This window comes from Platichthys flesus, chromosome 3 (genome assembly GCF_949316205.1).
Source record: "Platichthys flesus chromosome 3, fPlaFle2.1, whole genome shotgun sequence".
Classification (NCBI taxonomy): domain Eukaryota; kingdom Metazoa; phylum Chordata; class Actinopteri; order Pleuronectiformes; family Pleuronectidae; genus Platichthys; species Platichthys flesus.
In genome coordinates, this window is record NC_084947.1 from 18,904,706 (window position 1) to 18,976,794 (window position 72,089).

At 43.6% G+C, this 72,089-nt stretch overlaps 1 protein-coding gene across 6 annotated transcripts; it reads left to right on the forward strand.

Annotated features, from left to right (window-relative positions):
- The first annotated feature begins 680 nt into the window (after positions 1–680).
- On the forward strand, positions 681–58,401 carry pbx3b (pre-B-cell leukemia homeobox 3b). Of its 6 annotated transcripts, XM_062385043.1 has the most exons (11): positions 681–2,076; positions 2,705–2,778; positions 45,677–45,918; positions 46,782–46,972; positions 48,056–48,191; positions 49,012–49,041; positions 53,025–53,190; positions 53,790–53,867; positions 54,334–54,446; positions 55,321–55,398; positions 57,161–58,401. In XM_062385043.1, exons 1-11 carry the CDS (start codon positions 1,832–1,834, stop codon positions 57,251–57,253), a joined length of 1,446 nt encoding a protein of 481 aa, XP_062241027.1. In that variant the 5' UTR covers positions 681–1,831; the 3' UTR covers positions 57,254–58,401. The 6 variants fall into 6 exon arrangements, with proteins under 6 accessions (XP_062241027.1, XP_062241022.1, XP_062241024.1 ...); XM_062385038.1 differs by lacking the exon at positions 54,334–54,446; XM_062385040.1 differs by lacking the exons at positions 53,790–53,867; positions 54,334–54,446.
- The last annotated feature ends 13,688 nt before the right edge of the window (positions 58,402–72,089 follow it).

Below are 72,089 nucleotides of genomic sequence, written 5' to 3' on the forward strand. Positions count from 1 at the left end.
CCCCCCTCAGTCAAAAGTTCTGCCCTGAGGCCTGGAATCCCACTCCCCCTCCCTCGCTGGCTCTCTGTCACACACCAGCACCGGAACATCTAACTCCACACACTCTTTATCCCTGGGTTGTTATCATGAAATGTCCACTAGATGAAGCAAATCCCCATTTTCTTCCCCCTTGTCTTTAACGAATCCACGATCTAAATGCTCACGGGGGGGGGGCGCACACACAGTATATTTATTTGCTGCCTCGCATCCAGCTCAACAACTTGTCTGCTGCCATAGCAACTGCGGAGGAGCACCGAGCAGCGCCGCCTGCTTGTTCAATGGATGTCACTCGTGGCAACGGCCAATCAGAAGTTCCCATCCTTTCGTAGCAGCCGTGTGAAGATGGAGGGGACGGAGGTGGGTGGGCCTTCGCCCTCATGCATCTGCCAGTAATAGGACGGCGGGATCGTCAGTCTCCGTCACGCAGGCCCCTGATTGGTCGAGGAGCTTTACTTTCCAATAATATAAACATGTCTGCTGCTGCTGCTCGCCTGGCTTGAACCAAGGCTCGCCCCCCCCCCCTTCCTACAGGGGACTGTGCACTTCCACATCAAACTGTATAAAAACTCTCATTATGTATTTGCCCGTGCTGTTGCAAGGGCTAAATCTTCATCACTGCTCGCAGAGAATATGCACATAGCTGCACGTGCACGCGCGAGGAGACGAGGATACCCTGCTGCAAGCTGCCGCTGCGAGAAACCGAGAGGCGGACCGTGCCGCGCGCTTTCATCAATATAATCACCATCCTGAGTACTAGCTCTTAACATTTTGTTTTTCGGTTGTTCAGGCGAGAAGTGACACGAATATAGACCCCTCCTCTGCAGGGCGGAGCGTGCATTTCCATCTCCTATTTTGTATTCTTTTCTATTTTTTTTCCTCCTACCCCTGTTCCCCGCTCTGACACGTCTGCACTGAGTGAGTGGCATTGGCACACTGTCAATCGCTCACTACCGCTGCCATCAAACAACATAAAACACACACAGGCAAGAGGCTGGAGCTCATAAATTTCAGCAGGGCAAGATATTTTTTTGCGCATCGCCTTTTACGCACAGCGCTGTGTCCTAATTAATTTCCTTCGTCTCGCTGTTGCTGTTTTCTGTTTTCTTTTTTCTAAAAAACAGAAATCTCCCAACTTTTTTTATTGCACATTTCATATTTTTATAGCCGCCTTGTATGCAGCGAGAATGTGTATTTTTCTAAATGCTGCCGGAGTGATTTCTGCACGTTTATAGTTGGCAACACCTGCAAAGCCTCAGATTTTTTTTCTTATTTGTTTCTCCAACATTGGATATTTTTTTTTGTTGCCGGTGCTACACGAGGAGGATTTGGACATTTTTTTTCTTTTTCCTGGAAGAGGAAATGCGACCGGGATCCCTTGAAGGAGAGAAGCGCAAATAAATGAGAGATCAGCCGAAAGGAGCGTTCCTGTGTGCAGCTCCCGTCAAACCCCAGAGAAACACACAGACCGGCGTGAGGATTTCTGCGGGAAGCGATGGACCGTCAGTTCTGACAAAGAAGTTTTAACCAGAAGAAGAAGAAGAAGACGCAAATACGAGATTGATGCGTTTCTCTAGCAACACAACCGCGCGTTTTGGCACTTATTTGGACCGCGCGTAAAGAGACAAAAAAAAGAGGACAGCGAGAACTTGGACACAAGATTTACGCGAAAAACATCCCTGCTGTAGTCTTCATTTAGAACAAGAAAGCGTGTGCGCTCCTGTTCCGCTGAAGAAGCCCCGCAAGCCGCGCACATCCCTCCAGTCTGCGGCACATGTTGTAGCCCATTTCGTATATGAGTTTTTCAATTTGCGTGGCTCAGTGCACAGACTCTTTAGCGGCTAGTATGGACGATCAAGCCCGGATCATGCAGTCGATCGGCGGCGTGAGTCTGGCCGGCCACTCGGTACAGGGAGGCATGGTGCTGCCTCCCCACGGACACGACGGGTCGGACGGGGACGGAAGAAAACAAGACATTGGTGACATTCTCCATCAAATCATGACCATAACTGATCAGAGTCTGGACGAGGCGCAAGCAAAGTTGGTTGATTTATATGTTTTATTAACTTCGCTGTCTCTCCCCCCCCCCCCCCCCCAACCTCCATCCCCAGCAAAACGCTGAACGCATCATTGTTGAGTTGTGGCCCCTCTTAAGCGTTAACTCCACCATGTGTTACAATAGACTGCAAGTGGCTTTAATGATAATCTTACGCCGAGGTGCATTTAGAGCTGAGACACATGGAGAAAGTTGTCAGTGAGGCGGCAGCAGCTGTTTATTTCAGCTGCATGTGTGTGTGTGTTTGTGTGAGGGGATGTTGTTCAAAAAGTTTACACACGTCCTTTAGTAAATCTTCATACTGCTGCAAAAACTAAAGACGCTCAGTGAAAAGAAGGGAAATGAATCCCTGTAAACTCATGATATTTTTTATTTTGTCAGTGGCACTGTGTTCATTTTGAAGCATTAATATTCATATTAACACACATGCTACTTTTATTTCCCTATGAAACTCTGTGCAAATACTCCTGGGAGACCTGTGTGTTGGAACATTGCAACTTATAGTGATACCTACATCTGATATGTTCAATAATCAATGCGGTCCTTAATGTTTATCATGTGATTGATCAGTGAACTTATTTCACTATTTTATCTTGTCTTATACTGAAACAGGAAACATGGACTGAACTGTCACAGAATGAAACCAGCACTCTTCAGCGTTCTCTGTGAAATCAAAGAAAAGACAGGTAAGGTCTTTGTTTTTAAAATCAATAAACATATCATTTCACATGAACCTTGAGGAAATGTAGTATTGGAGCCTCGGTGCGATCTAGCACACAGGCGTTTTAACCCCCCCAGTGATGTGATGGCAGCCTGCATCCAGGTTACAGGGGACCTCTGCCCAAAGGAATCAATCACTTTTTTTTTTTTTTTTTTTAAATATGTCATTGTGCCACATTGGAACAGTCCCGGTGTGACAGTAGAGGTATTTCTTTTGTCCCCCCCCCCCCCCCCTCACCACACACTGAAGATGCTCATGTTTCAGTTTTGCGAGCGGTGGTTGTTTGGATTTGAAACAGAAAGTCGACTCCGGCTCTCAGCCTCTCTGCCCTGGCACTGAGCAGGATGGGGAAATCCCGCAGCATATGTTCTACATAGCTGAGATCACACACAATACATGCTTTATAGCCGCACGGCAATTTACACGTCTTCAACATGTGAAGGCAGCTATACACCCCCCCCCCCCCCCCCCACTCAGGGATTGTATTGCTATTGAATGCAGACCCCTGTCTCACAAATGGACGGTTGGTGCTTTGAAAATTAAAATGCTGGAATCAGCTTGTTGAAAATTATAGATTTTTATTTTGTATTTTTTAATTTATTTATATTGAATATTGCACAGTTGCTCTTTATAAGCATCTGCAGATGTTTATGAAGAAGGATGAACGCTTAAGGCTAAGTGTGTGTGTGCATGTATACCCACATACACCACGAGACACCTAAAATTAAAGATAATGCTATAAAGTGTGTGTCTTGTACTTTTTGCCGTATCTCAAACTTAGCTCCAGTAGGTTTTTTTCACCATTGTGCATAAAACGTGTGGTTTCTACAATTTCCCACAATATTTATGAGGCATCTGATAAACGCCATCCTTTTAAATTCTTGAATAAAAACATAGTTATCATCTTTAAAAAGATGTTAAGACTATGTCAATTTCACTTCATATTATGTGATTGCTCTGCTCATGAAACCACTGAACAGATGTTTGGAATATTCCGGTGGCCCCTGTTTATTTTTAAGTCATATGTACCCTACATTTCTCAGCTAAAGAATAATGCGAATATGGGGAAGTGATGCTCTGCTTTTTTGTGTAATTTTAGCAAACGTGTCATCTCGTCAGATTTGTGACCTTTGTGCAGTTTATGAGCAAATTGGTTTGGGGCAGATCGTAAAAGTTTTATGAACTTCCCCAACACATGGTTCACATGGGCAGGCAGAGCGTCCACCGTCGAGCCGAGGGTGCTCTGCTCTGTTCATCCGCCTGTTGACTCGAGACAGAAACACAGAGGAGGCAGCTCACACCTCTCACAAGAGGCCAGCTATTACTTTGCATCATGGATTTAAATGCAAAATAGTTTTCGAGTGCAGAAGCATTAATTCATCTGCTGAACTATAGGATAAAAAAAATACTGAGAGAAAGGATTTCTTTTCAAACTTAAGCAAAATGAACGTCCTGCTTTAATCTCTGCATGTTACTTATCACTTGATTTAAACCTTGATTTGAATGTTTCTGCTCTGAGGTACACACTGAATTAAGCAAAAAAACATGGATCAAAATTAGAAGAAAGTAATTTATGTCAATGCATGTTCATGTGTGTATGTGCCGGGGAATGAGAGTGTGTGAGAAAGAGATGAGACGGGGAGACTAGAGGGTGTGTATGTGTGTGTGTGTGTGTGTGTGTGTGTGTGTGTGTGTGCATGGTTAACCTGTGGTTTAGAGTCAGAGCCTCTCCCTCTTAGCCATTGACAGAGCTCAGCTGGTCCGATGGCCTTGTTGACCGCTCTGTTTTTTCCAGCACACACACATACACATACACACACACACACACACGCACACACACACACACACTGATCCTTTCACAGGCTCCAGTAGCACTGGACTCCCTTCGGTTCTTTCACATGCGTTCAGATGGCACAGGGGCCGCTGCCTATCAGCCATGGGACCCACAGTTGGCAGAAAAAGACTTTTAATAATAAATTTGAAAGCGGTCCAACAATCATCGCTGTAATTACTGTGCACATGTATCATGTTGTGGAGACTTGCTGTCTGATGTGGACATAAGTAGTGCGTCGAAGGTTTGGCTTCAAAGCTTTAGATGTGTTCAAGTTAAAAGACCTTTTTTTTATGACAGGTGAGGCACATTTGAAATGGTGTAAACAATCTTTATGTTTTTTTTTTGTTTTGTTTTACTGTAGCGGAGAAGTGACAGATAGCATTTTGTAGCAGAGTCAAGGTGTTTGGGAAGATTTCTCAGTGCGTTTGGAAGTTTCCTGCCCCTCTTCTAACTGTTATTACAGAGCCACAGCACATTTCTGCATTGCTAATGTCCTAGAAGTATTAATTCACTTTGATATGCTAATTAGAGAGCATTATGCAAGAAATGAGATTAAGTGGCAGCATGAAGTCATTTGCCTGTCACTAAATTGAGTGTTTTTAGCAGGAGGTTTTTTTCTTCTTCTTGGTTTTGCATTTAGATAAGCTAAATGTGAGATTGGGTTGGCAAGTGGGGTTCTTTGTCCTTCAGTGTGTGATGCTTTTTCTTTTTGGAGCATACATACATAAAACTGGCAATTAAAATGTTTTATTCTCGCACGTCTCTAAGTGTTTCGGGACAAAGGAGACGTTCAGACACCCTGTGTTTCTTTTACCTGCAGAAGACAATGAGCGAGCGTGGTCTATGTTTGCAGATGAGTTTTTGCGGTTCTCTCTGTGCTGGGTTTGCTTTATCCCGCTGACTACTCCCTTGTCTTGCTCTCATGGATGGGAGTGAGGCTCGCAGCAGCCGCGGCAGCGGCAGCGGCAAGAATAACAAAGGTGAAAGATTACCTCCATATGGTATTTCTGACCAGGAAAAGAGAGGTTCTGTAGCAGGACTTGTCTTTGATGTGAGGTTTAATCAATAGAAAGAGATTACAGAAAACTATTACAGGCTAAATCACAGAGTGCCACGGAGAGGCTTAGCCCTCTCCACAGCTCTCTCAGCTGCATGGCGCTTCTTTTGGCCCGCGTATTGACTTGTTGTTTTCCTGACCTTTGACTCGTCAGGTCCAAAGGAGGGGGGGGGGTAGGGGAGTGAGAAAGAGAGAGAAAGAGAGAGTGGGGTGGATTGCAGACTGATAAATGCTCCGGTGCAGTGTTTAAAGCACTGGATTAGGGAGGGACTATACGCTGCACAGCCGGGGCCGGTGTCGCCGTGTTTGATTTGGCTCTTGCAGACCGCCAGGCCATGCTTCCAAGTATGTGCATTGGTTTGGCCTCTGCTAAACGTAATGATCAGCCAGGAAAGACTGTTTTAACTAAATACAGTTCAGGATGGGGCTGTAATTAACCACATGCAAGGCTGACTAAAAGCATTACCTGGAGTAAATAGAGTTAGGGCTGAGGAGGTAAGCATTTCTGAAATCTACAGGGAACATTCATTTCAATGTTCCCTGACAAAGTTAATGAGCCCTCTCATTCCAATAGGGTTATAATTATTAATATGAATGTATTATTATTATTATTATTATGAAAGCAGATGCAACTAAAGTCCTTCTTATAATGCAGAAAACACAAATATATATCATTAGACTGAATCTTTTTAACCTTATAGGTTTTCTTTGTGCTGAAGAGGCTCCAGTTAAAAAACACAACAGAGAACAGAAAGCTATTCAGCAGCAGAGACAATTGACTTTAGCTGCTTTTTGTTTCACAGAGCCCCAGTGAAGCGGCTGCAGTGACTAGATAGTGTTGTGCCGAATGGCTCGGGCACAGCTGGGTTCCTGGCTGCCTCAAAGGCAGGGCCACTACAGAGCTTCCTCCTCTGAAGCATGAGGGGGACCGGGGGAAGACGTGGTTATTATCTAAGTTGCTCCCAAACACCCTCCGTTTCCTCATCAGCAGAGATGATACGAAAAAAGAAAAGGCAGACAAAGAGGAGAAGGGGGTAAAAACAAAACAAAGGCTTTACATGTCAGTTTCATTTGGAAGGGTAACTGCTTTGGTGCTGTGCAGATAGATGCCTGTGTACGGTGCCTGGTATCTTTTTTTTTTCTATTTTTTTTTTGCACGATGATTCAGTGCTGTCCCTCCATCTGCACACACGAGCACCCATCTTGCACACGTCCCTCCCCCCCCCCCCCCCCGTTTCACCGCTCCAAGCGCTTTCTGCGGGCTCCTGCGCGATCAACAGCTCATAATTGTTTTTTGCACATACGTTATGCAAATGAGTCTTTATGGCAACTGGCATAACAATTAGCATCCTCCAACAATATTTTAGTAGGTTAATTGCGAAATTTCTGAATTGTACATCTGAGTTGTTAATTAGGCATGACAGAGGTGGTGAAATAGTTATCTTCAGGCGGTGGCAGCCAGCAGTGGCTGCTTTGGATGCAAACAGGAAGGATTGATTGAAACGAGTCTGCAGCAGGAGGAACGGGGCTGTTGGAGACACTTTGCGTTGCCCTTTCTCTTCTTGCGGCATCTGTTTGTTTCATTGGCTGGATGTGAAATTATAAACCTGAAGCAGGGGGAAGAGGCTGAAGTTCAAGTGATGACCTGACACGCTGAATAGAGATGTGGCTGAGCTACGATTTTTTTTGTTTAAATGAGCTCTTGTCAAAACTATATAAGACCTTTGACCTCAGACATAGTTAAACCAGCATTTACTTGTTTTTTAAACTGCTTTGAAAGACCCTAATGCCAAAAGCATGCATCTTATACATATTACATTTTACACATTTTAGATTCCATCAGACAAATTTAGTCAGATTTTTGGGAGAAGAAAATATATATTTGTTGTTATATTTTTAAACAATCCCACAAGCTGTAGTAATATATATTTTTTAATAAAGTTAACTTCTTATATCAATGTAATTTCTCAAATTTAATATTATTTAATTATTATTAGGATTTTTTTGATGGCACTTTTGAGCTATTCTCTCAACTCTCAGCTCTTTTCCTTTACAACTGAAAACCCAGTTAAGGTGTACTTGTTGGTCCGTCTCATGTGTCGTGACGTTCCTCCCCGTGTCAGTCGGTGGCTGCAGTGCGTCGAACTCCATGGAGCCAGTTATTAGAGTAAAAAGGGTTACAGTGAATGAGTGGTGCAAAGCAAGTCCTCTCTCAGTAATGACTCTGCTATTTATAGGTCTCTATTTCATTAGCTCTAGTGTTTCAGGGAAGAGTTTTCCTCATGGGACAATAGACAACCACGATGTTCATTTACTTGTCCACATGTAATGTGGACAAGTAAATGACCCATCATTTGTGAGGGCAACAGCACTGAAAACACTCCTGCTACTGCCACTGCTTTACCATTCGCTCATGTAACCTTTACTTTATTTAAACTCTTTCAAAGACAAAGTGTGTGTGTGTGTGTGTGTGTGTGTGACGTTACTCCGACAGGTGAGGGATTTCTGCAGATAACACGGTGAAGGAATTAGAGGCGGACGTCAGTAAATGTACACACTTTAAAGCTCTCTAATATTTTGACACTTCAGACGTCTGTAGCTTGTTTCGTGACGAAAACTGAATAAAACATCGTTGTCACCTTTTCTTTTCTTTTCTTTACACACGATTGTTTTTCCGGAAAGCAGGAAAAAAAAAACGGAGCTCTTTTCATCATTTGCAAGCCAGAAAATAAAGTCCCCTCTTCCCATTGTTCCACGTGCTATTGTTCCACATTTCATACATTAGAATGATGTATCGAAGGCAGAAATGGGAAAAAGACTGCAATGCAATGAAATTTTAATCAACGTCTTCTGCCGCTTTAATAAGGCAAATAATTCTTATGGGCTGCTGTGTTAAGATTTCTAATATTTAATTCATAACAAGCCCTGCATTATTCTGCTTTAGCCCGAAGACAAGCTGCACTCTGCTGTTGCCAAAAGGCAGAAAAAAGACATAAAGGGAGGTGCAGACAGAGCGTTTTTCTTATCAGCTGTGGCATAATACCATCGCATTGTTTTGATACTGCCTGTGAGTTTAAATCTGTATTTAAAATAATTTCAAATAATTGCGTTAATGGAGCTAATGACAGACTTGAAACTGCTTTTTTGGGTAATTTTGTCATGAGTCAGTGTGGCCATTCACTAAGCACACACTCTTTATTTTCTTAAGTCCTTGAAGTTCATTTTTGTGTCTGAAGTAATGGAAAGATGGCGAGGGGCCAGCAGCTAGATGCTGGCTCATGTTACAGTGAAACTGTGGGCCCTGTTTTCGTCTCTCGGTGAAATGGCTTAATTGGTGTCAGAGCCCCAGGGATAAAGGCCTCTTGCTCTGAAACGCAGCCACACAGGCCCTGTCTTCCCTCAAACCGGGAGGAACGGCCGGCGTCTGCTGGTGAATGAGGCCTGAGCCGTGGCATAACGATACCAAATGATGTTTGGGATGACAGAAATGAATATGCGCTTGCTCCCAGAAAGCTGTGATTAATGACGGCGAGCAGGGGAATGCTGTCCCTCCTTTCGCTCCTCTTTTGATCAGGATTGAAAAGCAAAAAAATACAAAAAATTGCTGGTTTCTCCTCTCTTTAGAAGTTGGAGGTCATCCAGAGTACATTACTGCTATTCTTCTCTCGCTCTTTCCTCAAGTAGGAGGAGAGCCCATAACGAATTTTGGAATGATTCCCTAACATTGTGAGTCTGTGTATTGTCCCGTGGCGTGTGGCTCAAGTGACACATACCTGTTTACCTTCGCAGAGTCACTCGCCCACTGCTCGTGATTCTAACTCTCCTAAATAATAGTCTGAACATCACAATGATACAGCTACAGATATATTTTTAAATAAAACCGTGAGGATTATTTGAAGTGAATATTTTTTACTAAAACCAACTCTAACTGATGTTATGGCGGTGTCCCCTGTTCACATGATATTGTACACACAACCATTGATTTCGGAGGCGAACGTGTGAACAAAATGGTGGTGCGCTGTAGCCGTGATAATGATCTGTATGTGTTGTGTCCTAGGAGGAGACACATGAATATTTAATTGTGTCTGCTAAGAGAGATCCCCCGACCCTTCTGTTCATACCTTACTTTCTCTAATGTGCCTCCACCCTCCCAGGTACTTCCTCCTTAAGTAATGGAGAATTAAAGCGCACATTAAAATGATATAAATTGCAACGTACGGGCTTTCTCAGGACATTTGTCTCCGCACAACGCAGTCGAAAATTCAAATGGCAAGTTTTGACAACGGACATTCTGCTGACACGGTGTATTTGCCTCACGTTGGCTCCTCAAATAAGCATTTCCTCTGTCAGGGTGATTGATATGTATTAAGCGTGCACTTTTTACATCACAGCGCTCTGGAAGATGGTGTGGCTGCAAGGATATGAGTTTTAAACAGTGAATGAGCTCCCCTCATATTGATCTATTTGTGTTGCCGGAGTGGCAGGTGCTATACGAAGAGTGTGTCAGCTTTGATTGTTTGTGTCAGTGATCCGAGCCGACACTGAGCTCTCTTACTGTTCGTCACTGCACTTGCTTCCTCTTGATGAATGGCAGCACACTGCACGGATCCTCGAAAAAAACTCCTGTCGGTGCTGTCTCGCAGAGCCTGTGAATCAGCATTGGTCTTCACGGATTCTTTATTTATCAACTCATGTACATGTTGATTTAAAAAAAAAAAAAAAAGCCAAAATTTGGGGACATCCCCAAAGTGTCCCGAGGGCTGTTTTAGGGACTTCCAATAGAATGATGTAAGAGGTTCACGTGCGAATTGTGAACATCAGCTGTTGAGGGGCCGGAGGTGTGCTTCTCTAAATATTCAAGATTAGTATCTAACCTGTGCGGGTATGCATGTGTGTGTGTCTGTGCGCACGCGTGTGTGATGGCAGGCCCCCGCGAGGTTGTGCGGTGAAGGTGAGGTGCGTGGTGCTCGGAGCCTCTGTAAGTATGCAGAGCACGGCGGGCCTCTCGCGGGTGCTGAAGGAGAGCACGGAGTGGCAGAGTTAATTTATTTAATGACTGAGCGTCTTATATCTCCCCAGCCCTGATTAGAATCCATGCTTGATGAGGGAAGCGATACAGGGGTGTGCACTGCCCCTAGGCCCTCGCACGTACGTTCACGGTTTTCTTTCTCCAGCGCCTTATTTCCCCTAGAACCCCCCCCCACCCACCCACCCACCCACCCAGCCAGATCCACAGGGTTTTCCCCAAGATAGAAAGAAAGGAAGAAAGGAAGAAATTTCCACTTCTGTCTGTTGCAATATTTTGTGATTGTGTCTCTACGTGTGATCGTTTTGTTGCACATGACAGGAAATGCAGCTCTGAGGCTGATTAAATGTGTGCATATGTGTGTGTGTGTGTGTTCCTGTGTGTGCGTGCTCCGTGATAAAGACAAAGTGCTGTGGAGCTCTATGAACGTGGGAAAGCCAAACAGAGTGTGTCACTTTGGCAGCACGGGCTGTCAGCATTGGGGAGCTGCACTTGTAAAAACCATGACCTTCCTCTTTGCCAGCATGTCTCTTGCAGAGCCAAAGCGCTGCCCTGTAGATCTGGGCTGGCTGTGGGAGGGAATACAAACACAGGGAGAGAGAGAGGGAGAGAGAGGGAGAGAGGGAGAGAGGGAGAGGAGAGAGAGAGAGAGAGAGAGAGAGAGAGAGAGAGAGAGAGAGAGAGAGAGAGAGAGAGAGAGAGTGGACAGACAGTGCAAAAAAAAACGTGAGGAACCATAATTGTGAAGGGGTGGTGGATGGTGTGGGGGGTGGCGGCGGTGCGGTTGAAGTAATGAAATACTTCTTGGAGCTATCATGACTGAGAAGGTGAGGGGAGGGAAAGCGAGAGGACCGGCGACGGGGGGAAAAAAGACTCCTAGGCTTCTAACATTTCCATGAGCCATCATCAGTAATGCCGCGGCCGCCTCACAAACCAGAAATTATTTCTTCAGGCGTCGCTGTCAAGTGTTATTCAAATAACACCAGCCTCACATTTGAATAACAGCCGACATTTTGAATTAATTAATCAGACAAGATAGTCTGGGCCTTTTCTCATTAGTCTACAGGTCAGGCTGGGGAAGATATATGCGCTGGTGATGATATACTTGTCCTTAATAGTGATTTATGGAGATTTGGGATTGTACTCGATTTGTCAAAGGGCCCAGCAGCAGAAAAATAGGACTGTGCATATTTCATTACCTAATCTTTGATATGTTCCCCCGATGCTGAAAGATACAGTTGTTTAGATGCACAGGGAGCTCTTTTTACATGCACTCTCTGAAGAGGTGCACGCACACGCACACGCACACGCACACGCACACACACACACACACACACACACAGGGACATGCACACACACACACGGACACATTTAATCTCGTCTCTTAGACCTCTCCCATTTTACTTTTCCTATGCAATTAAGCGAGGGCTGTAAATTATAACTGTGTCGTACTTTAATTATCATGGTGTAAAAATAGAGTTCCTGTCTTTGAGAGGATTTCATTAACTTACTCAATATTCCATGTCAGCTCGTGGAATCAGGCTGCAGCGAGGTTGGTGTTTAATATGCTCTGAATCCAGTGGGTTATTTACTGAGATGTTATATGTTATATACATAAGGTTGAAAAGTGGAAGGAAAAATAAAAGGAGATTTACATTTAAACACAGAATATGCACAGCTGCATTTGTAGATTCAGTCAGTGTGACCTGTTTCCTGGCTGGTGTGACATTGTATTTTGGGCTTGTGTAGATTGGTGTGTGTGTGTGTGTGTGTGTGTGGCCACGAAGGTGTAAATGAAAATATATATTTTTAAAAGAATAAGTAGTGCTAACAGTGTGTTGTCACCTGCCTTATTGGGTGTTAAATTTAATGAACAAATTCAGTTTACCAACACTCTTTACCTATTTTTATTATCTGTATAATTATTATTTTTTACATACACAGGTTTTAATTATCCAGAGTAGATGTGCAGCACATGCAGTAAGCATTTGTGATTTCGTGGTAGACCATGTGTGTGTGTGTGTGTGTGTGTGTGTGTGTGTGTGTGTGTGTGTGTGTGCGTGTCAGGAAGCTGCGAGCTGTTGCCATTCCGGTGAGCAGCCCACACAAAATGCACCAACACCAGTGTGACAAAACATTCAAATAAATTGCTGTCAGGCTGCCGAAACACCAAGTGCAGCGATTTTTATCTGACATGTGGAAGACCCAGACATGCAGTCCTGACAAGTAACGCCAGAGCACCTGTGAGAGACGGGCGATAACATCAGGATGTGCCTGATCCCCGGCATAACAATACCTATCATTACTTGATATTATTACTCTTCTTTAAGAGCGAGCTGGAGATGGAAAGATACGGGCCCCTGTGTGTGTTGGCCTTCTTCTTTTTTTCAAGTCTGGATAATAATTGATGTTAGGCCATTGTTTAGATGCACTTAATATTTACAGTTAAATTGAATTATGTAGTCTGATGGCACAACAACAAGTACTTAACTGGCATTCACATCCATGCACAATTGTTTATGGCTCAGAGAAAACTGCCATGTTTTTTTTATTCATCCAAGGTTAGGACATTTATTTATTGTAGTCCAGTTTCATTGTTCACTGGTGTAGTGTTAAGAGAACACATTCCAATGCAAAATAATATTTCGAAGACATACTTTAGAATGTTTTTAATTCAAGAATTTCTCATTTGTAAATTTTACCCTGTACATTGCACTGTTAAATGAGGTTAAATTAATTGTTTTTTCCGCAGTTAAAATAGAATTTAGTTGAAAATCAATGCACCTGCTGACACTGACTGGATTTGTTTGACTGTTGGGAGCAGCACACGAGCAAAGATAAATACTGAGGAAGCCAGCGCTGCTTCGCTTATTATCATTGCGTCTACAGAATTGACTCAGTAATTCTTACTCCAATTGGGAACATTAAAAAATGCTTTTTAGAAACTACGAGACAAAGGACTCACTGTGGAACGCGCCATCCATTCTCTACAGTATTGTTATTTTCTCCCTTATAGGTTACTAATGAGGAATCGGCCCTCATTATGATTTTTAGGAAGAGAGAGGAAAGCTTTTAATTAATGATATGTAAATGGTTCTGAATTGATTATGTTAGAATATCAAGAGAGATGGGTAGAAGCTGTGGTGTAATATATTTTAATTAAGAATTAATTAAAAATGATGGCAATTTTATAGAGGCTCACTGAAAATAGAAGAATTTATTCTCTGTCACAAGTAAATCAGCCCTTGATTAAATAAACAGACACATGCTGTATTAATTGAAGAGTTATATTTATACTTTGCCAGGAAGAATTATCTTGATTATTACAAAAATAAAAAAAAGAAGATCAGTGCGGTATGTCAGTGGTCGACCACAAGCTGGGTTCTCTGGGGTTAATGGTGATTTATCTCATTCCTAATTCATGAGATCCTCCTGGTCTGTGTTAGGCGGATCAATAAAGCTGTGTTTCCTTTTTTGAATTTGGCGTCTGCTATTAGATTTGCGGTGTGGAACACAATTATAAGTAAGACATGAATGCGTGTTTTTATCACCTGTGGCGAGCGAACGTGCGCAGCCCCCCCCCCCCCCCCCCCCCCCCGAAAATATATCAATCTGTTTATGAGGTAAAAAGATTTGTGTGAAAAAGATGAGTTGTGACGAGACGTGGACCCCGGTTAACCTTTTTAATTGCTATCTGCTTTCTTTCATTCGTTCTTCAGGGGGGGGGGGGGGAAACACAAGGCGTTAGCTGCATTAACGGCGGGCGCCACTATTAAAGGGAAAGAGGTCTTTGTTTTCCGCTAACAGTGGCATCCATGCTCTGTGCTAAACTCCGCGATCAATGGCAGAGAGGCTGCTATCACAGCACTCGGAGCAGGCGTAGCTCAGGGGGGGAGGAGGAGGGGAGGGGGGGGGTCCCTGGTGGTTCATTTTGATTGGAGCGCAGAGTTTTGTGTTGAAAGGCGAGGGAGAGACAGGCTGTTGGAAGCAAATCCCCGCGGATCAGTTAGAGCTTTGCAACAAAAACACCTTGATATTCCTGGGAACATTTGCTTAGCAAAAAAGAATGAATTTAAATAAACGGGTAACGAGAGAAAGAAATGATCTAAAGCTCTCCTGAAGGTCTGTGTGTTCAGAGAAAGCTCGTGTATCTCAGGCCGAGAATTAATTTGGGAGCCGCGTTTGAAAAGCTGCAGTGTAAAAAAAAAAGGGGAAAATAAGCGTAACTGGATTTTGTCGTTGTGTCGTTGCCCATTCCTAAAGAGCCTTTATTTAAAAATGAAAAGAGATATATGTTAGGAGATGTTGTGAAGACGATGGCGGTAAGGGCTGACGATGTGGCAGCAGTGAGCCTCTATGAGCTCACCAATCTGTTATGGGCGGCAGGGAGGATGTGCTGCTTGAGAGAGAGGGAGTGTTGAATGGGTTATTAGTCTGATTCCCCCTCCACACCAGGTCACATGTAAAGGCTTACACACATCATGAACAGTCACATGTACGTACACGTCTAACAACTGCACACACACACACACACACACACACATTAATATACACATGACGTGCAGCGGGGACACGCATTCATAAAATCATACATGGGCGCAGACGTGTGCATGCATGCATATACACAGTGCATGCACTCCGATGGCTGGCGGAGCATCTTCTTTTTGACACCTGCAACTAGTTGCAATACATCACTGTCAGGATCGCTTTCTCCACCTCTCCGCATTTGCACGTTAGTTATCCGCGGAGGCCTTCGTCAAAAAGTTGAGCAGTCTTGACATCAGCTCCCCGGTGGGAACAAGAAAAAGGTGAGGTTGTGCTGGGAGGTGCCGCGGCGGGTGTCATCAGGGAGCTACACCCTCTGCACCCAACAGCATCCACATGACAAGAGCACTGATGGTCTAACGCACAAATACTACGCCACAGTTAATTTTGTAATTGACACGTGACGTGAACTTCTGTAAGTATCTTGTTTAGTTGCCGCCCTTTATCTCGAGTCACACAGAATACTGCGCGCATTGTATTTATGAATCGGATGCCAGGGAATGACATAATGAAAAGCCAGGCTGAGGTTTATTTGGTTTAGGGCCTCTCGTAGTGAATGTATGTGCTTGTGTAATTGACAGCGAGTGGGGCTGTTGTAGGGGAAGTGAGGGCATGGCGCCTCCTGTGCGAGCTCACTGCCGGAAGACGGAGGAGAGTCTGCCAGTGGCACCGCCAGTGGCGAGCACCGACAGCTCCGGCCACGACAGAGAGGAGGTGGGGAGTAGCGGTGGAAGTGGGAGTGGGGGGGGTGTTTGGGGGGGGCGGGGGGGTCAGAGTCTGAACTGGCTGATGGGAGCCAGAACATGAAACAATGCCGGGGGAACGTCTGGTGGGTTCGCTGCACAGAATTACAAGCGAGGGAGCAGGCCTGCTGAGGCAATTACAGCTTAATGGGGTCATTTGGAAGGCAATTGCCAGGGGTTAATGTAGTATGGAGAGATGAGGTGAGATTGAAGTGAAATTTTTGGCTAGAAAATGTGTTCAAATGAAAAGCGAGCAGGCAGACAAGTCGCGCCGCTGATGGGGTGGGAGGTTGGAGGAGCCGGAATGCGGGCTCGCACTGCCACACCGATAGACGCGAGGCCCGGCTGCTCACTTGCGTGTGCGCCGGTGCGGGCTAACGTGCCCGTCCGCACAGGTGCTTTCCTTCCTCCACTTCTTCCCCTAACTCTCCTGGTGTCTCCTTACTGCTCCGACCGCGAACAAGAGCTCCACTGTTTCACTTTGCTGCGGGAGGCGGACGTGTGGATGTGGTTTTTCTCTTGTCCCCTATTACCTGTGATATCATTTCTCTTTATCAGACATCCCCGACCACCGGGGCACAATATATAAAGTATCACAAGTTGTCTTGCTGAGAGAGATGTGTCAGAGAAACCACAGCCGGCACCTTAGAGAATGAGGATAAAAAGAATCATTATGCGCTGCTACGTTACCCAGTTCATTACCTTAATTGCCCGACATAATCCGGTGTCGGAAGGGGGGCCCTGGAGCTTTGGGAAGGAGGCTTTGCCAGGACCTCCTCGCCCGGGTCTCATCTCCCTGATCCCCCTGATCTGCAGCAAGCGGACCGGTCGTGCTAACGGTAAACTTTGATCAAAGCCAAACTTATCTAAGGTCAGCCATGTGAGATCCCCTGGGAGCGGCCGTGTGCGCTGAAGCACACCGCGATACAGGAAGTAGCACAGCACTGTGCCTTGCTGCTGCAGCCTGTGACCGCGCTGGATCACTGGACAGCAGTGGCAATATCATCAGCCCTTTGAAGTCCTCAGCATTTATACGCGATTATGCTCAACAGTGGAACTTAAGCATCACGTGTGGGTGGAGATTCCTTCAGAGTGTGGTTTCTCTCTCTCTCTCTCTCTCTCTCTGTCTCTCTCTGACCCGTCTCTGTCTTTCTCTCTCGCCCTCCCTCTCTCGCTCTCTGTCATCTCTGTGAAGTCTATTCCTCCCCTCTCCTCCCCTTCCCCTCTACACAGGGTTCTGGCCAAGAGCCGGCCACTTCACGGAGGCAGATTTTTCCCAGGCTCCCCAAAGGCTATTTTACAGGATTCCCATTAGGTCTTTAGCCATTACCAATGTTCCAAATCATTTACAGAAGAATCTATTTACTTTATGTGGTAATGGATTCATTTGACATGGCTTGCTCTGTAGAAACTCAACATTTAACACACACTTTCCCCCGGTTGAACCCTTTACTGTATTTTCTACGTTCTGTTTATTTGTATCTGTTGCAGCAGCGGTTGTCTCGTTCTTTGCCTCCAAATCGTCCTGACACTGTGCTCTCCGTTACAGTGCATTGCACAATGGAGAGGTGCCGGAGCATTGTGTCAATGCTGCAGGAAAAACAAGTATGATGCAACTCTGTTGTCATTTCAGAGTGACAAATAGACAGTGGCAGACCATCAGAAAGGGGGGCAGAGAGTGGAATGGTGTCGCTGACAAACTGCTATGACCTTTGGGGTCCTTTGGCCTCCAGAGGGCAAGGCACATACAGTGTTTACCTCAGGTCAGCATCAGCGTGAACATACTGCCCCCCCCCCCTCCCCCCCGGAGAGGAGCCCATCCTGTTGCACTCATCACATTTGAATTGTCAAAATCAATATTCAGTCAGAAAATAACGTTAGTGAAACTGGATGCGTTTGTCTGGCATACGATATGAAAGGGAGGTGCAGAGCGTGTGTGTCATTTTACATTTTTAAAATACTACTAGTGGGCCGTGCTAAATCAAGCTTAATGCAGAAATGCTCCATAAAGCAAAGCCTTTACAAAAGAGAAGCATAGCTCTCGGAACTACTGAGCGCCTCTCCTCCCTCGATTCCATGTCACCAAAGCATCCCATCAAAGCCTGCCTCCTTCCTGTTGTAAGGTAGAAAAAAAAAAAAATCAATGCCGCAATCTTTTCTTTTTGCCTCCTCCAATCCGTAATTGAAATGGAAAATCAAATGAACGGAGAGCAGATAATTGTTTTATCAATATTCCCTGCCTGCCCTACAAGGGTCAGTGCAGAATGATCATGAGTCGGGGATATGACGAGGACAAAATGTGAAATTGAACAGCTAGGAGGCAATAAATCAGCCCTGACAACTAAGAGTGACCAGCATGTAGCTGCAGCACGCAGCTCTCCCTTCAGAATTTGTCCTAAAGCTGTCTACACTAAATGGAGGGAATATTCATCTCATTATTGTTGCACTTAATATTGCTATCAAATATTATTCTTAGAGTCCAGACGGGAAGTCAAGGTCACTGGTGCTATTATTGTTGTCATTGTTAGTGTGTGATATTGAGAGTATAATAGAGGGCAAAGCCATATGGCCTGCACAGCTTATGAGGAGGCGAAGAATACATTTAGTCATTTGTTAGAGTTGAGGAAAGAAGTGGTTTGTGGTTTGTTTCCCCTTTTGGCATGTCCATGACTATTACTGCTGCTTATAAATAGCTATTTAAGGTTGAACGCAAAAAAGGAGAACCGCTAACAGTAGCTTAACCATCTTCACCATCGTCATCATCATCAGAAGAACCCTTTTCTGACCAATGACAGATAGCGTGTAGAGTTGTTAGGTTTCACTGGAAAACTGTCTGCTGTATGGTTTGTTTGATGTCACAGAATACAAATGAAGAGATTCAAATAGAGGAGAAAAAGAATAGATAACAGGTATTAAAATGTCCTGCTGAGCTTTGATAATCATAGACTTAAATGTTACAGCTATTTGTCTGGAGGTAGAGGTTTCAGACAGTCATGCAGGGCAACCACTAAACACAAAAATTGGGAATAAATCACTTGATTTATTTCTCAATTATTTATTTATAACACACCACAATGACATTGAAAGCATATCTTAGGGTTTATAATGAATTTGTTATCAAGTATAACTCGTCCTGTAGGCACATATTAGTGGAGGCAAATGTATAAACCGATAATAAATGGTAATATGATAAAGCACTTATATGAAATATATTTCTGTTGTCAGCTGACATTAATAACCATTTATATTGGTCCTGCATTGTTTAAAACCACATTTTAATGTGTTGTAAAACATTTTCTAAATGTTTGTATGCTGCTTATAAATGATAAATGAAGGATGTGTAAGTATTACTGTCCAAACTCCAAAAATATTCTATTTACTAAGCTATAAAAGAAAGAGATGTGCAGAGTTCACAAGCTACAGTGGAGTAATGAGTTAAATAATGAATTAAAATGTTTCCTCTTTAACTTTCTGTCAATCAACTGGTACATTAATAACTTATGGTTTCAGCTCTACTAAAATGCACGCCAGCCTATTTTTGCCTCTCCTATTATAGCGTATGCGTTTAAATAAACCCATCATGTCAGCTTTCCAAGTGTTGCAAAAACTGCAGATAAAACAGTTGCCAGAAAATCGACATCCTAAATCATGTGACGTCCCTTCCCATCTGGCTCGTCCAGTTGCAAGGCATTGACAAAAATATGAAATTGATTTGGTTGAAGGGTGTTAAAGGGCCGACAGGAGAATGTCACAAACAATGAATGGTCACAGCTTGGAGGAAAATCAATGACAGAGGTTGAAGCCAGTCTGGAGTGCTACTTGGCAGTGTTGCACTCTTCTCCTGAAAAAGAGCCGTCCCCTGGCCGTGGTTGTCTGATCAAAAGGAAAAACTTGATGGGTCTAATGAAGGAGGCCACCGATACAACTGACACCGCGACTACAGACATTGTTCGACTTCAACGCAGGTGGCAGCTGAATGTTGGCGAGTCGCTAGTAATTTCTGCTGCGCGACAAATTTCGATATCCGCACTTCATATATATGCAGGAGGGCAATGCGGAATCGCTTGTAGGGCAAGGGGGGTCACCTTGCGGTTTATGTGTATGCTAATATGTACATACATTTCTATTGTTTACTGTACAATTTCACAGTGGGCAGATATGTATCTGGATGAAGTCAACAGGTGAGAAAGAAAATGTCTGTATTTTCAAGTGGAGTGAATTTCACTGCGTAGACTCCGATCATTGGAAGAAGAAGAAGAAGAAGAAGAAGAAAAAAAGCATTGGCACACTGTCTTTCAAGTGGACACAGTGATGAAAATCCCCCCTACTTTGTTGGGATTGCAGTTGTAAGCTTTGCACCATATGCTACTTTCCTCTTTAGCTGGGATTATGCCATCATTATTGCTGATAAAAGCTGTTTACTGCCTTGGCTCCAAATCGATGCTCGGGGCGCTCTGAAACTGGCATTCCCTCTCCAGAAGAATTCATTCCATGCCAGCTGCTCAGGATTCAGCCCCCCCTTTGTTTTAGATTTCACAGTTTTTGTGATGTTTATTTTCTATTTGGGTTTATGCACCCCACCCCGCCAACCCACCAACCCTCGCACCGCCCCCCCCACCCCCCTCCATTAGCATATGTTTGCAACAATTTGACATTTACATTTGATTTACTTACAGCAGATTGAAGGTGTCTGAAACGTGCTCGCACAATACTCCTGGTGCTTCGGCGCTAGTTAACGCAGCAGAGACCGGTGCAAAGTACAAATGATAAGGCCTGTTTTTCAGGTGATGTTTTCAGTCGCGTGGGGGCTTCGAATTCGGAGCAACATCCAAAAGGCTGCCTCCCTCCCAGTGTTACCAATCAATGGCATAATCAGTCAATGCAGATTCAGCCCGACAGCCATGTTAAGATAACAACTGGTTCTCAGGACTATATCGGGCCCCAATGACCTTGTGTGCCTCAAATTAATAATGTAAAATCAACACCAGACAACCACCCCCCTGGTTCCCATGCAGACAATGATGAACTACCTTTTCGCCTTACCATCACAGGCCACTCAGACGAAGTCATGTTTCAAAGCATGGACCGTAACGTCACCTTTTTTTTCTTTCTTTTTTTTCAACTTAGGCTCCATGTCCCTTAAATAATGTCTCTCACTCTTCCTCTACAGCTCCCCAGTACCCAGGGAAATCATACTGATCAATATTTCTCATTTTAGAGCAACTGCAGCAAACATTCAAACAGGATTTACTGTGGCCCTCTGGAAGACTTTAATCAAGCTATAATTTAGATCCAATGAACAAAGAATTCTGCTGATAACATATGGAAAGTGTATTTATTTTTTGCTTATCTATCTATTTATCTATCTATCTATTTATTTTCCGTTTACTTTCTTTTTTCATCATCGCAGTGTGTTTGTGTTCATGCATTTGCCTGCATGCATTCATTATGTCTTCCCAGGGCATAAATCAGAACTAGCTATGTCAGTACTTCTTTATATTGGTCAAGGGCCATTGAGCAAAACAGCTTAATGTGCCCTTAACCGTCTCAGTCATGGCAGGAAGTGGAAAGGCTGCTGACTGGCTGACACCGGGGTCGGCACCCTCTGCACTGTGTTTATTGTTTCATCCTAAAAAGTGTCTGAATTTCTGGAAAACACACAAGATTAACAGTTAAACAATTGTTGAAGATTTAAAAACAGAACAGACGGGAATAAGACGTTCTATTTGATACTTTGGTTGCTAGCCTGATGGAAATAGTCCACTTTGTGACGAGAGGACGAAATATTTTTTTTAGCCTTTTATCATGTCAAAGGCTAAAGCTAACGTCAACATTGTAAAGTATAATAATTTATTTTACTAAATACAACTACGTAACCTTAAATGACAGTTTACAACAAGACAAATCGTAATTTTTAGCCTTTTGTACCAAAGGCTAGCTAACCTGAGAAACAGTCAACAATACAAGGTTAGTCTTTTACTGACCGACCATCTTACAGCGTGACATGTTGACACATCTTATCGCGAACAAAGCAACTTCAAAAAAAGAGAGAACACAGCGATGGAGGAAGTGTTTATCTGGTCCTCTAATGCCAAGGTTTTGGCAGCTGATATTCCTTTAATACCTCCTGGGTATTGTGCAGCAGCTCCTCATTTATACATGACTGGCACACAACCTCGAGCTTAACCCCATGGAAGATGCGCTCCCAAAGGTCCCAGTGGTTTGTCGAGCTCAGGCAGGATGTTTAGGACTGAGTGGAGCTGAGGAAGATCCATAATGAACACACAGAAACAATGAGAAACTGAAGAAGGCTGCAATAAGGTGGTGTACAGCGGGCGGCAACTTTTTCTTCAGTCAATAGTTGTGCTGAATGCTGAAATCTGAGCGAACAAACATGGTCACTGTGCGAAACGGATTTCACGACTGGATTGGAGTACAAGACGTTTGGCGTTGACTTCTGATCCAAGTCTGAACTCCGGTTACTGGGCGCTCCGAGTTCAGTGTTGTTGTTCCCGTGGCAGGTGGTGACGGAGCATGTGTGGTCTCCATCACAGGTGTATGCAATTAGCCTGACAGCTAGTCCTGGATGACCATGAAATAAGACCCAACCACCGTTTATGGGACTGTGCGTGTGCATGTCAAGGTGTTTGGCTGTTATGTGCCCATACTTGTCACCAGCGAATATAAACTTCTGTAGGCCCAGCGCAATGAGATCCTTAAACAAAGCACCGCGGCGATGGTGTTGTGCGGCACACATGCAGACTGCCTGGGTCTTGTCGCGAGGTCGGAGAATCTGTGTGTCATTTATTCAGCCTTCGTAATGGGGAACGGGCTTGGAAGAGAAGAGAGGGTAATGTATTGGAAAATATCCCTTTCAGCACCTCAGCATTACTTGTCATAGGTCAGGCTTAAAATGTAGCTTGATACAGTTATTAACTCTAATCCGGGCATAAACACAAATCCTCAAGCACCAGCCCAATTAATAATTTGCATAATTAACATGCATTTTAAATAGAGGCTGGTCGTGTCGTTGCCAAAGCAGGGATGGGGGTAATTAGGGCTAACGGAGCAGCGCCTAGGGCCCTTACCCGCGGACGTGCCGCGGTTGTTTCCAGGGAAGGGATTGACAACAGCAAGACAAGCTCCCTCGGCTTAGAGTGAAACCCCGTTTGACAGAATTAATAGTTGACAAACTGCTCCTAAAGCCCTGGCATTGTTTCTGTCAGTTGTTTGGTTTGATGTCACTGTTAGACATTATAAATCAATAGTGTCAGGATTTAGTAATGTTTATAGCCAGCCATGGTTTATTATTTCATGTGACTGTCATGGCGAAATAGTATTTATCATAGGCTGTCTATAAATTACTGCAGACAGACTGTTGGTTTACCCAAACCCACTCTGCTCTTGCAGGGCCCATTCCGACGTCCACTTACATATTTAGAGTAATTTATTTTCTCAGCCGTGGGCCCACATTAACCCCTCGCTTTCCCACACTCCTCGGAGACTTATTGTGGCTTGATTGCTGTGCCTCCGCTGACACATTAACACATCAAAAAAGCTGATCAAAGCTCGTTCAGAACTGCTTGTCGGCTCTATTTCAAGACTCGACGCATTTTATCTGTGCATTTGTTTTCAAAAGGGTCTCGGGGAAAACATGACAAGATTGACAGCAGCTTCTTTTCATGAGTTTACGATACATGTGGTCAGTGGCCAGGTCTTTCTCGGGTGATTGTGTAAAGTCGGCTCATTTAGAATCAACTAATTGTTAAGTGCTGAAATAAAAAAGTCCGCTCCTGCTTAATCAGTGTCACCCTCTTACGTGACAAACGCATAACGCATCCATCCAACCTGCCGTCTTTCAATACAACACAAACGGTCCTAACCTTTGCGTCGGTGCCACGCTCATCAGCAACAATTAGAATCATCAGCTTTAATGAGATGATTGATTAGTCGGCTCCTGCAGCATCGTGTCAACACAGAGCAAGAACAGAATCGCTGTATGCAGTGATTGATGCAAAAGTAACATTACTTACATTAACACATGGATTGGTCTCGTTCAGCCTCTCCATCATGATGCATCCGTAACAATGAGACACTATTGACCAATGGGCTTTATGTGTCAGCAGTCACCATTCATGTGCAGTGATGAGTCTCTCTCTTATTTATTATATTCAAATAAGCATCAACACATGCGATGTGTATTCTGTGCTGGTGTTGTTTTGTGTTTAACCGGTTTTGGTGTCTTATCTGAGGTTGTGTAAGGATTCCAGTGAAAACTAAAAGAGAGAGGAGGGAGCGTAACCTGAGCTGAAGCGGTGATATTGATCAGCTGTGCCATCGACTATAAGGTCCGCTATCAGCAGGGAGGTCATTAGTTACTCCTGTGTGCTAATTCATCCCCGGGTTGAGGCGTATCCGTTAGAATGCTAATTCACTACTATGATTTGACAGCTGGGGTAAAGAAAGGGGCAAGCAGGCTGCTGCAAAGAGAGGGAGGGGGGGGCTCAGTGGCCCGGCCCTGTGTTTGGGTAAAGAGGAGGACTTCACTACATGGAATGTGCACAGAGAAAAAGGGGTGCGGAGCTGACCCCTGCTGTCTTTGCCCCCTAGCAGTAATGATGTAAAAGAAAGATGACATTTGGTGTCCACATTTAACTTGCATTTGCAGTCCACTTGAGGGGTCCAGTATGCGTGACCTACCTTGATTAAGCCCGAGGCTGCCTTGGACTGTACCCTTTAGACTGAAACAAAAAGTGGAAGCTCACAGGAGAAAGCTGAGCCTGTATAATTGGGCCAAGTAGAGCTGCAGGAGGCAGCCGCGCTCCGCTTTGCCTTTTGTATATTCATGACCCCCCCGACTTGATTGATGGAAGGATAGCATTTGGTGACACTGTCATTTGCAAGTTGAAAAGGTAGTGCAGTGGCTGGAGCGGCGCCGTGGCTGTGCCTTAGAAGGGGCATCGAGAGGAGGCTCATTTCTATGCTGATGATATCCAGCCCCCTCTCATTTCCTTTGTCTCCGTTAGAAGGACATCTGCTGACAACACAGAGTTTAAAAGGAATCAAGGCGGAAATGAAAAGGAGCGAGAGGAACATACATCTGTGTGTTTGCATGTGAAAAGCACATGGGCGAGCTGCGATTTTAATCAGCGCAAAAGTTTGCTGTTTGATATCTGCATAAATGGGCCTCACATTTCAGGGAAATGCAGCATTTTGAGGCAGATGGCTTAAGAACCATGTTATATCATAATGGGAAGACTCGCAGACTGGTTTTGATGTTGGAGGCTTTGAATTCATGCTGTAAAATAATCTGATCACTCAACAATTTAACTGGTATTGATTTTGAAGGATTCAATCATATCTCATTAATATATTTTTTAATCTAAACATTTAATACAGCGTACTGCATCACCCATACCTCCATGAAAAATATTTATTCTATGCATCCACACTTTTAAGATTAATGAAAATGAATGAATCTTGATTTAATCCTATTATTACATCTATGATATCTTTTTTAAGACCTTAACAACAGGAATACCCAAATGGTAAAATACATATCACTAGACATGGACCACTATAAAGAATTTCTTATGCTTTCAAGAGTAGCATCATGTTTCTTGCCTTTAACCACAGGGCAGAGGCTCAACAACCTTTATGCACAGGCAGTAATTCATTTTAGTTTTACAGTGCGAGGACCTGCAAGCCTCTTGCATTTTCCTACCATGAATATAAGGTTTACAATTTTTATACTGAAATTTTTATTGTCGTTGAAATCGGAAATTACAGTGTTTTCTTCCCTGTTCTTAGTCCTGATTGTGTTATAATCTTATGATATCTGCGTCACCGAAGCATCCCCCTGTCGTTGATTATTTTGTTCTCAGGTTTTCCAGTCAGCACTGGTACACAATCAATTTACATTTCATTGCATTCAAATGGGAATTCTGAAGGGCCCGGGGTGTAATGGAACTGCACAGTACACATAAAAGAGGCGAATCATCACATTCCTTTTCTGCAGATTGTAAAGAATAAGTAATACTGCACACTCAAAAACAATATCAAAACTTAAAATGCAGTGCAAAAAAAAATCCTATAAATAACATATACTATTCTAATTATTAATGTATTACTGATATGAATGAGGTAGCTGCAGATATCATGCTTTGGCAAATCAGTCGCCGACCTGGTCTTGATCTTGTAAATAGTGACATTTGTCATCCAAAGGTAAATGAGACTCTCAAAGCCAAACCAGGCCCAGATGTCGGAAGCTGTCCAGAGCTGTTTCCGAGCACCGTGCTTTGAAAGTGTTAAGAAGAGAGAGGGCTGCTGACAGATATATCAGTGTCCCGGAGACACTTGTGCTATTCCCTCAGCACCACAACCCACACTTATCAGAGCCACAATTTATAGCCCCGGTGTGAAGTGTTCGCGTGCAACTCCCATCTTCCTATTTACACCAATTAGCACATAAAGTCTAATTACCGGGATCAAGGCAGCCAGGAGTCCATAAATGCAAAGCGACACGGAGAATACAAGTCAGCTGACAGAGAGGGAAGGTGACAATAAATAGGGAAGTATCAATTAGACATCAACAACGCGACGGTGCATGTGCATGCTGGGAGGTGTCGCGCAGAGGGAGGTGGGGGTGTGAAATGTGTGGGGGCAGAGGGGTCCACAGAAAGTTTTGCAGGCTGTGGGTGTCCGATAACTCCCGCGCTGACACACAACACGTTGACACATTTACTGTACAACACGTTTACATATTAACACCACGGCACAATCGGGTACTTCTCCTGTGTCTCAGTGAAGAGCAGCATTTATCACAGCACCGCGCTGCTCCTCAGGTAGCAATTAGCACGTACTCATTTGAGGGCCACGCCGGCAAAAGTTAAAAATAAGAAGAAATGAATATGTTAAAAGATTCAGGACCCGTCACAAGTGGGACAGGTTTGACAATTTAAACTTTAGTTGTAATTAGAGACTAGAACAGATGAGAAACTCAATCACAGCTGGAGAGGCTGCTGGTGATGTGAAATGGATCACAGACCATGCTCGATCCTCAGGTTAATCCCAAGAAATTGAACTTGATCAAAGACTATAGCAGTAAAAAAAAAGTATGGCTCTGCACATTAATCTAACAAATGCATAAAACAGGACTTGCTCAGCTCTATAAATTAAACCCTGGCAGCAATAATGCTGATCAGGAGAAATCTTGCCAGCACTGGCTCAGGCCACCTCTGCATGTCTGAAGTCTTGTTATCCCCTCGTCCTGATCTGGAATGCTGTTATCTGTTCCCTTCTCCTTGTGCAGCTCGGGGTTTTTTCTCTGCAGGATGGCCCGGTGATGGATTTGCAGAGTGGCTGTTTACAAGAGAGTGCAGAGCATTAAAGGGCTGCCAGAAGGTCCATTAACATAAATGTTTAAATCAGACACACAAACTTATGTCCCCAAAATGAAGATGTTTCCTGCATTAATCTGCCACATCTGCCTTTGGTCCAGCAATTAGTCCTCTCTAATCCAGTCCCACGTCTCGCTTAGTGACCCATGTAAAGAGAAAAGAAAGAAAAAAGACACGCAGGAGCCGATTTGGTGCAGAGTGTCACTGCTGAGGCAGCAGCTTTCAATGCTGCTACACGGGGGATTCAGAAATAATTGTCCGTCTTGTACGCTCGGTGAGTTTGTGACGTTACTGTGAGCTCTTACAGACCCTGTGTGAAGCACCAGGCAGTTTACTTCTTCTTTTTTTTTTCGTTCCCTATCAACACATGGCCCCACTGCTGATTTAAAGCCTTGTAAAGATGTCTGATTTTGAATACTGTTTGCATGCGGGGCCCTGGAAGACATTTCATGCTCACCAGATTTACATTATGGCCATTATTATGATTTTATGATGCTGAAGCCTTAAGGACTATTTCCTCAAAAATGCCTGGGAATCCACAGAATGTAAATATTCCCCTGCACTGAGTCTGAGACTGCAACGGAATTCCCAGAATTCACCCGCCACTTTTTGTATTACTCAAAAGACAAAAGCTTCTCTTGCTTGAGGTCCACATGTTTTTCTTTGACCAAACAATTCATCTCAGGTTTCAGAGAACTTCCCAGAATTTAAACAGATTTCAAACCAATTTCCAAGGATCGGCATGAATCATGACGAATTCTCCTGGATTTTCAGCTTCCTCACCTGTTTCCTGTGACAGCAGATTGAATGGTCTGATTCCTCTGCTGCTGAAAATCAAGGACAAGATGACAGAGGCAGATTAGAGTGGAATTAGCCTCTGCTTATACGTCTCCCTCACTCAGCCTCATCTCCTTCCATTATCTTGTGTTTGGAGACATCACACCCGTTAATCAAAAAGTTACCGTTCACGGGCGTGCACTTTCCTGTGTCCGCTTCACATCCGGGACGAGATTTGGCATGTAGCCGAGGCTGAGAGTAAAGTACGTGAATTGATTCCCCTCGTCACCTGCATAGGCGTTTGATTTTGGGGAGAGTTATCGTTGTTTTCCTAAGTGTGGCGCGGAGATTTGCTGGAGGGCTGAGTGATCGATCCAGCCGCCTGGAGCATCCTAGTGTGTTTATACATGGCTTGTATGGCAGCTTTCATAAGACATTTACCCCATGATTTGCGATGAGCTTATGTGTGAATAATTAATGGCAATTAATCCTTAATTACAGTAATTAGGCAAGTCACAGGAAATTAGGCTGCAGCTGGAGAAGCCCCGTGCCTAGCAAAGGGAGGACTGGGGCTGGGAGAACGTGCCATTTAGTGATGGTGGAGCCATGGTACGATGATCGTGTGGCAGGCCTGCACCGGTGTGCTCGCTTGCCAGCAGAGATAAGAGTATAGGGAGACACAGATGCGGCTGGCCAGTGATCCGGGCCCCTGCTAAGCAATCACAAGCTAAGAGCTCAAACCCACCAATCAAGACCAACTGATAAAAGTTCCTGCCAGGCAACCCTTGACCCTTAAAGGCGCTTCAATTTCCTAGTTTGTTCAAAATTGCACATTAAGAGGCAACGAATAACCACCAATAAGAGGTCGTGACTGATGAGCTAACAGCGAGTAGTTAAGGCTGCACGCCGAGCTCCTGTTTTTCCTCACTTTTATAAAACTAGATTTACCACTTTACCGAGGCCCCCGGAGGCTGTGGGACCCTAACACCCGACGTGCTGTTAACACCTAGTTTATGAATGTGCCGCGGCTGGAAGGAGACACGGTGTGAGAAATATTTATTTGTACTTTCTAATAAAACAATTAGCCTGCTTAGAATTATTAAAGGAAACTGGGGCGGCCAGAGTTGTTTGGTCGCTGATTTCATTGTTTGGTAATGGTGCGAGAGATTAGGTGGATCTGTTGTGGAGCCGAGACGGAGCGGGAGAATGGGGACGGAGCTCTCTCTGTGTCTGGCGCTCGGAACTCATTTGTGCTTTTCCATGCTTGCCTTGATGAATTTCCGTTTCTTTCTGCTCCTGTTGCTTTCAATTACACTCTTATTCACAATCCTAATTGATATGCCAGTCTCAGTGGATGAACCACGGACTTTTTACAGTCCATTTTTCTATTCTTAGATCAACGTTTTTTCCGTGACAAAGTGCGACTATGGACGTCACTTGTGCATTTTTAATTCTTTTGTTTATTCAGATTAAAACACTATATATATATATGATAACACATCACTTGATTGGATGTATTAACATATATTATTATGATTGCCAGACTAAATCCCTTATGGGGTATATATGAAGTATGAGGTTTTAGATTTTCCCTGGGCCCTCTGCCGTCATTGGCCCCACGATCATCACCGCCTTTCATGCATTCCACACTTTTTCTTCTCTTTTTTTTTTCCACAGGAGGACTTTTAAGCTAACAGGGAATGTAAGTGAGTTGAGGAGGCATCCAACTGTGATATTACATTAACCCATAGAGCTCGGCCATGTCTGTCAGCGACTGCAGAATAAAGAGAACATGCTCTGCTCTACTCCTTTAGCCTTCAGAAGTGCTATTAGAAATAATGAGGATTTATAGTGAGATAGAAGACGCTCTCCTTGCCCCTGGATTCTCAATAGCCAGTCATGTTACACCACCTTAGCCAAATAAGGTTCATCGGTGATGCATGTGCAGCCATGGTAATATGATTAGACTATGCATTGGCATCAAATATTACAGAGCTTCTCATTTCTGCTGTTGAAACAAGCTGGATGTTCAAAACTCATTGGACCTCTTATGTTGCCTCACCTTCGCTCTTAGAGGCTGCTGCCTAATCTATAACACAAGCAAGAGGCCTCTGGGTGGGTGGGTTACATTACCTGAGCCCCAACAAGGCTCCTCATGGTGAGATGCTGCTCACAGTGACAAGGTCAGCATGTTCTACAGGCCCGGCACATATACACTCCTCACTATAAGTAATATAAATGAGGCTGCGTTAGCCGCAAACTCACAGCGTGTTGCCTGTGAGCTAAAGGGTAACTGCGCAAGAGCAACGCCTCCAAATCTCCTCGTGAGCAGGTCCGGCTACAGGATGAGAGATGGAGCCACTTGCTCGGATCGCGTCTCACACAGTCGCTCCTAGTAGACTTTGCCAAACATGGTTAAATTGCGCGGCTGAATATTTACACAGAGGAAAGTGTGGTGGTTTCTTTTCCTCTGCATGATGTTTGTGACAGTGCAACACTAGCATGTACAGTATCCACTCACTCCATTGAATCTGTTGAGCGTGCAGCATTAAGTGGGAGCAGCCGGGCCCGTGTTGTTAGGGGCATTCTTGTTTCTTCAGCGCAGTGTTTACTCACATTGGCAATTAATTATTAATGCAGAGGCACTGAGAGGTTACAGTGATATGGCGCTCAGGCTTTCCAAGCACTGTCTATATATGAACAGTCAACACAGCGAGAGCTTCAAAGCAGCCCCCTGAAATGTTGCAGACTCTCACGGAGAAAAGCTTATTACAGTTGAAATGTTTTTTCGAGGGAGCCACAGATATTCTTTGTGAATGCTCTTGCCCGGGAAAATATGGGGTATTTTTGTTTGTCTATATCAAGAAACATGTAAACAAAGAGACAGTCAGCACTTGCAGCTCACTTGGCGTGAGTACTGCCGTTCACAAGCGAGAACTTGTCTGTGCAGGGAGAGAAAAAAAATACTTCATCCAAGAAACTGTGAAGATTCGACAAAAAAAGCAAAGACGTAGGATTCAATTTACCGACCGAAATGTGTTGTTTTTTTGTAACACAAATCCTCACACATTCACAGTGGAAGGCTAATCAGTTTCTCCCGTTAATTTCAGAGATCATATGTCCAAGCAGGGCGCAGGCTGTGAGGGTTTTATTAAGGAGCCCAGAGATAAACCCCGGTTGGCAATCTGCTCTTTTTGAGGCGTCTTTGTTGCCCGCCCAGCGTCTCCTGATGACACCTCTGTGGATCTGCTAATGGAGGGGGGACCTGTAAGGCTATCCCCTGGCCTTTGTCTGACCCCTTTGCGGAGCCGAATTCTTCAGATGTTTGCAGGATCAAGTCACTTAATCTGTAGCACAGACTCGGGCCAGAGAGAGAAAAAAAAAAAAAAGAAAGAGAAGAGTAGAGGACGGGGGGGGGGGGGGGGGGGGGGGGAGAGACAAGCACCTCACTCTGTCTGAAGAGTATTCAGCGCACAGGGGTAGAGAACTGCAAATGTCTGCCTGTTCTGTTATGCACCATTGTTTCATACAGAGCTGGAAATAGACAGAAACCGTGTAGCAGCAGAGCTCTGGCAGCCAGTGCGTTTTATTACCGCCAGACCGTCGACTTAGACATTAGGTGAATATGGCTCATTAAATGGCATGGAATGTTAGCATTTTACATAATTCCTCCTGTATCGTTGTTGTAAATGAAATTCTGTTCCTGTCTCCGACTGCATTCCAGTCACTCAACAGCCATTACAGGCTTCCCCATCATGGCACTCCTTGAAAGCAGCTATCTATAATTTCAGGTCCGTGTCACACACATAAAAAAAGTGTTGCGCTACAGGCCTAATGGTACGACGTGGTTGAGGTGGAAAGGATATCGGGCGAATAGGAGTAAATCTAGAGAAATGCTGGAGAATTAGGCGATGATGTATTCAGATGGCGAGGGAGACCGGGGTGGGCAACAAATATAAATAATGTATGTGGCAGGGCTCCGAAACATAAGCTGGAATTTGCTGCCGTACTTTTTTGTTCTCAATCACCTTGATGAAACAATCCCGAAGCAGCGGCTTCGCGAATAAGACCAGTGACAAGCTGATTTTCCAGCCCTGGCATGAGGCTGCTTTCTCCACTTAATGTTCTCCGATAAAGTGTAGCGCAGAAGTAAACTAGAAGAGCCTCCACTCCTGACACATGTGACAGTATTTGCATCAATTATGCAGTCTACGGCTGCGGCAGGAGGGAGCCGGCGAGAGAGAGAGGGGAGGAGATAGGAGAGAAAAGGGTTTGTGACAAGACGCAGAGGCAAGCAATGAGAATTTCTCTTTAAAATGCATTTCTTTAGAAAATAACATTCAAGATCATTTACATGAAAGCGGCCGCGGCGGTGAACTCGGCAAAGCGGCGGCGAAGTCTGCCGGAGCGTTTTGACACAAAAGACTTTAGCAAACAGAGTACAGTGTGGCGGAGGGTTCTTTGTCTCCTCCGGATTCTCTGTGTGCTGAATATCTCCCCTGAAGAGCAGTGGAGGAGACAGACAGATAGAAAATGAAGAGAGAGACGGGGTTGGAGATGAGAAGGAGGTTTGAGTCTCTCATTGTTCAATCCCACCAAAGTAGAGTATGGTGAAAAAGGCCAAATAACACCACATTTACACCAAAATTAGATGATTGACTCCTTACCCATTGCCAGTAGAGAAGTATACCTTTCTGTTTTTCCCCCATTGCGCCGTGTTCAACGTCAGGAACCTGAAACCGTTACAGTGCAGACACAATCCAGATGTTATTGGAAGCTAGTGGGTTTTTTGACCTGTGTAAAAGGAGCTCGTGTAAAACAAAAAACAGTCCTCTGCAAGGCGTGGACTTCCCTAGTTCCTGTGTTGATCTTCTGCAAATTAAACATTCAGAAGATGAGACCCTTTGCATTTGATGATTCCACATCGTGCTGGCTAACAACACTTATATGTGACAAATGATACGAGGTAATGATTCCCCTAAAAGCACAGGAGTATATCTGCCTATTGGCTGAAGGGATGACTTTAAAACCCTATAGCACTTTCAACAGGCTCCAGCACAGCATTTTATTTCACAGTGTCCAAACCTATTTCACATCCTAGTTAAAGAACACTTACAAATCTGCTGTGCCATGGTTCCTAACCTCTCATACACATGTGAATCCACACACACACACTCTCACACACACACACACACACACACACACAGTGTCACATCACCAGGCCTGTCACTGCCTTTTATCCATCGTCAACCTTCAGCTGTATGGTTTATCCGTAGTGACACTATAGCAAAGTGCTTGACTGCTTTTTGCCAACAGACTGCAACACTTTAACTGTACTTAGTCATGCATCATTATGGCAGACTCAAAGCGGTGTGTCTGGGAACGCCTGCAGATGGTGGAGGCTGAACCATTTGGAGAGGAAATCTCTGTGACAATGATGCTTATTGCATGAGTGAGGGTGTGTGGACACCGGAGTGTATCTGTGCACCGCTGCAGACTAGAAAACAAGTGTGTCGTGAAAAAAAAAAAATGGAGAAAAGAGAGAAGGCCTGCCGCTAATTCAACAGGCTTGAGAAAAAGCGTCTCCGTGCTGTATCTGTAGGTGAGATATGATTTATGAAATCTACATGCAAGTCTTTGTTAGAGGGAGTCTTTTATGTGTGTATTGATCAGTCATTGTTTACTCCAATCGATGCTGACTCGGTGAAATGCAGCCTCTTCTCCGTTTGAGATTTAACCCTCTCCGCGCGGCTTTGTTCTCCTCTTCAAACCTTCCTCCCGCTGAAAACGTGATCGCAGTTACTGTCACTTGTCACTTTCTCTCCATTTCAACACATGACAGAGCTTCTACATTGAGTATTCTGCTCCTCACATGGGTATCTTTTTTTTTTCTCCAACAGATCTCGTCGGCTATTGAAAGATAAATGTTAACTTCATTCAGTAGAAGCCTCATTCATGGTTCATACAAAGCTGCCGTCTTTATTCTTTAAGGAAATGAAGAAACCATTAGCCAAATATTCACTCACGGAGAAAGAGAATCTTATCTTTATTCCACATGACCATGCACAGCCATATTCCTTTTGACATCATTATGTAAAACCAATTTCTCTCTCATATCATTTCCGCTGCGCTGCTTTACCACATCTATACACACTCCATTCTTTATTACAAAGTAGGTGGCCTAGAGGAAAATATATGCGTTCGTTCCCTATGGCATCAAATATGCATATAGGTGCCTCATTTCATCTCCAATCTGTGTTATTCCTTTAAAAATTCACCGCTGCCTGCAGACCCTCTTAAATATTTGATTTGACAACTTTTTAATCTGTCTTTATGAAATGATGAAGTAATAGTCAGCTGTCACAGGAATGATTGAATCGTATGAAGGGATTGAAGTGACTCAGGTTGTACGATTCATTATTTGGTTGAGGTGTGTTAGTGTTGAGTTATCGCATGCTAATTTATCTTCTATCGTTATCCATCTTTTCTCCGGCCCCCCCAGCACAGAGCAGAACTATATGCAATATTCATGCATCATTGGTGCTTTGTTTACTGCGAATGCAAAGACGGAGCATTTGATTGTGTATCCATGCTACTTGCTGCCTGTTCAAAGTCCTTCACTTCCTCTGTGTGCGAACCACAGAGCAATGATAATTACTCCCGATCTTTTCTTAGCTCTTCTGATCTTTAATGATCACAGATTATCCATCACAGCAGCTAAATAATGAGCGGGAGCGTCTCCCGAAACGAGCTGCCGACAGATGCTCCCGACAGCACACGGGCTGAACGCCCTCCTCGGCGAGGTGACCGAAACCGGAATGGTTTGGAGAACAAAACAAATAGATAACGGAGCAGCTTAAATGGCTGTTGGAGCAGCTCCTGCTAACTCTGTGGCACCACCTCTGCCGGCCTCTCTGGCAATCTGGCCATGTAGGGGCCCCCACTGTGGAGCAGCATGGCACTGGGAGTTGTGGTAGCCAGTCCCCCCCATAGCCCCAGGCTGCCTCTACCTTTGGTATGCTACTCAAGGTTAAAGGGATCCCAGTTGGGTGTTTAACAGTGTTGCGCTCGGATCCAAATGGGTTTTTTTCCACCCCCCAATTTCTTTGACACTATCTGCACTGTGGAGAATGAACCTGGAGAACTACCCCGGACTGTTCATCTTCGGAGCCTCTTCACATCCACAATGCAGATCCCGGTTCACTCCTCTGTCTGTAATATTTCTATAGCAGACCTTTAAATCCCCACACCTCTGTAATACCCTTATAAAGTAGCAGGGGTAAGTGATTTGAACCGTTTTACTGTGAGGATCTGCTGCTCGCTGTACGCGCCGCGCTTTTGCTGACATTCATTTTGAAACCACTCGCAGCACTTGTCGACTCAGAGTAACAATGCTGGGGGGAAAGTGTCTGCTGAGCTCTGTAGTGACTGTACCTCTGACCCGGGCCGAGGAGAGGGAGATTTATGAAATCCACATGTTTAATACATTTCATTTTGTCCAAGGGATTTGTATTGCTTACCGCAGTATTTTAGGGTTGAAACATTCTGTATAGTCACAGCTTGTATTGTCTGAGGAGAATAAACCCTGTCCGGTTGTGGCTGCTGGAGATTTGTTTTATAGCGCAGCGTTTTCTCCTCACCCACGTCAGCCGCGCACTGTCTGAGGCATTGCGTTTTGTTGTGCTGAGGTGTTGGGTATACATGCCCTTAATCTTTAATGCATAATCCCCCCTGCAAATCCGCTACATAAATGAAAAAGATAACCCCCATATCAGTGCGGTGACAGAAAATAAGATAGCTGGGTAATTTAATAAAGGATTGACGCCGGCCCCGGTGTGTGACCTCTGTGTATTCATTGCGTGGCGCAGAGCAAGTGAGCCACTGCTTGTAGAGGAGTAGTGCCTCCTATTGCGGAAAGCCAAACTGGGTGTGTAACATCTAAGGTGACAAACAGAATGCGCCATGTGGATTAAAGTTCGGGGAGGGTAGTCACTGAAATATTTGCTTTCCCAAAGTGTTGACACAGTACAACAAATAAAAAAAAAAAGGAGAACCATGCGCTGTGCTTCCCCCGCTGTAATCAGGTAGCAGTTATCGCTGTGAAGTGTTTGCCTACTTAATGGTGTTTCCATTTTGTGCGGGTCTGTGTCATCGCCTGCCCATTTGGATCCGCCTGCCCCCGTATAGTAAGTGCTTCCCTACGCCGAGGCTCAGCATGCGACTCTTCCATGTTTGCTCCGTGCGCGAGAATCAACAACAGGGACCGACTGACGAATCGGGTGAGAGAGAGAGAGAGAGAGAAGTCGTCATAGCGGCGGGCGGACGCTGCCGTGGGAAGCGTTTAGTTCACCGAGCCGCTGACCGCACCGGGTCATAAATACTCTTCCCAGGAAACACTTGTTTTACATCTAAAATGCACTGGAGTGTAATGTTGACAGATATGGCTTGTGACGAGTGATAGTCAGAATGTATGAGCGCCCATAATGCCGCTGTCAACCGCCGGTGCCAGACTGAAAATAAGCAGTTCACCTCTGTTTTCATTCAGGAGAGTGCAGCAGACAGCACCGGCTTCTCTGCGGTATTTATTGACTTGTTTTACTAGCCTGAAACAGGGTGCTTTTATACAGGCCTGCTCAGTCTTAAGACTCTCCAGACATTTACATTATTCCTGACTGAGTTACACACACGTATAAAGGAGCACGTCCCCAGGCCAGGTTAGATATATGCTCTCTTTCCACCTCGCTTTCCCTCGCTCATTCACACACCACACTACGACCCCACCATTTTAGACAGTGTAAAACTGTTACTCCATTCTACTATTAACCCTTTGTATTTTAGAAGTTTTTTTTTTATGTTTTTGAGCGTACTGTCTTCCAGGCTTTAAATGTTCTATATATTTCAACACACATAGAAAAACATTTTTTCCTGTTTATGCTGAGGCGGATTCAGTGGTATGAAAGCAGATTTCACGAGGCTCTAAAAATCATCTTTCGCTGACTAATCTGCACGACTGCAGGGGAAGATAATGAATGCCAGCACTAGAGTCACAGCCGACACTGTGATCCCCCCACCCAGCCTAAACCTCCAGCAGTATTTACATGATATTTCATTTTAGAATAAACCTCTTTCCTCTCCCACTGTGAAGATATTGAACTCTTTCACACAGATGTCATCTTAACCAAAGCTTATTAAAAAGATGGACATCAAAGTTGTGGTTGCCCATTTATCTTATAGCGCTCTAATTGGCCACCACAGGCAAGAGAACAACTAACTCCAAAATAGAAGGCATCGAGTGGTTGGGCTAAAGAAGAGGATGTCTAAAGACCTCTCAGTGGATCCATCGCCAATAAATCCTCCAAGAATGAAAGCAGAGCTTTTCGAGGGGTATGGAGTTTTTGTAAATACATTATGAAATGCGATATGCTGAATTAACTGAGCACTTATGGCCAAAGGGTTCGGTTTCTTTGTTCTGGTTTGTGTTTTGAGGCAACATTGTCCTGCGTCTGACCTGAGACTTCGGAGTTTTGAACATCAGGCTTGGCGACCAGGGGCGGTACTGTCTTTAAAGGTCACGCTCCACTGTAGCCACGAGCGAGTCGAGATTACATTTCTCCAACTCCATACAGCACGCCGCAATGTTGTGAGTTAACCGTTCGCCACGGTGAAAGAAGCCGATTCTTTAGCCAGAGTCACCACTTCTCCATCAAACGCCACTCGCAGGCCTGAGGTGAATAATGTATTATGTTTTCCACTCAAGTGGGCAATAAAAAACACAAAAACAAAGTCATTAATTGGCCACATACAGTAACCAAATGCCATCAAGAGTCTGCGCTCTCATTAACCTGGCACCTAATTATCTGCCTCCAGTCTGAGTCCTGACAAGCCCCGCCGTCTGATCCCGCAGCCCGGTCGTGGTGTGCGTTGTGTTGTGTCAGCGTTTGCCAACCGGAGCAGCCGAAGCACCATTAGGTACAAGGAAGACAAAAGCTCCTTGCAGCAAAGGTTCCCTCCGCACACGCCGCCGCAATGTTCCTCCTGTTAATGCCTTCCCTTCCAATTAAATCTGCAACTGTTAATTATTGTAATTATGAGAGTGAGCCCCCCAGCTCCACCGCCATCAAACCCCCTCCACCCCCCTAACTTCTCCCTCGCTGGTGCGCGGAGACACTACGGGAGCTGTTGTGTTGCTTCGGTGACGCCTCGTCCATGCTCCAGTGAAGCCCTAGCAGGGAATTGGATGCGGAGGGGGACTTGGGTACACATGACAGGGGTGACGTGAGGGAGATTGCACGGTTCATCTTGGATAACTGGGCAAGCGAGTCACAGCCAATGGCCACGCCTCCACTCTGACTCGTTAAATGGTGTGTAAAGTACATGCGGGGAATACTTAGCACCAAACAACCTTTTTTTGTGCTAACTTGTTTGCAGGGTATCGTTGAACAACAAAACGAGATGGGACATCATCTGCAAGGGTACAATAAAACTATTTAAATGAAATGACAGCTCTCCCCCTGCTTTTCTCATGGTAATGTGAAACTCTGTTCTTGCTGTGCTCTTCGAGAGGTGCGTACGATGGATACGAAGTGATGTGTTGAGTATAAGGAGAGCTGAAAAAGAGTGGATGGCCGACCGGCTGCCTGTTAAGTCTCTGCGTGTCTCAACATCCTCTCTTGGCCTGCTTCTGTCACAAGCTGTTGTTTGGCCCGGACCTGATCCGCCCGGCTACTCCTCCCGCTGCACTCTGCAGACCCAGCAGTAACCTGCAACATCAGGCTACGATTGCTTCCAGAAGCAGTTCTCTTGTTATGACACGGGTGTGGACGTGTTGGTATTTTTTTCCCCTTTTGTTTTTGAGCTTTATCAATCTTTGCAAAGATGATGCACCACGAAATCAGAACGCCAAGCCCGAGTCTCGTGGCCTCAGTTGCCTCGTAGCGGCAGTCCATGCACGTTAGCGCATCTAGCAAAGGATTCTGGGCTTTACAATTTGGAGCCGAATTCTCTTCTATGAAAGACACTGAAGGAAAGAGCAGCTCCTTCTGCTTCAGGCGATGCAGCCTTTTCGTGGATACACTGCAAAATCTAAATGATGGACTGTCAACTCTCTTGCAGAAATGCCACTGCAAAGAATAATCTCTCTGGCAGTGGATCATGGTTGGCTGTATGCTACCAATGCCGTTTCTTTGTTTATGCGAGCATGTAGCCTTCACACGCACACGTGCAGACACGAGCGTATGCACATGCACAGATTTTTACACACTTGCTCGTTGACACGCAAGAGAAATACAGAGCACACACACAAAATGCTTCAAGCCTAAACCCTTTCTTTGGAAGCATACAGTGAAATATATGGGATTAATAACCTGAATAGCATTATTTCTTCACCTCTAGCCTTTAAAATAATGCATGCTTGGCTTGGTGTCTGCGTGAGTTGTGCCTGTGTATACGCCTGGTTATCGGTGTGTACAAGACCTGCTGTGTGACCTGGTTTCATGCAATCTCCATCTTCTAATTAGGCGGCTGCAGAAAGGCTGGAACGAGAGGAGGAGTGATTAGTTGCCTTTGGGTATTTCATAAGTGGCTTTCAGTGCCACATTTGCATTATTTGCTTGAGGTCTGAATAACAAATCAGCCTACCTTTGCAGCAAATTGAGGCTAGCAGCTAAAGACCATTAATACATGAAATATAAAATGAAACTGAGGAAAAGAAAGAAGCAAAACATGCTAATACAATATAGACGGGGGGTGGGGGGGGTGGGGGGTAAAATGAAATATTGAAACACAACATGCAATAACTGTCTCTCACGTCGGAGGCTCCCCACAGCACCGACGGACACCATCTCTGACAATTCAAATGAATATATTTCGCTCTGGGTTCATCATAGACGCGTGACGTCTGCCTGAACGACACACGAGGGGTCTGAGCGATGGCGAACCATTCTGTGACCAGCGGACCATGTGAACCATGCGGCCCTATGTTGGAGCCCCACGCTGTACGTGTCCTGTAGGGTCAGTCAGTGTGCTGATCTGTACCGGAGGTCCTGTCCACTCATTGGGCCGGTCTCCCCAACCTCTGCGTGCGGCCGCCTCCACCAGGCCTGGTCAGCCATCACTACACCACTTGGCCATTTGCCCACGACGAGTCTTAGAGGGCAGGAAAGAAAGCGGGCACTCAACGCGTCCACGTATACACACACACACACACACACACACACATACACCAATCATGCTCACACGCACGCACGCACGCACACACATGATCACAGCGAGTGACAGTGGCTCTTGTTTACCCGGCCCTCCCACCCTCCCTCGCGCTCCTTTCATCCTCTCCCTCTAGTCTGTCATGTTGTGTGTCACTTCCCACAAATGTCAGTGCCACCGTGGGACAGTGATTAATTTTGGTGTGCTTGGCAAAATGTCTTCAAGATGTTTGTTTGAGTTGTCTCTTCCCACCCCCTTACCCACCCCCGCTCTCCGCGCGTCCTGGAGTCGTGGGTCGAGAGTGGCAAGCCCCCCCAACCTCCTCCTCCTTGCTGCCGCTGCTCTCCCCCCGCTGTCACAGCCTCCTTCTTTTTTGGGGGGGGAGGGGGCGGTAGTGCATCATCATCATCATCATCATCATCGTCGAGGGACAATGGCTACCTGAACTGACAGAGATCTTCTTTTCTGACCACAGACACTTTTTGTCACTACCTCCCCCACCACCACCACCACCACCACCACCACCACCTCCACCTCCTTGCGCTGTCTGTTTAGCGTGTGCTGGTGGTGTATGATGGGAGAAGTCTTGACCCAGCACTGGGGGGCTGTAACACTTCACTGTCAGCGTGGCTGATTAGCTTATCACTCACCGCACGGGGAGGAAATACATCATCATTCTAGACAGGGATTCCCCAGTTTAGGGCCCGTTCCCTGCCTCCTTCTACTGCGCATTTAATCACCAGACTCTCTGTCCCCTCCAGTATTTCAGCTTCACCTCTAAAGCCAAACCTCAGTGCTCCACAGTCACAACCTCCAGGTGAGCTTTCAGTGAAATCAGCTATAGTGAGAGTAAAGGTACAGACACATTCACAGACACTGATACTGTCTGTGTGTGTGTGGGGGGGGGGGGGGGGGGGAGAGGGATGCAGAATAAAGCATCTTCCCCAAATTATTCTGATCAGCTCACTCTACAAAGAAAGTGAGGCACAAAGTGGCAAATGTGCTCTGTCTTCCCCTCAGTGCGGTATCAGGTATGGTAATTACTCTGCCATTAACATTGGGAATACTTAATGTGTATTAATGTGTTAATGGCATGTTAATTACTGTACATGCTAGTGAGAGCCCGCAGGCGTTCTCTCAGATTCTTTGTGCCATGTGGATGTAGGCCAAGCTTAAAAAAGCCTTTAAGAGCGTCGATGAAAGAGGATCCTTATGTTTCATTTGTCAGAACAAAAGATTTCCAATGGTAATTTGATCCAGCTCCGCGCTTCTGGAGCTGAAAGTCACTGATCCAGGCGCCACGACAAAGGAGATGATGTGAAGTCAAAGGAGACGTGGAGCACGGCTGTAGTGACACTGGCCTCTTTGTGAAATAGATACTTTAAGCCCTCTGTAGTCTCTAGTGTGTTGCTTTGGCAGCGGGTTTTAATAACACGGTGGATTAGAAGCCTTGGATCATGAGTGCCAAGCCCAAGTTAAAGCTCACCTTGGATGAGCCTCAGTAACAGGCTAGATGCCACGGTCCTCCTCCTCCTCCTCCTCTTCCTCCTCCTCCTCCTCCTCCTCCTCCCTGCTCACCGCGTGTACTCCACGCCTTTAAGAGAGATGACCTTTGCAAATATTGACAGAAAATAAATTCTGTTTCGATTAGTTAGCTTTGGGAGACCTTTGCGGATCAATGCAATTAGATGAACAGAGTGTCGATACGTGGCCGGAGCCGTTCACTGGGAGGCACTGGTAAGGAGAGAGGCAGCAGGGGGTCAGGGTTACTTGTAATGAACAGGATGTTGTCAGAGTCACGGTGTGTAATGTCAAACCCAAGCAAAAATGAGTGCACTGCATCACGTCCTGCTTGCTGCATGGAACATTTCACTTAGAAAAGCATTGCAAGAAAAATATATATAACAAAGAAATATGGCTTCATCTGCGCAGACTAATACCTCCAGTGCATTTTGTGGCGTCTGACCGTGAAGCCAGCACAGCAGAATGAGGAGAAGAAACCCAGCGCCACCTCTTCCCTCTTCCACAGGCCGCATTATCCCAGCAGGACTCTTGCCTTTATGGCTCTCCTGCTCACACTTCAGTGATGAGAGCAAACAAGAAGCGGGCCAAAGGTCAGCTAAACCCACAGAATAAAAGAGGGCACACGGGAGAGGTGGGAGGAAAGGAGAGGAGAGCGGGCCTGAGCAGGGCTTAGATCACTGCCAGGGCGTCAAGCAGCGAATGATGTACGAGACAGCAGCCGCCAAACCCGGAAATGATTATAACCAGAGAACAGTGGAGAGTGTATGAGAGGAAAGGGGCTGCATTGTCTTTATCTGTGGAATTTGTTACTTCCTCACATCTGATAGAGGCGGTGAAACCTGTAAAAAATGAAAAGGGGAACCACCCCTGACGGATAGGGATGGATTGATCACAGTGTCACCTTTTGTCTCAGCCACAGAGGAGAAACGAGGAACAATCACATAGGCAAGTGCTCCTTCCCCGGCTACTCCACCTGTATTGTTAAATGACAAATGGGGCTGATTAAGGACATGTTACATTATTACTACAATTTCAGAATTTTTTTTCTCCTTCTTTACATCATTAAGTGCGTTCTGGTAATTAAGTGAGCCGGCATCATCGCAGTTTTTTTTGCGAAATAACTAGACCACGTATGGATTTCTCATTCTCAAGTTCCCTTCGCTCGCAGGCTTCACCAAGGTGACACGACTCCCGCACTTTCCCTCTGCACCCAGATTAATCCCACTTTGACTGTGGAGGTGGATTAGAGCTAAACTCGGGTGCCCAAACTTGTTTTAATACCCATATCATCAGACAAAAACAGGATAAAGATTTGAGCAGCAATGCAGGGCTCGAATGTGGCTTTGCAAGTCACTATACAGATTTGTCAACCACACAGCAAATTAAAGATATTATCTCGCTGCCGAGCCTATTTTGTGGAAAGTTGTGTGATGATGCAGAGCTCAGACATTGAATCCACAATCCTCCAACAAAGGTGCACGTACAGAGACAGAGATACATGGCACTGGTTTCGAAGATAGTATTTTTTCTATGGACCATATTTTCTTTATATATAGTTTTTTCTTTTTTAATTTTTAGCATTTCTGTGCTTGAACACTGAGGCATCCTCCCTCCCAACATGTGTGTTATGAATGACCAGCCAGAGCTGCTCTGGCACAAATGCACCCTGGTGGACTCCTGCAGGGCCGTCTGCTTCTCAGGGCAGTAATCATTTTTATCCTGCTGATTTCCCAAATAGAAATGGACACGTATGATAAAAATGTCACGGCCACTCCACATGTCAGGGCACTAACAGGATTACTTGTCACTTTCTAATGTCTCGCTCTCTTTTCCTTTGCCATGAATGGCGACATTATGGCGCACAGGAACTTTGAGGTAATATATGGTAAGAGACAAGTAGCTCTTTATGGCCTGTGATTATTTAGTTTGAATGAAACCAGTGATTTATGCCCATTTAGCTGAAAAGCCCTGTAAATTCCCTCAGCTGCATTTCCCCTGGATGTAGAGTGAGTGGAGTGAAAGTGACAACTGGGTTCGGTGTGGAAATGTATGCCGCGTCCCACAGTTATATTTAATATACCTGACATGAAAAACGTGCCTACCTACTTACCAGCACCCACAGCACAAAGGAAAGTGCAGCCCGCTGAGCTGGGGCTGAATCAGGGAGAGGGAGTAAATACCGAATTAGGAAAATATGAAGCGTGGTGGCAGACAAAGCACCAGCTATTAGAGCATGTTGAGATATGTAGCCGGGCATCTGGCGGGTCAACATTTGAATCATGTGGCGTTTCTTTCATGCCACACAAACTGGAATGGAAACGGCCGAGCCTGTCCAGAACGAGTGCTCTGGGTGGAGCTGTGCAGATGCAGTGTGATGCGGATGAGGGTTAGTGGAGCAGCGGCATATTGTCCACATGGATGGCTTGGCTCTGCAAGCCTGATGGAGCCTTGTCCAGCATCTCAATGTCTCCAACACAAATAGCCACATTCATCCACTCCTCTCACACCATTACACCTAAAAGACTCAAAGCCAGCCGATCCATAAATAGAGCCAAATTTGTTTTTCAGCGGGCACCGCAGTCGAACAAAACGCCGACTGAGATGAAAACATCAGAGGAGTGGCTACGATATCACGGGCTTCCTAATTTCTTTTTTATTCAGGGATGGTGTTTGTGAGAAAGAGTGTTGTGCCTCCTGCGGATGGAGGGCAGGGTCAGTCGGTCAGCGCTTGGTTAAAGGGCCTCTCTGATTGCACGCCTACTGGCTGGCACAATAGAGCCACTAATCTTCTTATTTACAATCCAGAGGCCGGCCATATCTTAATGAAGCTGTAATGAGCTGTTGAAAAGCCCTGAATTGCAGGAGGGATTATTGAATTGAAACAACTCTGGTAATCATACCATTCGAGTAGCCACTCAGTATTTACTGCCCATTGAGCTACATTTCTATCCACTTATTAGACTGGGTGGCTCAAGCTTTTTTTTTTTTTGTTTTGTTTTTTGTCTGATTCCGACCCCGCTGTGTTTTGTGTTTGTTTATTCTCTGCAAAGCCAATGCATCCAGGTGTGCACGTATGCTATCTGCCGGGTGATTACGACTCGCTGACAAGCTGGAGAGACCGAAAACCAGAGGAAATAAACAGCGGGGATCTGAGAACAAAAAATGAGCACTTAGCATAAAATGGACTCTGCCGTAGTCTGCTCCATGTTGATTCTTTTTTTCAGTCGCACATTGGGAATACTGCAAAAATCCGGACTCTGAAATAATCACAGCAATCAAACTCTACAGGCAAATTGAAATGAAGGAAACAACAGTTGCTTTGTGGAGTTCGCGGCGTTCCCTGTGTCAAAGACTGAGACACTTACTAGAGGTATAGTTTTCTGTTTAGCATCCTTTCACAGAGTAGAAGTGCCACTTCACCATTGAGCATTTGTCAGTTTATGGATGTTGCTGTCATGTCAGCCTTCCCGTACACACATTGTGCGGCGCAGTGTGTAAATAAAAGAGAGCAGGCTTAGACATGGGCGACGGGAACACGCCGCACACACACACACAGACGGCACGTCTCACTTCCCACCTGCAGAGGAAACACCACGCTGCAGCAGACTGCGCTGGCATAATCATTTTAATCTCACTTAACTATCCAGTCTGGGCCAATTTGATCGGTTTTATTTCCATTTTTTTTAATATCAGTCCTAACGTGCCCCTGGACGCCATTAGCTGACCCCGTGTTCCTGTTTGCTTTGTGTTGCTGCAGGTCTCAGCATCCGCGGTGCCCAGGAGGAGGACCCCCCCGACCCCCAGCTCATGCGTTTAGACAACATGCTGCTGGCGGAGGGCGTGGCGGGGCCGGAGAAAGGTGGCGGATCCGCCGCCGCCGCCGCAGCAGCCGCGGCCTCGGGCGGGGCGGCCGACAACTCCATCGAACATTCCGACTACAGAGCCAAACTCACCCAGATCAGACAGATCTATCACACGGAGCTGGAGAAATACGAACAGGTAAGGATGGGTACACCACGCCCACCCCTCCATGCACCTTTCTGTATCTGAGAATATGGGAATAACATGTCTGCATTCAAACGAACCCATTGCTTTGTACGTGATACTCCACATTACGTCAGGGCAGCTTGTTCCCTTCATTACCAAAGTGTAAGTGTGACGGAGGAAAGTGTGTTGTCAGCCTGGGGAAAAAAAAATGTCACTGTGTTGTAGTTGATCACAGAGATCCAAAGGAGTGCCTTAATCATCTGCGCTAAATGAAAGTATGATCATCTCCTTCACCTAGCACTTTGAGCTCGCCATTAAACACAGAGGCATTATGGGTTGAAAATAGAAGGTGCAACAGTGATGCCTCAGCAAGCCAGCGAGGTAAATTAGACTAATTTACTCGGGGCTCTCCAAGAGAGGAGGTGGGTACGTGGGGGCACGCGGCACTTCGCCTGGAGTAAATGCATCTTTCTTAAGGGTCTTTCCAGGTTTTAATTATCTAAATGTAAATACTTAACGAATTTTACTCAGAGTAATGAGCTTAAGTGTGCACTACGTAAATGAGTTATTCTAATTAATCATGTATGAACCGGTTTAACGAAAAGCTGTTTAAATTCACTCTGCGTTAGGGCCGGGCCGAATTGCAAAATCTGCATTCACAGTATATGCAGAGAGTGGCTTCACCTATGATGTCGTCAAGCGTAATATGTAGATGGTGCACTCACATGAAGCTGTCAGCAGTTTGCATGTAACGGTCTCTTTTTTCCAATGGGGGACGAAACGAGAGTTTTCTAAGTGCTTAAAAAAATCGCACTGCTGTGACTCGGGATATTAACAGGACTCACTTCTGCTGTTTCCGTCTTTTCTTTCGTCAGGCGTGTAATGAATTCACCACACATGTGATGAACCTGCTGAGGGAACAGTCGCGCACGCGGCCCATCTCTCCCAAAGAGATCGAGCGCATGGTGGGAATCATCCACCGCAAGTTCAGCTCCATCCAGATGCAGCTGAAACAGAGCACCTGTGAGGCTGTCATGATCCTGCGCTCCAGATTCCTTGATGCCAGGTCAGTGGATTGTGTGTGTGTGTACAGCGTATATACCATACATGTACGTGTGTGTTTGTGTGGTGTGTGTTTGTGTGTGTGGTATTTGTCGCTTCTGTGTGACCCATATATGAGCAAATCCATCGGGCGAGGTCATTTTTAGACTTTGTGCAGGTCTGAACTTTGTTTTCTGTTCCTCTCACTTTTTTTTCTGGCACAACCCGCAGCATGAGCGCTGCTGAGATGCATGATTTTAATTGTGTCCATGTTCCTCACATTATCCATTTTCAAGACAATCATGCCCTCACACCTGAGAGCAGTTACGACCCAAATGAAATGGGGACCGAGTGGAGTGCGTAATGGATGGCGGGGAGGTCATCAGCAGGTGTTGTGGATTACTCTAATCACTAACAGCGCGGCGGCGGCGGCGGCGGTGCCGTGTGGCGCTCGGCTGAGAGCGGCACAAGTTTTCGGGGCCAAACAAGCCAAGTGGAAGCACATTTGCTGCCCACTGCCTGTGTGAGGCGCGGTAAACAAGGCAAACTAAGCAAATGCTCAACAACATGATAAGTAGTGCCCTTGGGAGGGCAGGGGACCCAGATCTAGTTAGAGTGGGCTTGTTTCTGCTGGAGATCCCCGGGGCTGTGGCACTTCAGGAACAATGCTCAACTGTGCATGCCGTGATTTCTATAATGTACCGAGATGCACTCCGACTGGGCCCTGCGCTCCGTCACCAAGCCCACCCATCCGCTGCACTAAACTCCACAGATTACACGCTTGGACTGGAGATTGGAGACCAACAGACCAAATTAAACATTGTATGTGTTTTCGTGACTGTGTGTTTGTTTGTGTGTGTGTGTGTGTGTGCGTGTGTGTGTGGTTGTGCACTTTATTGGTCGAATCCGGTCTTCTGTGTGTTGACGGGCCTCTTGGAGCAGGACACGATATTCTGCTCCTGAGGGCCCCTTAGAGCCCATTCCTCATTATTTTCACCATTTATGTGTAAGATTGATTGTGCAATTTGTGCGATCCAAATGGATGAGTTAATGCTGGTCCCCACTAATAGGCTTGCCCTGCCTTTCTCTCGTTTCTCCTCCCACTCAGGCGGAAAAGGAGAAACTTCAGCAAGCAGGCGACGGAAATTCTGAACGAGTATTTCTACTCGCACCTCAGCAACCCATATCCCAGCGAGGAGGCTAAGGAGGAGCTGGCCAAGAAGTGCAGCATCACAGTTTCCCAGGTGGGTAGTGCACATCCTATACCAGTAGCTGGTGGGTAATCAGTGTGGGGAAAGGCTAGAGCCTAGAGGGATAGTTACCGTGGGTCACACCACTGAGACACAATGTCCTTACCTAACCTTGACATTGTGACTGCCTAATGATGCTTCAGTCAAGGCTGGTCCCAGTCAGTCAGAGCAGGGCCACAGGGAGGGGGAGGCCTATATCATCTTGGCCTCAACCAAAGCACTATGCTGTCCTTCCTTAGCCACCCCAGCGCTGGGTCCCCTGCCATTTCCCCCCCCCCCCCTGCCTCATTCCCATCCACCATGTGTGCTCTCTCTCTCTGTTGCTCAGGTCATAAGCTAGAAAGACAAAACAAAAAAAAAAATGGCATCATCCATTACTTTAAGAAAAGTCTGCTGCCTCAAAGCACCAGACGATACTGGGAATTTATTTGTACGGTTGCTGTTCAAGCGACCCGGCGGGACTCTGCTAATTCACAGTTATATTTTAGACGTAAAGATGCGACTATCCCACCTTTATATATATATATATACAGCGCAGCCTCCTTGTTCCTGAAGGCAATATCTCTCACACACCTAACCCCCACATCCAAAGTATTATTATCCTGTGCTCTTTTTTTTTTCCTGCTATGATTGTGACTACTATCTGCGCTATTGTTCTGTGGTTGTCCTCATGAGACACAATATCAGAGAAACATGAATCTATACAATAATCTGCAGTGTTTTCTTGCTGTGTGGGGAGGGGGTGTTGAGGGGTATATTGAGTGTAGTCATGAAGAGTCAGATACTGTAAAAGCCCATTCTTTTTTGCCTTCAGGGGGTGGGAAGCACCATCACAGTATCACAGGTATGTCATAACTTCTCCTGATCCACTGTTTTTCATTTTTTTGTATCTCGTTTTTGTTCATGTATGTAATAGCCTCACAGTTTTGCCACTGCACAGAAACTCCCTCCCTCACACTGTACCGGATAAATGCTAATGTCATCCTGTAGAGTGTAAAGTTTTGAACTGACATTTCTAAAAAGAGACGGATATGAATTTTCCGCATTTACATCCTAGCTTTCAGCCACACCAGAACACAGACGCTATCTGGTCGACCCATACCTTTGCACTACACCCATGTTATCGCCATATTATGTGTGTACAAATGTGTCACATGAAATATTTCACTTTTTGGCTATTGTTTACCACATTATTAATTTATTGTTTTGTTTGTTGTAGAGCTTTCACTAATTCTGTGGTCTCCTGAAATCCTCAAACTGCACTCTGAGTTTATTTCCCCCCACACCCACCTCGTGTTCACGGTGTGCTTTGTGGCAGGTAAAAGAAAAATGTCCACGGACCCTCACAGATGGAGCTCCGGTGTGTTTTCTGAGTGCCCTCGCAAATAAACAATAAAAAAACAAAACAGGCCACTGTATCAGTTCCCAGGAGAACAGATCAGCCCACGCAGAAATTAGAGGGCTTTTAAAAATTCACTTGAACTCATCTCGGGTCCCATTTGTGGCGCGCTCCTCGACAAGCAGAGGCCAACGGCAGACGCTGTTATTGACTTATTCTTAGTGCTTAGGCTCATTTTAAGTGAATAACAAAGCCGGCTTCTCGAGCTGTGGCCGAGCACGCCATAAGTTATCCCTCGCCGGGCCCCGCCCCCTCCCAGAGTCGCAGACCTGGCTGGCTGCGGCCTCACTGAGTGCTCAGCTTAGTCATTTCTTTTTTCAAACAAACCCCCCCCACCCCCCCAAACTCTTTGCACAAGCAGTTCATTAGGTAAAAACCATCCATTGTGAATGGTATGCCAATATCAGTCTGCAGCGTTGCTCAATACACTGTCACTGACGAAACTCCCTGCATCATTTTAGCAGGGATCGTTTTTTAAATGCAAGAGGCGCCGCTGCAGAAAACAAAGTCTCTTCACCTCAGGAGATTCCTGCACAAATACACAAATCCACTTTATTCATATTTAAATGCTGCAACCTTGAATGAGTAGAAATCATTTAATTTTTGAATCCTGGTTGTTTAAATAGTGCAATGAGCTATCGGAATCATTTGACGCATTAAGTGTTGCTCTCTTAATGCTGGATGCCGTCTTATCCCCTCTGCTAGTTGCATGTTTCATGCTGGGCTCCTGAATGAAGGCATGGGATTGGATGGCTGTGGCCTGTGTCAGGGTTTACAGACGCCTCAGAGTGTTTGCTATAATCTGTGTGAATGGCTCAACGTTCGAGCCAAGCGCCAGCACAAAGCTTCATTTACATTATTTCGATTTGCAGACATTTTTCTCCTGAGCGACACTTCTCAATATTTCAGCTCGGTGAATTTTAGAGAAGACTTGAGCTCTTATCCATTATTGATGCCGCCTTTATAATTGATGGTATCGCAGCCAGGGAGACCACCTTTGTATTTGTTATTGAAGGCTTACGGCGGTACGACCCCAGATATATTGAGATCATAGACAGATCATGCATTGCCCTACATCGACCAGCGCTGAGTATTGACCTGAAATGGGGTGAAATAGTTTGAATTATTTACCACAGCCTCCGCAGCCTCTCCAGTGGGCAGCGGTGAAAGCAGCAGCGGCGTGCATGGTCATTATACAACCGCTGCCTCTGAGGCTGCTGATGTCAGGTAATTCAGTCTCACAACCTGGTTCTCAACCACACAGCACAGGAGTCAATTGAATGCATGGCCTGCCACGAGATAAAAGGGGAATTAGTTTCTGTAGATTGGGTTGTGCTCCACACCTTACAGTGCCGTGCATTTGTTCAATATTTAGGTAAACCGGAGAATCACTAGCTCCAGAGTTCAGTGGGCAGGAGAGGAATGTGTGTGTGTGTGTGTGTGCAGAATGGAGAAGGGTGGTGTAGCGTCTGGAGGATTTGATGCCAACACTGCTGAGGCTGTCCATGCTTCTAACACCATGCAGTGGTAGAATACAGTCATAACACACTCCATCACCCAGGACAAGAGCAGAATAAAGTAAAAAACATGTTTCACAGTTACTTTTTCTTAAAAACAACATGTCAAGTTTTACTAAAACACATAGAATTGCTGCAGATCACTGACATATAGGACAAAAATCAAGTGTGTATCTGCACTCAAAACGCATGCACAGTGGGTCTTCATGTGCAAACACTGCAGCTGTGTAGCTGTTTAACACTGTCTGCGTGGACGGATTGTAGAATTAAACAGACTGATGAGCTTCACCCAACGTGTCCTATGGTGTTCTCGGGGTCTGTGGGCACTTTGTGAGCTGTCTCAAAGACTGAGGATATTGTATCTTCTCTGCCTCTACAATCCACTATAAGCAGGTTAAGTAAAAAGGATGATGGCCAGGGCTTTCATTGCTTCCAATTAAACCTTGCTTGTTAGTTTAACCTCTAGGTAAACCCATCAAACAATTGATGTCAAGGAAACCCCGCCAACAGTGGGCCTCGCTTGAATGGTCATTAATTTTAATTGCCTAGATATTAAAGATTTAGAGCACAGAGACGTGCAGGATAGAAATGATCTGATGTCCTGCAAATCCAGTCGGTTTTCACGCCACGGCATTGGCGGGCTGCTGGGGATATTAAAATTTAAGCACATGGGTGGAAATTAAATAAAGCGTCATTAGGGGCAGCTGCACTTTGGCTGGTCCAGCCGTGGGGCTGCAGGGCCTGAGAGGGGGGCAGCAGCAGCAGCCCAGCGACAAGACACTCTAATTTATAGGACCATTAAAAACAAGCATCATCTCATTATTATTCCACTGTTATTGCAGAGCCAGCATTCACACATACGGCTCACCCCTCGTACAACTTTTCCGTCTGACTGATGTTGGACGTCATTATTACAGTTCTACAAAAATTAACATTTCCTACAGCTCTAGCGATAAACACACGCCCGGATTCAGACATTAATGGGAACTCGATACTTCCCCGTGCCTGAAGAGTTCAATTTGAATTGGGTGAAATATTTAAGTTTCAACCAACACTGCCAAACCAATAATCTGTGTTTACTGCTTCACACGTCTGCAGGTCTTTACTATCCAGTTTCAGATCTCGAATCACTGAGCACATACACACACACACACACACACACAAAAACACGCACATGTTTAATAGCTGTTTTACTGTTGTGTTACTAATCACAGTACAGCTACATAGGCCAACCATTAAGGGTGAATGTTCATGAAGATTTGTATGCATGCTTTAATTTACATTAGGATTAGTAATTTAGTCAAATATGAACATTGAACACGACATGCTATGTTTTCCAGTTTTCTCTGTTGGGTAAAATGGTATGTTTAGCCTTATACATGACAATCTTATATATAACTTGCTATCCGCTATATTGGCCCTGAGTTAAACAATTGTACATTTATATTTAAAAAACAAAATTATACATATTTACATTTACATGAGGTGTCAATCATTCAGACTCACTTCACTGAAATCTGTGATACATCTTCAGAGGGTGAAACATGAACATTCATCTATTTCACAGAGGGAAATGTCAGACTATGTATCCTTAACAACCGAACCTGATATGAGAAATATATATAATACATTGACTTTAGTGTGTGAACAGTAGGAGCCCCTTGTGTTTTAGTTTCGTCAGGAGATCTGAGAGCATGTCGCGCTCCCATCCATGAGAAGACACAAGTGGCTCCTGATTATGGCTTAATTAGCCCGTGTACCCGGCGGACATTATTCTGCAGGGGCTGGGAATTGGGTACTTGATGGACCCAAACATGACATCTTGAAACAATCACACTGCTCAGTGCACGGTGCTGTAGCTGCCTGACGTCTGACTCCTCTGCTCCTCCTCCCTCTGCTCTCCCTTCACAGGTGTCCAACTGGTTTGGCAACAAAAGGATCCGGTACAAGAAAAATATCGGCAAGTTTCAGGAAGAGGCCAACCTGTATGCCGCCAAGACTGCTGTAAATGCGGCACACGCCGCAGCCACTGCAGTGCAGAACAGCCAGGCCAACTCCCCTACCACACCTAACTCCGGTAGGCACTCCTCCATATAGACAACTAAACAATAAAATAAAAAGAGCTGCCCTCTACCTCAGCCCTTAACCTGCTGCCTACATGCCTCACTCTCTCATGCACCATTCACACAGGCAAGAGTGACAGGCTCTGCTCCCAGCTTGGGGATCACAGTGTCTCCTGTCTATAAGACAGTTGATGCCAAGCAAAGTCATGCATAAAGAGGCTGTTCCTGACTTGTGAACCGAGAACACGTGTATTTTTGGCAAAAAAAAAGGAAAAAAAGAAAAGATAGATTCCAGAATGATACCATGGGATTTGTATTCCCCTGACTTCCTGTCAGCTTCCTGTCATTTGTAATGCAACCGTATGCATTCCCACTGAGTGGTAGTCTGTTTATGCACAATACAGAGAAACATAATTGCTGGTAGCATTTAAACTAAAGTAATATTATTATATTAAAGTGACATCGTATGCAGATCGTTTTGAATAATGGAATAAAAAGCAGAGCCTGAAAGGGCATGTTTAGTGATGAGATGATGTAATGCTGCGTTAGGACTAGGTTGACCTGAGTCGGGATGTGGTAAGCTTATGAAGTGGTCCCTTTTTCTTGCACCCAGGATTCCAGATGAAAGATGAAGAGTTTCAGCTGGATTCTGCAGAGAGCAAAAACACTCTTTTAAGCAACATGTTTACTGGTACTGGTCTTTTCATAAGCTTCTTATTGTCCTTGTCATTTTACCCTGTGCTACTGTACCTCCCTGCCAAAGTTAGACTGGAAGTAGGTGGATGTGGAACAATTCGGAGCTTAAGCTCCCAAACCACATATAGAACCGGTTCCTTTTGTGTTATGTGATTTTCATTTCACTCGTGTCCACCGCATTCATAAGAAAAAGATCATCCTCAGCCCCTCTGCATATCGTCCTCCTCTGTTTGTTTCTCTCCCTTGCCTCACCCCTGTAGTTGCTTGCTTTATGGGAGTCTTTCTTGCATTTCAGTGCATCGGTCTGCTTGAGTTGGGTCTGTGTATGCGGACACATGCGTGTAGTGTGTGTGTGTGCATTCTTTCTGTGTGTGTGTGTGTGTTTGTGTGTGTGTGTGTGGGTCTGTGCTTTCCCTATAAGGCCTCTCATGTATTCAGCTACTTAAATCTTCCCTTTCCAGGTTCTTCAGGTTCTTTTAACCTCCCAAACTATGGGGACATGTTCTTGAGCATGCAGAGTCTGAATGGGGATTCTTACCAAGGGGCACAAGTCGGAGCCAATGTACAGTCACAGGTAGGATCAACAAATCAGGGACAGTTCCTGTCTACCAGTGCAGAGAGCTGTCCTTGTCTTGCCTGTGTACTGAGCCATCCACAGTGCAGTTTGAAGCACATTCAAACAAGAACAGAAAATATGTAAAAACACAATGCTCAGGGGACGGCGGTAAAATGACCACAGCGAGGCGTCCGATAGCAATCCATTGACCACAGTGTTTACTGACTATTTAGCTTTGGATGGAATATTTTGCCGGCCAAAATATAATCCCACCCCACTGCTTTAATGCCACAGAGCATCTTCCTGGTTATTGCTCCAAACATTTAGCGAACACATTTGGCTTTGACTTGAGCTCTTGGGTTGGTATTGGGTTTTTGGTACTGTGTTTTCCCCTCCCTTCTTCCTGTAATCTATATTGCTGTCTTCCTACCTCATCCTGTTATTGTGTGTTGTTGACGTCTTCCATTTTGTAAGTTTCACGCAGCTACACAGCCCACACACAACCATGCACTTGTGAAAAATAGAAGAATCAATGCTTACTCATGATTAGGATACAAATTTAATATCATATTAAACAGCCCTAGTGTAAGACACATTATTATCATGTATGTTCTATTTCTTTATTTTGATTATTATTATTATTCCATAGCCATTATAGAGAATGTAATAGAGCATGCTGGTAACGTACTGTCATTACTCATATTTTATTTTCATATTGTTTTCATTTGAAATTCTCCAAGCTGTGTGACACACGTGTTTGGTAGATTTGATGTCTCAGAAGTCTCTCTGTGGGTTCACGTCTCTGCTGCTTCACCGAGCATGTTTACAGTTAGTGTGGTGCCGCAGCAAGACACCCAGCTGACCAGCCTGTCCGCCTTGTCTGTCCCCTCAGGTGGATACCCTGCGCCATGTTATCAGTCAGACGGCAGGATACAATGATGCTCTTCGGGGAAACACCATGTACTTAAATGTAAGTAGAGGTTTTACTGGATAGACTCGTAGATTGCTGGGACCAATTAGTCGAAATATGATATTTTTATACATTTTATTTAACGATACAGTCCATCATATTGCATTGCAACAGGGGCAGATTCAGGGGAAATCTGATTGGCCCCTAAGGTGGCCCCGTCCTGTTGATAGATAATGCAAAAAGTATAGTTACTTATTAAAAATACCAAATATGACAATTTCTAAGGAATTTTTATTTTCTCAACCTCTTCAAAAACACAATGTGCTCGAACAAGGAAACATTTTCAAAATATATTTGTGTGGCTCTGATCAAAGCTATAGAGCTGGACGTGAACAAGGAATGACTTAAATTACACCCAATAGATGAAATTGAAACAACCTTGCATGTGTTAACTTCCCAAATCAAATATTAGATATTGAATCTTGTCCCCTTTTCACCTGATATGAACAAAAGTAGAACTACTCAGCAGGGAAATGAAAGCTGCAACCAATCATTTCTTTGACTCAAATAAAAAATGATGAAAATAATACAGATACTGCGCAGTATCTGCATTATTTGAGCTGTTTTGAAATGCTTCACAGAATTTCTCCCTTGCCTGATCTCCATGATAAAAGATGAACATGTGATCGCCCGCAGCCCCTTCCAGACATGAATTCCATCTTCTTTGATGAGATTTGATATGGCGCCTTTTTGTAAAGCAGAGCATAATCTGGAGCTATCAGAGTAAAGATTAATTTCGTTGATGAGAGAGGATGAAGAGGGAGGGAGGGGAACAGTATCAGACAGCTCTTTCTCTCACTCCTGTGTTTGCTCTTTATATTGTTATGCCTGTTGGGTGAAATGCATATATACTTACTCTAATGCTACTGAAAGCTTAAGCGTAAAAATAAGGCATAAAATTACTGCTGGAAATGTAAAAAATATTTCTGCGAGGGGGAAAAACCCATCTCATGTAAACAAACAGTGGAGGCTGTCGCCAGCGTTCTCTGCTGCTGCTGGTGTCATTTGGGCTTTGCTGACGCCTCATTGCTATAAGCTCTTTAGACATGTCAACTCCTCACAGGATCAAGTGTTTTCCACTTTCTCACAAGGTTTCTCACTCTCATGTGCAGCGCCGACCTGTGCCTACTGGCTCACCACAGCTCGGTGCGATCCCAGTGGAAACACGAACCCCGACACAGACGTGAACGACGAGGAGCAGAGCGAGCGAGAGGCTCCTATTTTGTAGCGACAGCCCAGAAAGTGCCTTATAGATGTATTAGCATAGACTAACCTTTAGCTTTGTTAGTGGTGACGTACAGGGATCCAGTAAAGGCTAGGTCACGCCTGGAGCAAAGCAAAGTCAGGCTGGCTAAGACTGGCTCTCTTGGAGAGGCCCTGCCCTGTCACTTCCACTCAGCTCTCCCCACCTCCCCCCCGCCCGAGCCCTCCCTCTTCCTGACTGACAGGAGAATATGTAGCGACAAGCTGTCGGCCACTACAGGAATCTGCTTAGACACTGATTTTGGGGAGTGCTCCCATTGGTCGGGACACGAGACACATTTGTTTTTCAAGAGTCTCTTTGCTGATGCTGCGGTGAAGCAAAGGATGCTCGGACTCAGGACTCAGTGTATTTGCAGCATTTTAATATCAGCTGACAACACTTTGTTCTGCTTCCTTTCCATTTATGGAGTGTTGTGTTACATTTGGGTTGTAACATTGTACCAGGCTCATTTTACAGAAATTGCGATTGTAATCTCAACCTCTCCCATTTGTGTCCCAGGCTAATGGGGGATGGCAAGATGCAGCGACGCCGTCTTCTGTAATCTCCCCGACAGAAGGACCTGGAAGTGTGCACTCCGATACCTCGAATTGATCCGCCATTAATGCATCTCCTCCTCAACCTGGGCATGGACTCTTTTACTGGCTGATCCAACAGCAGTGGATATTTAAAAAAAAAATCACGACAGATTTGTTTTCCTTTACCTTAAAAGTGTTCCAGCACCACGCCTGACGAACAGCGTCCTCCATCACAGACACCAAGTGATTCCTGATTGTTGATCCGTGTTTTTCTTTCTGCCTCCATACGTCAACCATGCCCTTATTTGATTGTCACAGGAGTAAGCACACACAAATGTATAAATAAAGAACAGCCCTCAGATGTTACTCAGCAAACTTTCTCTGCTCTGAACTCAAATTACTGGAGGACACTTGTGTATTTAAGATGACATTTTAAAACGGCCATTTGTTTGATTCTTGATTCAATCACACCTCTCCATTTTGATGATTGCTTTCTCTTCGCGTTCTTACAGTACGTCGATTTAAGCAGCTGTTTCTTTGACTGTAATGTGCTCCACATCTTGTCCAGCAACTCAACAATGCTAATGCTGACAGCTCAATGGCAGCTTTGTAGTTGCGTTCAAGATTTATTTTTGCCTTACAGCCCTATACATTAGTACCAGAGAATGACTATTCAAACTCTGGAACATAAAGAAGTGTAATTGATTGCTTGACTATAACATGACACCATTCCCATATTTTATAATTTGATGTTTAGTATGTACATATGTAAACATTTTTTTTGTACTGCTTATGGAAATCAACAAATCCCCCCCAACGGTAGATCATTCCTTCATGGCACAGGAGCAGGCCCCCATTACGCAGGAAAAGTTGTACATAACATAGCTAAAGAGTAATTATACATCCCATCTGTCAATCCGCAGCTTTATTACCTCATTCAAATTCACACACACCAATAATTTCCAACTTTTCTGTAGCTTAGAGTGCTCACTTACTACCTCTAAACAAAAATCACCACACCATCCTTTCTTTTGTCCTTATTTAATGTTTTTATGTAGTTATTTTTGATGACATCTTGTAACACTGTAAACTCTATCATTCTCTATGTAATCTAATGTATATTTTAATCTTTTAATAAAATACTGTTGCGGTACTGCAGCTTAAAAAGACAAAAATATAAAAAATGAAAATGATAACAATATTAATACCGTGAAGAAGAGATGTGGGGAGGGTGTGGGGGGGTGTGGGGGGGGGGGGCGAGGTTACTGGTCTGTGGCTTTTACGACGGGGGTGCGATGAACATTGTTGATAAATTAACGCCAAACAGTGAAACTGTTGTAAATACTAAAGAAAAAAAAACATTTTGAATGTTGCTCATCTTGTTACTAAATCATGCAAAAAAAAAGAAAAAAATCCCTATAAAAACTGTAATGCATAGAGGTTTCAGTATTCAGAACTGTACATTTCAAGCTCTGTTCAACAGGGTTCAAGACTTCTTTTCTCTCTTTTCTATTGTATGTGATTCTGAAACTGAAAAGTCATGACAGATGATTTGTGGCAGTGATTCTAATGTATTAAAGATGTTTAGTGTTACTTTCTAACCAGACTACGCCCTGGACTGAAAAGTCTTCCTTGTGGTAGTTGTGTAATTTCAAACATGAATAAACCTTTTGCTTTCATGACAGCAAGGTGTGTCGTCTTTCACGTTTGTCGTACTTTCAGTGACAACATTCACATGTCACAAACTGACAATAAAAAACTTTGGATGTGCTGCTCCTCGAATATCAACGCTACACTAATTGAAGCTGCAGTTTTCCTCTCATTGTTGAAAAAAACGGTTATTTTGTGTTTTTTTTATGAATATCAAATATATTTATCCACACTTATTTGTTCAAGTAATTTATTCTTCAATTACACAACTCAGTTTTAGGCTTTTGCTCTTATGTTAACTGGTGAAGAGAAGCTAAAGACCTAACCTGGTTTTGCAGCTCCTGTGCAGCTGACATGGTTAGTGCAATTAACTGAAATGTCAGCCACTTCTAATCCAGGCTATTCTGTCTGTCTGTTGTGGAAAGGCTGCCTTAATGGATCATTGGTTACCAATTCCACATGGAAATTGACATCCATTTATTCTCATTTCCTCGGCAGAGTTCTTCATTCCTGTCTCCTCCCGTGTCCAGTGTTTGTGTCTCTCTCCTTCATGGACCCTGCTGGATTTTACAGCGTAAAAACAGCTGAAGGGCCGAGCGTTTGTACAGTGCTGCAGATACAGGAGCTTATTTAATACTGTTGTGTGTGCATGCCGGTGTGCACGTGACAGTGTTTCTTTTGATTTCAACATATGAGTGCAGATGGACGGGAAACAGAGGAAAGAGATGTAGCACAAGTTTAATCCAAGCGCAATGCACAGGCGGTTTTCCCGGGAGAGCACATTTGTCCACTCAACCAGTGCAGAACTTCATTGAACACCTTTTCTGAGGAAATCATATCTTTATCCTGATATAATACACACCCATGCCACAGACTTCCATCCGACACTGCGATTTCAATTTAAAAAGAAATAAGGTTGCCTTTGAAGAAAATCAAAATAGAAGCTCTATGGTTTTTTCAAAACAACCACGCATTTCACCGTTTCTTTGTCAGGATTATTAATATTGATTTGATTCTGCTTATGGGATTTTATCAACGCATCACCATTGTACTATTTAACATTAACTGCATCCACATGAGTTTGTTCCATGGCAAAAACTTCTCTGATAAAAGTGAATACTCATGCAGACAGTATTTCTTCTAACAGAAGCATTTGGAGCTCAGTCCTGCTGTACTCTGCCATTTGGATTACAATCTATTTGCTCACTCTCCCTTTACAAATATACATTTGCTTCCTCTAGTCTTCAACTATTGGACTTTAAGTACTGCACTTAGAAAAATTGGCCTCAGAACCTTTTAAATAAAGAAGCTGCATTTTCTAAGATTATGCCTATTAGAGATTTTCTGTAAGGTTCATTAAAGACTACATTTTCTAAGTAAAAGTCGCCATGAAAAGCATGCATCATTAAATATGGAAATGCAGAATTATATTAGCAATATGCACCAAGCTAGTGCCAATTAAATTAGAGAAAGATATCATTTATATTATTAAGGTAGAGTTCATATTAGATTAAATGGAAAATGTAATTCTTTCACGGTTTGATTAATTGCTTATAGTCAATTGTTCACAGAGCCATGTTATACTGCATTTCAATTGAGAGATTGTTTATATTAAAATGTAAAAAGCTGTAATTGCATCACACTATTGTTGCATTAAATTGGTTGGAGATTAAAACAGAAGTTCAAAAACTGAAATACAGGAGATCTATTTTCCACTCTTACATCTGACTCGATTCATCATTCAACCCCTTTAAACATTGAGAGTGCCTGCAACTATTATAATGTTATAATTTAATGATAGAAATGATGGAAAAATTTGAACATTCTGTAAAACTAAAGGATTTCAGAGATTGATATTTAAGTAGTTCACAAGATAGAGAACAATATGTTACAGCTGCGATTAATGACTGGGACAGAATGTAGAAACTTGATAAACTTATAATACATCTATTGTTATTGGAAAGTCATTGGGAGGCTTTTCTTCGAACAACACTGATTCCAGTTTTTATTTCAGCTGATACTTTTCACGGGCTTTGGATCATTGTTGGTCTTTGTAAATTGTTAATGATCAACAGTGAAAGTTACCAAATGCATCTGATTTAAAAACATAGAACAAATCACACAAAGACCCAAAGAGGAGAAAGTAAGAATCCTTGTTTACAGCCACTCTATTGTTGAATATTTTACATTAGCAGTGTGATACAGTATAACAGGACATAACTCAGATAAACTGTGACTCATGCTTTTGTGCTATTATCTTTAAGTGTTGGATTTTATAATAACATGGATATTTTCTGTGAAGTGTTTATGGGAAGTGACAGGACTGATCTATAAGCAACACATTTGACTTTAAATCCCCCTTTCAGCAATATACGCACTATTTAAACATTTAGTAGTTTGTAATACCGTAATCTTATTGTCCACACAAACAAATGTTTGTGTTAATTGTCAATTAACACAATTGTAATGGTCAATTACTCAAAAGTCTCTTGTGAAAATATATTTTATATAGTTATATAGTAGAATTATGTAAATGTAGTTATATATTGTTATTATTCATAATCACTTTTATCAGATCACAACTACAATGAAGCATTTTATTTAAAAAAATGTAAATAGGTATACCACTTATATATCATATAAGATTTATATCAACTACCAGTAACAGAAGGTGGGAATTGTTTATATAAATCTCTCTGCCTAGTTATCTGACCCTTAATATTTATTTTGAGTAAAGTAAGTCTTCAATTTTTAATCAATGTGCATCAGTATCTGAAATAGAATGATATTCTCTCAGTGCGATGCTATGATCTAGAATTATGTTTATTGGCTTTAGTATATGTCCACGTGGATTAAAACATGCAGATAATCAAGCAAAATATGTTCTTCTTCTATATTAAGAAACAGTAGGTTAGTTTTGCTAGTGGTTTTCTGCGTGCAGCATTTACAGAACAGAAAATCCACTTTTTTTAACAGATCTGGTTACTAATCCTCTCTTCCTGAATACCCCCTCTTTGGATAATACTTTTGCTTTGTTGGTGTTTGCAGAGGACAAAATGCTCAGAGCCAGAGACATGTGTTCGTACAGTAGTTTGATTCAATGAGCAGGAGCATCTTATAGCCGACTCCTGCACTGATCTCCTCAGCACCACTGACTTCTATTGAGAGGTGAGTTCTGAATGTCCTTTGAGCTTAAAACAGGGAAGTTAATTTAACATCTGATCCTAGCTCCCCTTGCACTTTAAAAAGCTCAGATTTCCTTTTAACCCATCCACCCATCTCCAAGATTGCTTTAAGATTTCAGGAAGACTGAGCCGATGGTGGCTTATCATAGCTTGTTGGGCAGAGGCAGGCATGTGAAGGCTTGTGACAGGAGACAGATGTTTGGCTTACCTCTTAGCAGACGCATGTCAGCAAGCAGGGGCCTTTGTGCTGCTCAAATACACTGACACCAAGTCACACAAAAAAATAGAAAAACAGCAGAAAACAGGGCCAGTATCTGAGGTTCTCTCCGTCTGTCTCTCCTGCAAACGCACGGCGCACAATGAAAATCCAATAATTATATCACGCGAGTTTATTAAATGGACGGCTACTTTAATCCAAGGTTTGGACCTTTTCTAATTTAGCTTCATAAAGACCTCATCACTGAGCCACATATGTCACCATTCACTTAACTGCACAACTTACAGAGCAGGTGCAAGTCACGCAGGCAGATGATAGATGTAGCGTATAGTGTTGAGCACTGCTTCATATAAAGACACTAAAGACTCAAGTGCTGTAAGATGACAGTGATTGTGGTGACAGCTCCTAAAGTCGTCTGATCTATAGACGAGCAGCTCCCGCTTTTCATTAAGTTTGCTCTTCTGTGGTCTCATTTGATTTTTTTTTTGAGAAATAACAAAGGAAAAATAATTGTGATTTCAAAAAATGAAAAAGGATAAATATGATGAAGAAGGAAACATTGTGTTTAATAGGCATGGAATGTGTAAGTTAATGTTATTCAAGTTCATGAAATCCCACAGTTCAGTAGCATTGGTTAATCTGCCTGTTTCCATTTTAAGGCTGTGACTAGAACAACATGGAGGTTTTCCACATACAGATGTTTTCTTTCCACAACTCACTGACTTTTATTATAGTTCAATAACTCAACTTAGACGTGCAAATTAATCAGAGGAATCTAAGCACACATCTTTTCATGGAAAGAGCAGATTATTATTTTATTACTTTACTGAAGGTCTGCGACTAAAGGCTTTGTCTTATTGTGAGTTCACTCAATGTCACATTTTCAGAAACACACAGCTCTTATTTAACAAACAAAACAACAAGCAATCATTGAAACTATATTACAGAGTAACAAAACTTCTAAACAACCCAGAAATACATTTGCAAAGTGCATGCCAGTTGTTTGTGATGTGTGCTCGCAGACGGACTCACATACACACAAGTGACACTATTCACACTGGATTGAAGGTAATGAATCAACGAACATATGAATGTGCTAACAACAGCGAGTAAAGAAAAGAAGGAGACTGTTAGTTTTGAAACATTGATATAATTGATGTGAATATCGTAATATCAAATATCGTAAGTAATGTGCAATTTGAAATATTTTAAACATTGTCACTGAGTGCTGCTCAGGCTGCAATTTTGTATTCTGTGTATATAGCCCAGCAAATGTGACTGAACCAGACCTGAACCTGAATATCATTGCGGATACTGGGGTCGGGTGTCTACTCACTTGCCTCAACAAATGTCTAAGGAAATTAATTCAACATTTTGGTTCGACCTCAAGTGCACCATGCTCTTTTGATTGTTGTTGTAACATACACAGGGTAGCCAAGCATCTCATTTTCATCGTCTACCTACAATGAATGATTCTGCAGGAAAGGTATTATGCAAAATATCACTGGCACTGTCTTGACTTCAAAACTATAGATTAAAATAAAAACCGTAACTAGCTGCGTATCAGTTTAAAAAAAGCTTTATAAAGTCAAGGACAATACTTCAGGAAGTCGGTGGGTTTTAACTGTGAGTTGTTGGTGTTGTTGCACAGTATGTCAGCCTTGGACGATTGTGTAACTGTTAAGAAGGATGGGAATGCTTGATTAGATCCGAAGGGCAAGGTCAACCGAGTGCTGTGTGGCAAGAAGGAAGGGTGATTCTGTGACTTATAAGATTGGGGCACAAATGTTGCTGTATTATTGAGGACACTTATTAGACAAGAAATGTGGCCCTGGAAATGAAGAGGGTGCTGTGGAAGTTTGGATTTCAGTTCCTCTGGACATTTTTACCCCATTTATGTCGTATGTGTATATATATCAGGAAAAACATCAAAAAATTGATTCAGAATTTTTTTTTAACTAATGCAATAGTGATACAAAAGAATCTTCTTTTTATTCTTGTCTTTTTAAGTTAAATGTCATTTCATTTAGAACTCACCAGGATTTTGTCTGATCCTCATCTCTCCCCCAGTATTTTTGTCTCTGTCTCCCTCTTTTCACTTGGATGTATATCCTGACATCCAAAAACAAACGATCCTGCTGTCAACGTCTGGAAAAAAGATAAAGGGGCTGAGGCAATTTGTTATTCAAGATTAGGCGAGTGGGTCATTGACTAAGTATGCCAGACAACAGACCAAATTCATTTACAAGCTCAGAAATGGTAAAAAGTGACAAGCCTACCTAAAGTGACAACATGTTCTTTGAGTTTTTTTCCCCCACAAAATACAGTGTTTTGTTAAATATCCAATGCTACATGTTCAAGTGCTGGAGATGTGACGATTCAAAAGAGGACGGCCACATGCTGGGCATCATTATCAAAAGCTTCTGCAAGTATTCAGAGCAGCATTGAAGTACTAAAGGAGCTTTACAGCCAGATTTATATTTGAGGTTTATAACCTGGATGTTGTTTCAGCAGTATTTGTCCATGTGCACGAGTCTACAGGGGACAGAGCAGTCATTTGTTCTTAGTGCAACTGGACCCAGAAATGAGTCCACTATGGAATTATACCTACGCCATTGTCTTATAGCAGCAGAGACACAGATCTTCACATACATTGTTAGGATGCTTCATAATGACCTCAGTGTGTCTCTTTGTCTTCATGAACCTTGTACTGGTGGTGTCCTGTTCTGTTTCCTGTAGAGTGTCAGCTGTGGAGGCTTTCCCCAAAGAAACAAACAGTTTGTATATCATGTCACTATATACAAAGTTAGTGGCAAAAGACAAACATGTTAATCGGCCAATGTCACAATGACACCAAGACACACTCAAAACTAGTTGAATTATTTTCATTTTGAGAAACAAATCTATCCCAGGGTTTTATTAAACTGCCACATGAGATGCTAGCTAAACTACAGCTAACGTCTCTCTCATTGGCTGCATATTAGTCGATCGCCACCTGGTGGCTGCCTGCGCTCCAGGTCATAAATCCCCACTCCTCTTTGTAAGTTAATGGGACATGGACCAAATTAAAAGGTTAAAATACATGTCAACAACATTTTTTCTCAAAGACGTATTTTGCTATTTTAGTTAGTTCTTGATTCGAGGGTTTCATGTAAGTTCGGTTTTAATTAGTTATTTAATGCTGTAAAAACAGCGTTAATTATTGTGACTGAAAGCTGAGACTGAGTAACAATTGGTCAAGCATGTGAGCAAGTGTGTGACCTTGATGCTTCGACACAATCTCCTGATCGCTACTTTGGCACAGTAGATAACAATGCAGGGAAAAAATTACTGGAGTAAAAAGAAGAGCACATATTTATATAAACTGTATATAAGCTGTATGCTAAGTTAAGCTAGGTGGCTATTGATTTTAGCTATATATGAGAGATATGTGATCCCCTCATTTATGTCTTAAACCCTTGATCTATTGCTTTAACTGTGATCTTGTGACTGTCATGTTCAAAATGATTATTTAGAACAGACCACATGTTTAATGAAAATGAAATACACACTACTCCATTTTAATAGTGCCTTGTTAAACAGACTGAAATCGATCCAAACCTTATATCCACCCGGCTGCTTTGATTCTGATAATTACTCGAAAAAAAAACAACTTATTTTTCCGAAACATCTTCCCTCTTGCGTGTGCTAGTGCAGCGTGGCTATAGGCTACACGGTATAATGGGAAGTCGTTAGCTTTTGGTCTGATGCAGTTTGTTCTCAGTCCCTCGCTGCTACATTTATATTTCATATCTTATGTTTCACACTGTATTAACAGCTGTGGCTTGTTTTTGCCATCTGCAGACAATTACTTTAGTTTACTTGGCTTTGTAATAATAACATGTTTTCTCCTTGCAACTCTCTCAATAGACAACATACTGCAAATTCTTGACAGGTGCTGAGGCATTTGCTCGGGAGACATGGTGAGGAGGATTATTACTGCATTATTTAGTTCTCCTGAAATAAACAAACACATTCTCTTCCTGGCATCATGTGCAACTATCAAGTCAGCATTGTGTTTTGCATCGCTCCGGCTCAGAGCAGCCAATTATGATTTCTTTGACTACCTCGAACCTCGGTGCCCCCTCTCACCTCCAACAAGACCCACTTAGTGTCAAATATTTTCCCTTCCATACCCTCTCATTTGCTCTGTATCTCCTCCTTTTATGACCTTTTTACATTCACCTTGCCTTGTATCACCTCCTTGCTATCACCACAGTGGCTCAGGTTCCGCTCCACAGTCTAGTTTCAGTATAATAACTTGACACTTCACATTGCATTAGTCTTAGGCCCGACAACAAGGTTATGTGACCTATAGTGTCAGAGAGCATACACCATACTTGCCTGGAGTAGCTATTTATCAAGACAGCTTTGGGCCACCTATGATTCAGAGCAGAACAAATACAGATGTGAGGCGGTTATACCGAGGACATATTTGTCCAGCGACCAGAACTTGAGCTCGCAAACACCATCGCACAGGTTTCTCTCTCAGGGACTTGCATGGGATCTTTAATCCTATACAAGTCAGCAGGATGTATGTCATTACAAGGTTAATGTAATAAGAGCATTATTATCCAGTCTTTGAAATTACATTAAAAATAATTTGAAGAAATGATGAAAAAACAAATGTAATAATTTACTGCTCATTAATTAAGACATGCATTTATCCTATTTTTCCACTGATATTTATTTATGATATGGTCAGTTATTAAATAATTCCTTGACAATACTTTCTGTACATTAACAAGGTTTTAGAAATATTAAAACATTATTCCATATATGTACCTTCTACCTTTGACAAAGACAAATAAGCAGAGAGGCTACAGCCGTGTGTTTGGGCCCATGCACTGTGGAGAGGGAGACCTGTGCTGCAGAGAAGGAGGCTGACAATGAAGCCTGAGGAAGTCATTAGGAGACCAGTGACCTCACTGGTGCAGAGCTAAAAAAAAAAAAGCTGCCCACCGGCATGAAGTCATATTTTACATGCCATCAGTCATCCAACCACCCCTGGCTATCAAACCTGACGAGCACACACATATTGACCATATGAGAACATTATCAAGAAGAGGATTTCTAGTCATCTCCTTTGAATTGCGCAAGATTCCTGATCAATCCTTTTTGGCTTCTTGTCACTTTAATCTGGTGGTGTGTGAAAAAAAAGTGACCTTGGGTAACGTCCTCCCCCACCAGTGCACATCTGGTCTTTGTAACCATCTCCAACATTACAATCGAACTTGCAGGCACATAAGCTCATGTTAGACATGACATTTTAATTACTGCCTGTCTGCAAGACGGTGAAGCTTTTACTCTGCACTTAACACTCACAGTCACATTGTCTCTTTCTTAAAACTATGTGTTTGAATTGGGTTTAGAGGATGCCTGCTTTAACTTTAACTGAGGTTGTACACAACATATGATAAGACGTCATGTGATGAATTCTGCATATTTGTTTTTCACTGTAAATTGTAATTACAGGATCACGGCAGATTTTCCGACATATCTCAAACTTCCTCTGAAACTCTTCTCCCGAAATAAATGTGTGTAATTCTCCCTTTTCATAATCATCCTGGGATCTTGACGTAGAAGTGTGAGGCAGGTTGATATGGAGGCCAGAAGCTTTTACAGTAAACATGTGAATTTCAGTTAACTCTCCAGGAGGAATGTGAAAACATATTTTGTATCCTGTGGCTGTGGAAGGAGCTGTCTGAAGTGAGAGAACTGGAAGACTCTTCCTTTTTTTTTGTAACCAAAATCCTGTGTTAAAAACTACGGGGCATTTCCCACTCGAGCAGCTCGAACAAAAAGTTGCTATTAAATTGCATCATGAGGATTTCAGCATTTATGTTCAAGAGATGTGCAGGATTGAATTGGAATATGGGTGATATTTAGTTACCCAAAGTGAACACATGTCTACAGTATATATATATATATATATATATATTATATACTTTTAATATTGTTATAGAAATATAAATTTAGTTTCACAGTAACTGCAATTTTAGTGTAACACAGCTGAAGAGCTCTTTTCATTTTCATTTATTGTGTCATTGTTTACTGGATGTTTGTCAGTGCGTTTCTGTATCTTGAATTTATTTTGAATCGTCCTTAACCAAATTGCCTTTAGGATTAATACATTTGTATTGTATTGTATGCGCACACATTGTGTTATTGTGTTTGAATGTTTTGTTCTCTTAGCATGTCCCTGTGCATTAGTCCTTACAATCCAACATCATGCAAGGGTCACCAAAATAAAATGAAACTTCCCCCATAGCCTCAGAGAGCAACTGGATGTAAAGGATGCAGTAAAATTTTGCCAAACTGACACTGACTTATCACGGTTAAATCAAAGAAGGAATAAAATGCATTTTTGTGGTAAACCAGTCAAGGCACTGGAACAACACCCTGTTCCTTTGCATTCATGAGCCTTTCACACATTTCTCTGCACTAAGCTCCAGTGTGCTTTGAGAACCAACGCAGAAAGCAGAGGAACCAGTGTGGCTACTATGTTGATCTGTGCTACAATCTGCACCACTGTGCTGCATAATTTATTTTATTGCACAAGAAGTAAACCCCTATCACTCTTTCCACACAATCGCAGCCTTAGTAAATGTGTTTATCTTGTTTATTGCTCTCTCCCTCCCTCGCTCGCCCCCCTCTCTCCCCCTCCCTCTCTCCCTCCCCCTCTCTCAGGGTCTCTGGGGTCCGAGCGGCCCCTGTCTGCTTCCTGGTGGTGTCTGGGAGCCCAGGTCTATGAGGCACCAGGATCATTTTCCCTCTGTAGTTGTTGTCACTAGCATGGACCCGGCTAATTCATCTTGTTAATGGCAGGTGGGTCAGTTGAGCGCTATAATTGTGATTTCCGTTTTTTTCTCCTCCTTCTCCTTCCTTTTTTTTTTCGAGGCTGTAGTTCCTTGATCTAATAAAAACAGCAGAAGCAGGTTTAAAAGAAGACAGCAGCCCTATACCTGCCACCAGCATTTTCACTGTCTTGTTTAACAGTATCATTAAGTAGGAAATACAATAGCACTTTCAGTTAAGAAAAAGAATCACAAATTGTGTTTCTATATCCGGGTATAAGATTATCTATAAATACTAAAATAAGCTTTTTCTTATGTAAAACCACCTAAAATTACTCTCTGTAATAAAGATAACATACTGCTTGGAGAAATAGTTAAATACTCCTTTCACAATATATTTAATGAACCCTGTATGCTTTTTAAAGAGTTAACAGATTCCTTTCAGAGTTACCAGAATGAAGTCAGCAGTCAGTCGGAGTCACTGGGGCATGAATCTCCAGGGAGCGCTGGACATGGAATGAGCCCGGGCTGATTTCAGTCGGGAGGAAGGTCGTCACCACACAAATGAAAAACATGAGAAGTGGTTCAAGGTCTAATCAAGTCCTCAGACTGCACTCACTGGGAGCAATTAAGTTCCTCCCTCTCCCTCAACATAGGTAACCAGATCCTCCTATTGACATTCTCAATAAAAGGTCATTTACTGTATGGATAAAATGATCAGCCTCCAGTGCCTGAGAACCTTCCAGCATAAAATGAACTGGAAAATTGTGGTCAGGAGGTACGACCCGAAAAATCTGTTCTATACAAAAATTGGGAAGGACTTAAAATCGAAGAAATGATTCACTTAGAATAAAAAAGAGGTTTGCATTGGAGAACTGCTCGAGCAATAAATGACTGCGCTGTGTATTTTCAATCTACAAGCAGGATCTTCACTGCATGAATTTCAAGACCTTGGCACCGAGTCCAACCCGACCACAGGAATTCATTACCGTCATTGCCGGTCTGACACAAATTAAGTCCTGGTACTTTCTGTCTTGCCGCTCCGACCACAATACTTCATCATAAGTCATCCTTAATTTGTACGGTTGTCGCAGGCACTTGTTGTCAAGTCTGTTAGCTCGCAGCTCTCTTTGTCAAAGCCTGTCAGGACGGCACAGACTGGCAGGGAGAGAGCGACGTGGTTTTCCCACCTAGCATGCCTACGAAACACTTTTTCCACAAAGTATGACGTCATAGGAGAAAAGATATCTATGTGATATTACCAGAGCCACAATTTTATACAGTCCAAACTGAAACCGTTTTATTCTCCTGCTATTCTATCTGTGTAAAAAGAATGGGGTTGATCATGGATGCACCACCTCTTCATTGCAGTTAAACCTGGTAGAATGAACACAAAGTTCTCTAACGTCACTCTGCACCATAGACTGTTCAACAAAAGCTCTGCACACAACTTCCGGAACACCTACAATTTCACATGACATTATATTGTGTAAGGACTCACTAATGACAAGGAAGAATTCTGTAGCTAGCTCCCGAGCCTCAACACAGGTCAAGCTAACAGTCCATTCTAAACAGACAGGTTTACTGTTGTTTTACTGAGAGAAAATGTTTCACATATCCATCTTTCAACAATCAGGAAGAATCCACATTTCTCTGTTTCTTCTTTGAGAAGACTTCACTACCTGCTCAAATTAAATGCAAATTGGAATAAATGCAGCAGCTGAATGGGGTCAAAATGTGAAACGGGGTTGTTATTGACAAAATGTAAAGATTTAGGTGGGTCTCCTTTATCCAATCTCCTAAGTACGTCTAGATCATCTTGAGTTCTAACAAGGGAAATAGAGCAACATACTGTATATTACAGCCTTTCTTGTGGGCAGATCTTTAGGGTTAACAGCCTTGTGTCCATACCACAACACATAATGGGAATGGGATGAGAGGGCTGGGAAACCATCCCCCCTTTGCATTTAGACCAAAGAACTGACAGAGACAGTGCTTGATATTTGAATATTCACGGAAGAGTTAATAAAGCTTTTCTCACCATACGGTACAAACACTGCACTCCAGGACAACATTAAGAGGAAACACAAAAATCAGCAGTAGGACAAACAAGAAGAATTTAAATGTGTGATTGTGGGGAGACAGCCGTCATTTCGTTTGAAATTCTTCTGCTGCCACCCCTCCATCTCTGTTAATTATTTCCACAGCAATACACAAAGTCCCCTGGGCTCTTTACCAGAAAGCAATAAACACTGTATCACACTGATTCACCAATTGGCAAAACAACTGTTAAAACAAAAATAAAAGGAACCAATTAAACAGAAAAACAATTTGCCCCGCTTGGTAACACTTGAACTGGTCTGACTGTATTTTAATTTATTACGAAAACAGTTCAGACTTTATGGGCTGTTTATAAGTCTCCCCGCAGCGACTAGAAGTCTGAGCTTTAAATCTTAGTGCATCTTCACTAAGTTTACAATAATAATAATAGTACAACTCTATTTCAATGCACTTATCGAAACAAGGTTACACCATGCTTTACCGAATTGTAAATACAACATTTACAAGGCAAAGCAAAAAAAGAAAATATTAAAAAACATGCAATCAGTTATAAATCAGGCATTTGAAGGCTTTCCTAAAGAATTTATTTTAAGCAAGACCTAAAATGTACTATATTAAAATGTTAAACATCTTATCACATGCTGTAGAGATGCATTGGTGCATTTTATGTACATACGTATTTACATACAGGAGACCCATGGGTACATAAAGGCTTATTGTTCCCTTACAAGGACTTTTGGAAACATATAAGCAACGATACTCAAGTAGGCATCAGACATGTGACCAAATTCTACTGGGGACAATATCCATATTCTCTCCCTAGTTTTAGATTATTCAGTTTCTTCACATTTCATTATTGCTGTTTAGTAATTTTGAAGTAATTTAATAAGGAAACAACAGATAGAGCATCAGGTTCATGTTTTCATGGAGCACTACACAGTTTGGCACCAATGTGCAAGATCT

Excerpts from the sequence above, each read along its gene's own strand:
- pbx3b (XM_062385043.1), top strand. The coding sequence starts at position 1,832 with ATGAGTTTTTCAATTTGCGTGGCTCAGTGCACAGACTCTTTAGCGGCT. Across the intron at positions 46,973-48,055 it reads TCCAGATTCCTTGATGCCAG|GCGGAAAAGGAGAAACTTCA; the intron begins GTCAGTGGATTG and ends CCTCCCACTCAG. Across the intron at positions 48,192-49,011 it reads GCAGCATCACAGTTTCCCAG|GGGGTGGGAAGCACCATCAC; the intron begins GTGGGTAGTGCA and ends TTTTGCCTTCAG.